The 72,089-nt window shown below is 40.5% G+C and overlaps 1 protein-coding gene and 1 non-coding gene across 3 annotated transcripts; one reads left to right on the top strand and one right to left on the bottom strand.

Moving 5' to 3' along the window:
- Positions 1-29,818: 29,818 nt before the first annotated feature.
- Positions 29,819-42,386, bottom strand: LOC131243224 (mechanosensitive ion channel protein 6-like). 2 transcript variants are annotated; one of them, XM_058242414.1, is made up of 6 exons: positions 42,195-42,386; positions 38,846-40,762; positions 37,792-37,915; positions 36,532-36,825; positions 36,239-36,441; positions 29,819-30,421 (listed from the first exon to the last, which is right to left on the bottom strand). In XM_058242414.1, the coding sequence occupies exons 2-6, from the start codon at positions 40,657-40,659 to the stop codon at positions 30,136-30,138; spliced, it is 2,721 nt and encodes a 906-aa protein (XP_058098397.1). In that variant the 5' UTR covers positions 40,660-40,762; positions 42,195-42,386; the 3' UTR covers positions 29,819-30,135. The 2 variants fall into 2 exon arrangements, with proteins under 2 accessions (XP_058098397.1, XP_058098399.1); XM_058242416.1 differs by lacking the exon at positions 42,195-42,386 and adding an exon at positions 42,040-42,058.
- Positions 42,387-59,381: 16,995 nt separating this feature from the next.
- On the top strand, positions 59,382-59,488 carry LOC131244757 (small nucleolar RNA R71). The gene has a single exon (XR_009170535.1). It is a non-coding gene; the product is annotated as a small nucleolar RNA R71 (small nucleolar RNA).
- Positions 59,489-72,089: the final 12,601 nt, after the last annotated feature.

Here is a 72,089-nt window from a genome sequence, read left to right as displayed (position 1 = left end):
GCCTAACAAAGGGCCTAAGGGAAGGTCACAATGAGGACATTTAACCATCATTGTCCATCAATGTGGACATTTAACCAACATTGCTCCCAAGGAGTAGCCCACATAGAGTTAAACATACAGTGGGCCCATGGCCTCACATAATGGCCCAATATACATCACCATGGGCCTCTCTTAAGGGCCTAATACACATCATGATGGACCTCACTTATGGGCTACATTGCATCACATTGGGCCTCGCTCATGGACCTCATGTACATCACAATGAGCCGTAATACATGGGCCCCATATATGTCAAATGGGCCGCAATATATGGGCCAAAAAATACATCTCAATGGGCCTTACCAAATGGGCCAGATATACATCACAATGGGCCTAACCAAATGGGCCGAAAATACATCACAATGGGCCCTATCAAATAGGCCGAAAATACATCACAATGGGCCTCATCATATGGGCCGAAAATACATCACAATAGGCCTTACCAAATGGGCCAAAAATACATCACAATGGGCCTTACCAAATGGGCCAAAAATACATCACAATGGGCCATAATTACATTACATTAAGGTGGGCCCTACACATTCCAAATGGGCCACAAATACATCAAGGTGGGCCTTAACGGAATGGGCCACAAATACATCAAGGTGGGCCTTAACGGAATGGGCCACAAATACATCAAGGTGGCCCTACACATATAGCAGGTGGGCCTGCACCTCCAAATGGGCCCACCAAATAAACAGCATGGATATACAACCATATATCAAGGTGGTCCCCACCATCCAGATAGACGATGCTGATGTACAATGCATACATTAAGGTGGACCTCATCCCAAAAAATAAATGGACAGTGTGGTTGAAACACATTCATCTTGGTGCGCCCCACACGCTGACGGACGGCATGTATAAAACACATACACAATAGGGGGCCCCACCGTCCAAGGGAAGATGGACGGTGTGCATATAGATTACATACATCAAGGTCCCACACGTGCAGCACATGTGGGGTGGGCCCCACACGTCTGCCAAATGGGTGGGCAGCAAGGATAAAATACATATATCATGGTGGCCTCACCCACCACCGTCCAAACAGATGGATGGATGGATGGAATAAACACATATATCATGAGGGGCCCCACGGATGGATGGGGTGGATGTACAACACATCATCCAGGTGGGCCACGTGAAGGGGGGGTCCACATCTAGAAAGAAAAATGGACAGACGGTGTGTATAAGACACATACATCACACCAGCCCGCAGAGATTGCTGACATCAATCACTATATAGTTGGTGCGTGGTAGCCCAACCAATCCATTTCCACGGTAGGTGGGGCCCACCATAATATTAATTTTCCATTCAATCTGTTTATAAGGTCATAAAGACCTGAATAAAGAGGAAAAACAAATTCCATATCAATCTAAAACTTCTGTGAAGCAAAAAGGGGATTCAATGGTAGACGTTCAATCCCCTGCTACTTTTGGTGGTGTGGGCTACCTAAGTTCTGTGTATGGCTGATTTTTGAGAACACCCCATTTTTAAAGGGGACCCACAAAATGCACGGTGCAGATGTTCAACATACATCATGATGGGGCCTGTGGTGGGCCCACCATCCCACTCTTCAAACAAGCAGTAAGGACGCTGGTGGCAACAGCGTCTCTACATTTCTTTTCTTTTTTTTCTTTTTTTATAGTTTTTCATAGGTGGGGCCCTCATCAGAAAGATCCACTCCACCGGTTGGGTCCCTAGGTTTATGACAGGCCTAACAAGCCCAATATTGAATATATTTTGGTGTGTAGAAACATTACAGCAGGCCCTAACAGTTTAAATCACCCAAAACCACTGTTTTCTACATTATGGCCCACCAGAGATTCGGATTGGCTTCATTTTTCGGGTCAATTCCTAAAATGAGCTGGAAAAAAGGGTGGACGGTGTGGATCGAATACATAAATCAAGGTAGGGTCCATGTGAGTGTGACCCGCCAGCCTTTGAATTAAAGCTGATATTTGTTCATTTTCACACAGTCCAGCAGCTGAGGCTACTAGATGATCCACTAATGGACGGTGGACATAATAAGTCCATCAAGGTGGGGTCCACATACACGTGGCCCACCAGATACATCCCTATAGGTGGGCCCATACGGCTTTGTATAGCAAAGATCAAGTGGGCCGCACCCATCATGAGAGAGAGAGATGGTGAGATAGAGGGACCCCGCCACTATGGGCCCCTCTTTACTTACAAAATCACATACATGAAAATGGATCCCACCATATGTGGGCCCTCAAATATACAAAATCAATAATTTAATAAGCTATGAACACCCACCTTTGATCTCTTATTCCTTTTTTCACCTATAGCCTCTAAAGCTCCAAGGGAACGATTTCAACGGTCGAGATGATCTTTGGATGGTGGAGATGGGAGGTAGGAAGGTGGGCCACACTAGCTTCTCTCGTGGAAGCTTGGACGTGTGTTGCTTGGAGAATGAGGGAGAGAGAGATTGTAAGAGGAGAGAGAGATGGGTGAAAGGTGATGGAAGTACTTGACATGTAAGGGATGTGTAAGAGGGAGAGTTGACTTTGGGGATGGATATTGTACTTGGGAATGGGTGTGAGTGATCGGAGTGATGGGATGTGTACTTGACATTTGATGTGATAGATTCTCTTAAAATTGTAAATGCACAGCGTTTTCCTTGAACTGAACGCGGGCCCACATCTCCTGGTCCGGATATCGCCTTAGTACGTGGGATGCGGCATCGGAACCGCGACGACGGCACGGTCGCAAGGGTAGAAGTCTCAGGTTGAGCTAACTTTAGAATATGGGATACAACTCAAAATCACGCACAACGGTTATATACGCATCTCGGGTCACCGGAATTCGACCGAGAGGACCGCGGAAGCCTACGGAATGGTACGCGCTAGGATACGGGTCTCACAGATATTCTGGTCCTCGGCGTAAGATAGTACTTGTGCTGTAGGGAACCCCACTTCGATTGAGATGACTGTTTTGGCTCCAAAGGAGAGAGAGAACGGAGTCTCTCTGGTTAAGTACCGAGCCGTGGTCTTGTAAGCCAAAGCACGAAAGGAAGCTCTTCAGCCCAAGCACCTTTTGCCTTCTCGAGCTACATTTTGAGATGATTCTTAATTATCTTATTGATTACTTTGACCTGTCTATTCAATTGAGGGTGTCAAGGTGATGAATAAGCATTCCAGATGCCAAAACTTTAGCACATGCCACGGAACTTGTCGTTGTCGAACTGCCTCCCATTATCCAAGAAGATAGTGTTCAGAATGCCAAATCGACATATGATATTCTTCCATACGAAGCCGGTGATTTTTTACTCGGTGATCCTAGCTACGAGCTCGGCTTCCGCCCACTCGTGAAGTAATTGACTGCTATAATCGCGTATCGAGTTTGTCCTTCGCTCAGATGCAATGGCCCGATGATGTCGATGCCCCACTGAGCGAACAACCAAGGTCCGCACATAGGAGTTATTTCTTTAGTAGGCTGTTTGGGGATGGCTGCAAATCTCTGGCACTTGTCACACATCTGAGCAAAGTGCTTGACGTCTTCTTAGGGAGTAGGCCAAAAGTAACCCAACCGGATGACCTTATGGGCTAAAGCTCAGCCGCCTGAATGATTGTCGCAGATTCCTTCATGAATCTCCCTCAGAACGTAGTCAAGACCACTATTGTGTGAGCTTAGAAGTAGGGCAGAGTCGTCGAGAAGAGATTATTAGGGCTAAAGTCAATTTCTCCAGATTTGGATATTGTGTCTCGGTCGGAACCAAGGCCTTGCTGATATAGTACATCGGGCGTTGCTTCCCTTCAGATTCTCGAATGAGGGCCGAGCTAACCGATGTTGTGGAGACTATCAAGTATAACAATAAGGGCTCTCCCAATTCCGATTTCGATAGTAACAGGGGTGATCCCAAGTATCGCTTCAACTATTGGAATGCCTACGCACAATTTGGGGTTCATTCTACCTTCTTATTACCCTTGAGTTGCTGAAAGAAGGGGAGGCACTTGTCGATTACCCTAGAGACAAAGCGATTGAAGGCAGCAATTCTCCTGAGGAGGCATTAGATCTCTTTCATAGTCTGAGGGGACTCCATGTTTAACAGGGCTTTGATCTTGTTAGGATTCACTTCGATTCCTCTTTGGCTAACTTGAAAGCCAAGGAATCTGCCTTAGCTGGCCCCAAATGCGCACTTGGTTAGATTCAACTTCATTTGATATTGCCCTAAGATTGAGAAAGTTTCGTCGAGGTCAACTATATGGTCGGCGGCCTTGAAGCTCTTCACTAAAATGTCATCGACGTAGACCTCCATGGACTCTCCAATCTTCCGAGCTAACATTTTGTTTATAAGCCACTGATATGTAGCTCAAGCATTTTTCAGCCTAAAGGGCATGACCCTGTAGCTATAGAGGCCCTTGTCCATGGCAAAGGTCATTTTCAATTTGTCAAACGAGTGCATTACTGTTTGATTATAGCCCGAGTATGCATCCATGAAGCTTAAGAGTTCTTACCCGGCCATGCTGTCGACTAGCTAGTCGATCCTTGGGAAAGGAAAGTTATCCTTGAGGCAAGCCTTATTCAGGTCGGTATGGTTGACGCAAACCCGCCACTTCTTGTTGGACTTCCTCATTAGGACAATGTTGGCGATCCAGTCAGGGTAGTAGACTTCCTCGATGAATCCATCGTCCAAGAGTTTACCGACTTCTTCAGAAATTATTGGAAACTATTTTGTCTCAAACGCTCTCCTTTTCTTCCTGACCGTCCTGTAGTCAGGATCTACGTTCAACTTGTGAACCATCACCTCAGGGCTAATACCCAACATGTCTTGATGGGACCAAGCAAACACGTCGGCATTTCATCGGAGGAGGCTCATTATTCTTTTACGGTGGTCAAGGGTCAGCAGCGACCCGATCTAAACCGTTCTGGTCGGGTCAGCCTCGTTGAGGGGGATAGTCAGGAGATTTTCTATCGGAGAACTTCTCTTTAACGAGTCTTCCCTTGGGTCGAGCGAATTGACCACTAAGGTCTGCATAGGGGTCTTTCTCCTCGATGCGGTTGGTAGCATTGCCGAGGTTCGCGCTGATCTCCTCAGAGAAAGCCTACCTCATCTTCAGTAGGAAACTTCATCACTAGGTGGTAAGTGGATACCACGGCTCTCATGGCATTGAAAGAAGGTCGCTCGAGGATGATGTTGTAGGTTGAGGGGCAGTTTACCACTAAGAAATCGACCATCGTGGTGATCTGATTTTTTCCTTCCCCAGCAGTGACAAGGAGTAGAATATCACCTTTGGAGATGACTTTATCTCCTGCAAAGCCGTGCAGTGGGATTTTAACAGGTCGGAGACATGATCTGTCGACTCCCATCTTATCGAACACCTCGGAGAAGAGTATGTCGACTGAGCTACCTGTATCCATGAGAATGTGGTACACCTTTCGATTAGTTATGGTCATGGCTATGACCAGATCATCGTCGTGTGGGTGTTGGATGTCGCGGGTGTCCTCCTTAGAGAACGTTAAGTTGCATGGGTGCATCCGTTGCTCTTTAGATGTCCTATTGGCAAGATGGACATAATGGCTTGGGTTAGCGGTCTGAGCATGAGCCTTCCAAGCTCGGTTTGAATCACCGCCCACCACAGGTCCTCAATAAATGGTGCGGATTTCGAGGCTACCATCAATGACTTTGCCCTGTTGCTCGTCCTTCCGGCCCGATCATCCGTCTTTGACATATTCTCGCAAATGTCTATTGCGGATGAGGGTCTCAATCTCTTCCTTGAGATCAAAGCAGTCGCTAGTGTTGTGGTCATGGTCGCAGTGGAAGCAGCAATATTTTTGCTTGTCACACTGATACGCACTGGTTTTCATGCAACTCGGCCATCTCAGCAACCTTTGACCTCGTACTTCTAGAAGGACTTGTTCTGGTGAGGCATTGAGGGGGGTATAGGAGCTGAAGCTACTCTTAGGATGCCTACTTAGTCATTGTCCTCTAGTTGTATTCTCATCCGACCTCTTCTTACTTGAGGGCAGTGGGGAAGGAGCTTCCTCCCGGCGCTTCTTATCTTTTATCGAGCTCTCGTTGTTTCGAGTAACCTTTCAAGAGCTGAAGAGGTCTTCGACATTAAAATACTTTTGTACTTGATTCATGAGCTCCCTTAGCGTCGTCGGAGAGTTTTTCCTTATCGAGAAGAGAAACCTTCATTCTCTGAGACCAACTATCATGGCAGTCAAAGCTATCTTGTCGAATAGTCATCGACTTATACTGCTTCACCATTGAATTGCACGATATAATCTTTCAAAGTTTCACCCTCCTGCTTGATGGTGAGCAAATGAGTGGACGGCTTCTGTCGTTCTTTCCCGACAATGAACTATGTCAGGAAAGCTTTGCTGAGGTTGGCGAAGGATCTGATAGACCTTGGCTTCAGCTACCTGTACCAGCTCCGTGCAGCTCTCGTCAAGCTCAAGGAGAAAGCGCGACACATGAGGGTGATGGGCAACATCTGGAATCTTAAGGGTAAGGTCGAGCTCATGATCTCACTGGAGAATGGCAGTTCTGTTTCCTCCATCATTACGTCTATCGTGGTTGGAGCTTGCGCCTGGTACGCTTGGCACATGACGTCGATCTGGCTCGGTAGCTCGTCAAGCTGGACCTCCCAAGGGTCCTTGTTTTCGCCGATAGTTTCTAAGGCCAGATCTTCCTCGGGTGCTTTTTCACGCCTCTTCTTTTCCAGTTCGTGACACAGGTCGGAAGGTGCCAGCACAAAGGTCCTTGAAACGTGGGACGATGCTCGGGTAAATATGCCTCCGGACGCTTCTCTTCAAGACCCAGCAGGCGCGGAATCTTCGACAGCTACTGGGGCCACCGCCTCTTAATTAGGGAGGGGAAGTTGCCTTTTCAACAATTGTCTCATTTGGGCGAGCTCGTTGGGCAATGTTTCAACTTGGTTTTGCAAGGAAAGATAGTGGCCTCCCAGGTTCCAAGATCATTGTGTCGGTCTTGTAGGAGCTGACTCGACATGGAGCTTAGAAGATGAATTTTGAAGGTTATGTTGTCCAGGGGGCACAGGGCTGGCAGCGACAGTGGTGGGAAGTGTTTTCTTTCTTCCTTTCGCCATTGTTTAGTAAAGAAGGAATGGTTCTGATGTTGTTCTATAGACGGCACCAAAATGTTGATGCAAGAATCTAGACTGCCCTCCTCTGACCTCCGAACACCTGCACAGGAAGAAGACAAAGGAGACCTGTCTAGAGCAGGGGACCCTCCGATGCCAAAGTCAGGCTAGGAATCTGGGTCTAGTCGTGTTGAGGGGTTTAGGGCGAGGGATTTTGCATACCTCTCCCTGTCGATGGTCCGCTTACTTATAGTGTTTATAGGGTAGGACAGTCCGTCAATTCAGGCATGATCTTAGCCCTTGGGCAGGACGTGTGTGAGTGATGAATATGGGCCGTTACCCTTGAATCATGCGGAGGATAGTTATGCGAGAGGTGTGCGCTGGCGTTATTTTCTAATCGTGTGCTACTAAGGGGGATTATGAGCTGAAATAATTTAACCCGAGCTCTATCGATCGACAGGAGATGATCCAACCTAAGCTAATCCGAGCCAAGCTCTACCGATCGACCAAAGATGTCCCAATCTGAGCTAATCCGAGCCGAGCTCTACCGGTTGACCGAAGACGACCTGAACTGAGCTAATCAAGACCAAATCAATCTAAGCCATAGCTCGGAACTGATCCTTCACCGGGTCTATCTGTTCTCGATGATCCCCTGGCGTTACTGAATTATCCACTCCTTGGTGGGCACAAGTGGTTAGAAACTTAGAGCCACACCCTGCTGAAGACTGTACCCACCGGAGCAGATGCCGATTTCCATTCGTGAGGTGACGCGGGAACGGGCCGGGTGTTCGTGGAGCCGAGCTGACTTAAAAAGTGCTCGGACTCATTTTCCCATAACAGGCCCCACCACCAGAAACAATGGGGATTGAATCCCTACCGTTAAAAACCTTGGGGAGGCCCACCTTGCTGTATGTATTCTACATCCACGCTGACCATCTGTTTGCTTGCAGCCAATCTCTAGATACGTGTCCAGAGAAGAGGAAGATGCAAATCTCAGCTGGGCCCACCATGTATGCGTGTGTTGCATCTTTGCACCGTCCATCCACCCTTCAAGGGTCCACCGTGATGTTTAATTATGAGAAATCCATTCAGTCACTCCGTTTTTCCGGATCATGTTAGGATAGAGCTAAAAAATGAAGCAGATTCAAATCTTAGATGAATAGCACTAAGTAAATCAACGGTGATTGAATGCCTGCTGTTGAAAACTTTCTGCACCCACTGTGAGGTTTGTTTGTCACCCAACCATGTCTGAAGGTCATGGGGACCTGGATGAAGTGAAAAACAAATGTCAGCTTGTCTCAAAATAGGTGTGGCTCACCAGCACATGGGACCCACTGTAATGTTATTCGTCGTCCAAATTGCTGTGGGGCCTATGTGTGGACCACCGTAATGTATGTTGGATAACCACGTAATTTCATACAATAGCGTACAACCGACACTGTTTCCGTGCGGGTTTACACTTCTAATCATTGGATTTGACTCTTGGTCAAGGCCTAGTGTTCTAACGTTGATCATGTGGCCCATCTAATGGACGAATTAGATTTTCAAACAGCGTGTGATCAAGAAGCTACGGTGGTCGTCCTTGATGAAGAAGATGATGAACGCTTTAATGGTGGATTCATATTCGACAATTATTTCTTCGAACTGATTGTATTGGATGGCTCAGATGGGCCTCACGGAGCAGGTGGACAACAGAGTTCAAAGCTTCACAACTATTTAATCGATGGGTTCTCAGTAAAAACCATTTCAGCCTCCGCCACTCGCTGTCGTGTGAACGCAGAAAAACACGGAGAAGACAATGTGCGCAGTCTAGTTGGAGTCCATCTCAGATTTGGAGATCTATTTGATATGGATAGGCTTCAATCTAGAGTTCGGAGGGTTCGAGTTTAGAAAGTTTCAGCCGTTCTGGAAGATCTTTGGGTTTTCAGTGCTATGCACGCACTCACGTACTAGCACTTGAAACTTCAGTTTGAACGTGGGGCAGCTTAGGGATAATATAATTCAAGATAATTGATCACACTAACCACCGACCCACTCAATAATCAGGTTTGATCATTGAAAACAACCCACTCAATAATCAGGTTTGATAATTGAAAATGGATTTTGATTGTTTAAATCTAATTTGTATGGTTTTAAAAGGTTGAGTTTAAAATTCAATGGTCGGATCATTTTTAATTCACAGATTATTGGTCCATGGGGCTCCATTAAGGGTGTTTAGGTGTAAATGATCGGTTGGTCTATCGATCAAAAGGTCCAATCAGAGTATTTCTGAGTAATGGTGCGCTATGTACATTGTATATGCCACTACCATATCTTGGATTCATCTTAATGGTCTTGAATCCATGGAAATAGATCCAAATTTTCCCGGCGTGAAATGATGTAAACCGATATATTCGTCGGGATTATCTATGGTTCGTATTGATAATCTTTTCCTGATTTTTGGGCGTGTCATTAAACAGATACGATGAGAAAATCTTTTCCTGATTTTGGGGCGTGTCATTCAACTGATATGATGAGAAATTTATTGGGCAGTGGATTGTGTTAAAGTAGATGTTGAGATTGAAAATGTATGGTTTAGTTGAGATGAATAAGGATCCTTACTCTTACTCTGGTGGTATACTCTCAGGAGTTTCAACACCGGGTCAAGGGTTCGAGCATCCATAAGTAGTGAAGATGTGAAATGTATTTATAATCATTGAAATTGAATTTTAATGGTGCAAAACATCCCTTGTGTATCAGAAGTAGGAGGAAAGGTTCAGTGACATTGATGAACGGTCGTAAATAGCCTAAATTGGACCTTTTGTCTATTTCATGATGATGTGGTATCCAAATTAAAAGTGAATAGTTGGATATCTTAATCTCTCTATAAAGAGTCATTTCAACGGTTGATTTGGTGAACGATCCCATATATGGGCAAATGTGAATATTGATAGATGAATAACCTATGATTAGTTATAGGATTAGGAGGATTTGTACACATCAATTTAAGGTGAGAATGGAGAGATTAGTTCATCTTCATGGTTGGATGATTTTTGAATGGTTTAGACACGTTATCATGTCTTATCAGGCTGATCTAGGTCATAAGTTCAACTACTCTTAGTGATATAAGTCCATATGAGGATCATTGGTCAAACGATGGCAGATTGATCTCTAACTTGACGGTATAGCTATGAATTGTTATAATTCGAAATTAAACGGTTTAGAAGGAACCGATTTGATGTCCAAGTGGAAAATCTACTTGAACAGATTTTTAGTATAATTAAAGAATCTTAATTGAGTGATTTTGATAATCGTATCCTAATCAAGAACGTTTAGTGTAAGATCAATGGTTAGATTTAAGTTAAATTAAGAATGAATAATGTCTTGTGAGTGTAAGTGACAAGGGTACGTGTATGTATGTAGAGGTGGGCATCGAGTCGAGTCAGACCAGATTGGGTCCAACTCAACTCAATTTGAATTTTTCAAGTAACTAACCAGAACTTGATCCGATCCGGGACCGAGTCCAGGTCAACTGACTCGATCCGATCTAATGCACTGCTGGCCTAACCCGAACCGAGTCTGACTCAGTCAAGGAAACCGAGACGAATTGGGTTGGGTATGAAAGTGAAATGGGCGGGATAGAAGACCTACTTGGTAGGGAGCGGCAGGATTAGGGCAGAGGAGAGAGAAGTGGGTGGAGCCGTGGAGTACAGGTCACGGCGGATTGGCTGGTGGTGTATTGATGTCAGCAAGTTCTGTGGGTCAAACTATGAGGTATGTATTATATCCAAACCGTCCATCCATTTGGAGAGCTCGTCTTAAGGCTTAAGCTGAAAAATAAGACAGATCTAAAGATCAGTTGGACCACACTACAAAAAACAGTAAGGGATTGAACGTTTATCATTGAAACCCTTTTGGAGATCACAGAAGTTTCAAATCAATATGAAATTTGTTTTTCCTCTTCATCCATGTATTTTTAACCTTATTAACAGATTAGATAGAAAATATACGTTATGGTCGGCCCTACAAATTTCAGTGAAAATCATTATCCTCGCTATTATTTTTGGTGTGGTCTATTTGAGCTTTCGATATAATTCATTTTTTTCTAATGCTCTAAAATGATCTCAACAAATGGATAAACGGTATAGATATAATAAATACATCATTGTGGGGCCCATGTAACTTTGATCTCATTTAAGCCATTCGTACAACTAGGAGCTTGAGGCGCGTCTGCGCTCGTCTTCGCACCACATGTATCTACACGTATAGCTGGTGTATTGTACAAGAAATTGGATTGTGTATTGAGTTACTCAATACGCTCTTTATCATACTAAGTAAACTCTGTTGGGCCCACCGTGAAAGCATGTGGTTTATCCACGCCGTCCATTTGTTTTTCAAGATCATTTTAGGGGTTGAACCCAAAATTGATGCATATCCAAAGCTCAAGTAGACCATACCACCATAAAAAGTAGAAGTATTGATTTCCACCGTTGAAAAGTTTATAAGGCCCCAGTGATGTTTATTTGTTATCCAACCTGTTCATGAGATCAGAAAGACATGGATGAAGGGAAAAAACAAATATCAGCTTGATCTAAAACTTCTTTGGCCCCCAATAATTTTTCAACGGTAAATGTTCAATTCACATTGTTTCCGGTGGTGTGCTCCACTTGAGGATTGGATACACTCCATTTTTGAGATAAAGCCCTAAAATTATCTGTTAAAAGAGATGGAAAGAGTGGATAAATTACATGAATGATAGTTGGGCCCACGGAGTTACTCAGTACGCGTAATGAATTACTCCAATCCGCTTCCGTGGTACACCGGCCAATCTGCTTCTGAACCAGGTTTCAAAGTCCGGTACATTTGCCCAATGCAGGCCTCATCAATGCCTCACCCACCCTCACGTCACCTTTCTTGGGAAATGGTTTAACCCCAACCCTTTATTTCTCGGCGGTTAAAGATGCAAACATCCAACGATTCTATTTTAACTTCATACGACCTGACCAGATCCAAACTCAATCCAATGTACGGTCGGATCTAAGTGGGCCTACTCAATCTGACCTGATCCTGGCCTTCGGTTCAGATCGGATCAGGTCGAATTCTACCCAGCTGTGTGTGTGTATAGTCATGCTTACTTGCGCACGTGCACTCCTTTGCACACGTGTCATGCGCATCTAATCCGAACATTCCATGTGATGCGGAATCTCATGAAACCCTAAGGTACAAATTATATATATATATATATATATATATATATATATATATATATATATATATATATATTAGGTAAATTAGTGGTCAGCACTGTCAATGGTAATAATAACTTGTACAAATTAATGGATGCATATATGCATGGATGAAAGCATGTGCACGTGCACACGCGTACACGAAGGTTTACAAGACCGCCGGTTATTACATTGGAAACAGATGAAGTGGCCAAATGCACGGGCCGCACACACGCGGCCCACTCGACGCACCTAACGCACCACAGTGGGTCCCGCCCACTGTTTACACCGCATAGGCGCTGTCCACTCTTGTAGACAACGGGCGCACCCACAGCCAGTGGTGTCAATGGGCCGGGATCTGGCCTAAAAATTAGAAGTTTGAAATGGAGTAGGCCGAAGGCCCGGCCCGAACAGTTCGAAATCTGGACCCGAGCCCTACCCCAGGCCCTGTCCGTTGACAGCCCCACAAAACACGCACGCTGTCCATCCATTTTTCAAGCTTATTTTAGAGCCGACCCGATGGAGAGGGAGACCCGTGGACCGCATGCGGGAAACTGTTGGAATTGAACGTCCACCATGGAAATCGTGTGGGACCCACCGTGTTTGCACGTGCCACCTAACCTGTGAAAAGGTCACGCGGAGATGTTAGGAACCACCAATTTCAGCTTTGATCCTAATGTTGGTGGGACCCACCACTTGAGCAATAAGGATAATGACGTCGAAGGTTGAAACCTTCCTAGAGTCCACGTGTGTATGGGATTCATCCCACCATCCATCCTTATGGGCCCCACCACCAGAAACAATGGGGATTGAATCCCTACCGTTAAAAACTCTACATCCATGCTGACCATCTGTTTGCTTGAAGCTAATCTCTAGACACGTGTCCAGAGATGAGGCATATGCAAATCTCAGCTGGGCCCACTATGTATGCGTGTGTTGTATTTTGCACCGTCCATCCACCCTTCAGGGGTCCACCTTGTTGTTTATGAGAAATCCATTCAGTCCCTTCGTTTTTCCGGAACATGTTAGGATAGAGCGAAAAAATGAAGCAGATTCAAATCTTAGATGAATCCCACTACGTAAATCAACGGTGATTGAATGTCTGCCGTTGAAAACTTTCTGCACCCACCGTGAGATTTATTTGTCACCCAACCACTTACTGTGTGGTATTGTGTGGGCCACCAAACCGTGTGAAATTGTGACTTTGTGTGGCCCAGTGACGGTGTGAAATTATGACATTGCATGGCCCACTTGTGTAAACTTGTGAAAATGTGTGGACCACCTAACTGTTTGAAACTGTGATATTGTGTGATTGACATAACTGTGTGAACTTGTGAGATGGTATGGCCCACTTACCTATGTGAAACTGTAACGTTTGTGAGTCCACTTAACTACGTGAAAATATTGTGATATTTATGTAACCATCTATCTAGGTAAATTTGTGATTTTTTCGCCATTTAACCATGTGATCATGTAATGTATATCTGGCTACTTAATTATGTGATCATGTGATGTGTGTGTTGCTACTTAATCACGTGGAATCGAAATGTATGTGTGGCCATATTCTAACCATTTGATCATGTGAAATTTTGATGTATATATGTCCACTAAACCGTATGAAATTATGATCAATATGTAGTTACTTAACCCTCTGACCATGTGATATATCTATTATCACTAAAATCGTGTGACTTTGTGATGTATGTGTGGCCATTTAACCATGTGATGTGTATATGGCCACATAACCTTATGAAATTATGATATATGTATGGCCATTTAATCATGTGAACTTATAATCCTTGTGTGACCACCTAATCATGTGAATTTGTGATCCTTGTGCGGTCATTTATCCATGTGAACTTATGATAATTTTGTGACCACTTAGCTATGTGAATTTGTGATGTTGTATGGCCACTTAATTATGTGATCTTATGATGCTTTTTTCAGCTGCTTAAGTATAAGAATATGTGATGTTTATTTGGCTACTTAACTACGTGTTCATGTATAATATTATTCGACCACTTGAGTAGGTGAAAGTGTGAACACTCGCTTAACCTTGTGATGATGAGTGTAGAGCGCACACTTAGCCAACTTACCTACATTGTCTTGGCACATTAGACATGCATGCATGCACATCATGGGAAAGTTGGAACCATTGGGATGGTTGAGAATTGACACATGCATTAAATGCATATGAATGTTGGGATGTTGACCCATGCATTGCATGATTATGAGTGTTGGAACCATGAGATGATTGACTATATGATCTTTCAATGTAATGGTCGAAGTAAAAAGGAAAGTAATATTGTTTGTCCAACGATCCATGAATTGCATATTCATGGATGTTGGAGTTATGGGATGGTTGGATGCATTGCATGTTCGTGGAAAATGGAATCAAGGGATGGTTTGATGTTGATCCATACATTCATTGTTCATGAATGATGGAACCATGGGATAGTTGGATATTGGCTTATACAGGCCATATTTATGGATGATTGGAACCATGAATCTATTAGTGGTTGGAACATCAGTAAAGTGATAGAAACATACAGGGGACTGATGGGTGCCATAGGTGAAATTCCTTTGAACCTCAATGGCACTAATCAAGTGCCCTCATTGATCGAGGTCGGTTGGGTGAGCACATTAGAGAGTGCAACAGACCAACTACGCAAGCTGAGAGAAGTAGAGGTTTGACCAGCATAACCTGTTAGGATTAAGACAAATGGGTCCCCTCATTGATCGAGGCCGGTTGCGTGAACACATTAGAGTGCGAAAGACTACTTATGTAGGCCGGGTGAGGTGTTAGTGATGAGTCTTGGCCAACTCAGGCTAAAATGGCCCTGGTTGTTCATGAAAGCTTACCGTACTGAGATATGTTTGATTGCATAGCATTCACGACCACATTGCATCGCGCACACATAAAGGTACCCTTTATACTTCATTGCTTGGGTAGGTCATGGTAAGATATACGGACACACCCCACACACGAGAAATGTACTCACTTTGCTTTCTTAAGCGCATTCCTCCGTTGCTGTATTTTTTTACGCCACGGTGAGCAATAGGAATAGCCTAACATAGATCATCTGTAGCCATTAGATTCTTTTGAAAATTTTGTAATGTATCATGTAATAGAACTTGGGGATTCGTTGTACATGTGAATGATATATACTAAAGTGGAATTTGAGTTTTCCTTCACATGAAAGTCACAACTTTACTACTCATATACCAAAAAAAAAAAACTCTTCATGCACTCAGATACAAGACCAAAGCACATAACCACAACACATGTGATGGGTGCCAAGTTTGAGGCATGATAGAGGAACATGTGGGGGATCTCAGTCCTCTATAACACCGCTCATGCGCACACGTGTCCCAACCTACACCGTTGATTGACAGTTCACTGCACCCTAGTGCAACTAGCAACTCCACCTGAGTGATTTGTTTTGGATGCCTTTGAAACCTCTATCATGTGGACCGCGTCATTGTTGCGATCGCCATAGTGAAAATCATGCGTCAATCCGACCCTCAGTTAGTGAGATACGATCCGATAAATCCACGACCCAAATTGCATATCTTGTAACATATGCAACATTTATCATGCTAGGCCCATTGGACTTGGGCCCATGTTAGCCTAAAGCCCACTTCCTATAACATGACAATTATCACAATATAGGATAATCACTACATGACAAATGAAGAGCTAGCACATATAAGACAATGTACTATAAGACAAAAACGGGATATACTCCAAAATTTATCATTAGCCATCTCTCATACCTTAAAAACTAATCATGACCCATGTCCACTTCATCCTACACATGCATCCAATGCATGTCTTAGTTTTGTGGCACATCACTTCAAACAATCAATTAAACTACTCCATCTCATCATTCATCATGCATCACCTACAACGTACTATCTTTATTCATCCACTAGTCCATGCATGCCTAGATTTCTTCCACCTTGGCCAATGCATGATTAGCATCATCCATCCACTACCTATACTATACACCACCTTCCACCTCTTTTTTAGCACCAATAAGAGCCCATAAATTTGTCACATCATCTTGCCACCACTTGGAACCTTTAACCAATACTAATTAATAGAGAAATTATATTTTACTTAGGCCAAATCAGAACCCACATGATCGGGGAGCAGATCCCAAAATGGGGTCAGGCACAGTTGTGCAAAAAATTAAAATACATATGTTTGGCCCTATACCAAATATTATGTGTGCATAACCAGTTGGTCTCAGCTTAGATTTTTTGAATTCCATATATAGGACTACCAATGGCACCTAACGTCACGTTAAAACGTAGTCCCTTGTGATCATGAGACGTACTCAAAATTGGGCCAAAACTAATTATGCAGTGTTTCTTGCATATTTTCTTCATGTACCCATGTTTGGGCCATCACCGTAAATTTATACACCCAACCAATGAGGCCTATCTTATACCTTTTAAAGCTCATACATAGATCTACCAGATGAATCATTCATTTCACCATATGTGGGCCTCACATAATCATAAATTTGAATCGAAGATGGCTAGAAACCAACTTTGCATAAAAAATCTATTTGACATAAAAATTATATGGGGCTAGATTAGTGGGGTCCACCACCTTCCCAAGGCATTTAATACACAATCCAAACCATGAAAATGAACTCTCATATACTGATGAGGACAAACCTTATGTGGGCCATCTAGTGTGGGTTGTCTTGTACAGGCCTTACCATTCATCTAAATGAGGCCCACCTGACATATTTTGGAAATGGGTGTTATCTAACTTGTGAAATGTGTATTGGACAACCCATTTGTTTTCTCCTAAGTCATATGCGGCCTTGGGCCCACCTAAATGAGGCAACCCTAAGGCCCAAATGGGCCTAATACTAAGAGAAACCATTAGGGAGTGAGAAGCCCACAATGGTAACCTTCTTTGAGCCCGTTGGGCAGGCCCATTGCCTACTGAGCAGCGTGTCTTGCACACTATCCCTAGTCAAGTGGACCACACTTAGCGATGCCTATTTTAGAATTCATAAACTGGATAATTGGGCTTTTTCTTGGCTTGCTTGTGTATGTGGCTAGTGGGCCCAATATGATGTATGACATGAAAGATGTTAGTATTTTATCCTTATGTTTGAGATTGTGCATTGTTTCTAGTTGATGATAGAATGTGTGGGGCCCACTTAGTTGTGGAATTAGATCTACAACTATACAACCCCATGCCTTGCGTGTAGTCTAGGTCAATGTGGAAGTCACACTAGGTGGGACGCACTTAGTAATGGTTGAGATGATGATACATGTGTGCATGGTAACATGATAATGATAATGGTAAGTTGTTGGTTGAAATGATAGAAATGATTTAATAGATGATGTATTATGGCATATGCATTAATGATGGATAAGTAATTATTTATGGTACTTGTGATATTTCTTATGTTAATCATGAAGTGGAAATGATCATCATACTAATGATGATGATATTATGTATATATATGGATGATGACAAAACATGCTAGTTGACCATCATGCTTGATATCCAAGTGATAATAATGCACATATTGATTGTCGTGATGATAATGTGGATAAAATAACCATGTTTTACTTGATACATGGATGATGACAAATAAATAATTTTGGTGAATGTTAGGATAACTTCATGCACGATAGACACCTAATGCATAGGGCATGTATAATGATAGTGTTGGATGATGGGCATGATATCGATGATGCATGTGAATCCATGTATGCCATGTACTCCACACACATGCTTGCATGATACAAGTTATGACGATGAATTTGATGTTGAGTCTATGATAACGATGATACATACAAAAACTTGTGTACTACCATAACCTATGCACCTTATGTATGCACATGCTATGTAAGCCCCAGTGGCCATTTGTTAAGTATTCACAAGAGGTGTGGGCCCTTATATGTGCTATGGAGCACACTTAAAAGTATGGACCTTGCGCCACATTGGATATTCTTGTGTTGGGCCTAGTGCCTTAGGCTTGTGAAAGCCTACTTGCCCATGAAACTTAAGATGCAAGTTGGTTGTAAATAATCGTTGGATGAGAAGCCAAGTGAGCCCACTTCTATGGTCAAGGAAAGAATATTTGATTATTGTTAGGTCGCTAGACTATTTGGCCAAATGACACTATTGTTAATTAAAGCCCATGAGGGCATGAGATGTATGGCAGATGTGTGATGACATGTGATTTAATGTATGATAAAGGCATGGTAATATATAATTCATGATACAAGTAAGATGACATGCGATATGTGGTGAAGAATAATGGTGTGATGTGTATCTCATACAAATGTTTATGGCAAGTATTATGCAGCCAGTATGTGACTGCCATGCATCGTGCAGCCTATACACATGGTCGGGTCTCATAAGACCGTATTATAGATTGAAGATTAAATCGTAGTTGGGCCCGAGTTAAGGCTCATTGCTTATGGGTATTAATGTCGTGATCCGGCCCATATCAAGATAAGATTAAGGATCCAGATGAACATTCCCATGGACAATGGGCAATGACTTAAGGGTATACTGTCGAGTATCTATGTCATACCTTGGCAATTTAATCTATCCTGCATTATTATGTTGACATCGACATGATAATCTGATACACATGGTTGATTTGCGAGCATCCATTTTATACGCATGCATGAACACATCATGAAATTGGAGCCATTGTGTTATTCCATATGCCTGGACAGGATCCAGAGGAGTTGAGGGATTTTGAATATTGTTTTGATTTGGGCCCTCGTGCTAGTCCATATGATTGGATGAGATGCATCGATGTAATATGTTTGGGCCCTCGTGTTGGTCTATATGGTAGTATTTAGGCCCTCATGTTGGTTAGTATGATATATTTGGGCCCTCATGTTGGTTTTTATGCCTAGATGAAAGTCCAGAGGAGTTGGGGTGTATATATGCCTTTGTAATTATGCACTTGGTTGTGTGGGCTTCCATGGTGATGTATTTCATGGAGTGTTTTGTATGGTGGCCACATGATAGTTAATTGGGCAAGATGGTTTATGTTGAGGCCTTGTGATGGCCCAAGTGTTGATATTATTGAGAAGTTTTTATAAGGGTGCGCAATGGCCACCCCGAGCTTAGATCCCGATATTGGATACGCCTATCCTCCAATGAACCTGTTAAGATTGGCCAATTAGGTCATCTTCTGTCGTATGTCGAGTGGGGGTGTGCATAGTAGGATGGGTGTAAGAGTCCTTTCCACTGCCGGGACCAGGAAGGGAAGAGGTGTGATGAACCTACCTACCGTCGTGTGTCAAGTCGAGGTGGGTGGTATTCCGACTGTTGAGGCCAGGTAGGACGAAACAAATCAGGATCCCTCATTGTTAAGTCAATGGATAGATAGGTAAGGGTTGACACGCCCAATACTTTGCTTTTTAGAAATATTGTCCCACTTTTATGTGAGGATGGTAGATTACCCATGTACAATATGTTTGTGATTTCTGGTAGAGATATATTATATGTTGTGGAGATGTATTAGCAGATGATGAGAGATGTTGTCCCACTCTTATGTGAGGATGGTGGATTACCCGTGTGGTATGTTCGTGGTTCCTGGTGGAGATATATTATGTGCTGTGGAGATGTACTCTCAGAAATGAGGGATGTTTAGCATTTGTCCCATGCATTCATTCATCCACTATTCACTCGGGCTGGTAGTACGCAAATAAATAATTATGTGCACATTCGCAATGGTCACAATTTCAGTTAGGTATGGTACTAACCTGAGATCAAGAGTTTACCACATTGAGTATAGTTATCCAAATCAAGTATCGAAATGGTTTGGATAAAAGTCCCTTGTGATGAAGCCCACGACTTGCGATACTGCGTACTATCATCTCGACTACACATGCCAGCTTTGTCATTCATTTTCTACCGTATGCCCTATTGTAGAATATGGAATTTGATTATCTTATACATGATGATTGGTTATTCTCATGATTCATGGTCGCTCGTCGAGTGGCATGCCTAACATTGATGACATGATTCATGATAACATGTCTAGCTTTAATAACATGCTCACCTATGATAACATGCTTGGTTAATAATATACTTATGGTTGTTTTGGATGTCTTTACGGTAGCGCCTTGATAAGCCGTGTTTTACTCCCGGTATGCAGTAAACCCACGAGTTGTGGTTTGCTCATACAGATGATTTATACTTTTTTCAGGATATGTTTAGTAGCATGGTGCATGCAAGAGCTATAGAGGCTTTGTTATATCTTCCCCCTTATTGTTGAGCTAGTGCATCGTCATATGTGTGACATGTCGAAGAGGTTCATTTCTTGGATATGCGTTGATAGCATGTATTTGATGTGTAACTACCTAATCAGATTAACCGTTCAGCGGAAAAAAAAAAAAAAAATCCTCCGCCATGACCTAGGTTTAGTGTTCGAGAAGTTTGCTAACCGTTCACCAAGTCTGACGAGTGGCGAAGAAGTTGCTCTGACCTGAGTTCGGAACTTGGGAAGTAATAGTGCCCGGGTTCCAAATTTGGGGCATGACAACATGAAAATCATCGGAGATTCACAACTGATCATCAACTAGTTAGTTGGTTTCTACAAGTGTCTGAGTTGGACGTTAATGTCTTATTACGGGATGGTCGTGCAGCTAATGTCTGATTTTGACGATGTCGTCCTGAAGTACATTCCCCGTGAGAAGAACACCAACGTGAATGAAATAGCGCAGATTGTGGTGGGACTTAGGTTGCCTGAAGGGTTGACTAAGAGACTTCTTACAGTCCAGAGGCAATCGATCCCGGCTGCCCAACAGAGAATAATGACCATCGAAATCGCCTATCTGAATAATTCGCAAGATGATTAGAGAAAACCGATTGTTCACTACCTTATGAGGCCAAGCAACAGGACTAATCGGACTATTCAAAGAATTGCCCTACATTATCTCCTCTTGGACAAAGATCTCTATCATAAAGGGGCAGATGGATTGTTATTGAAGTGTTTGGGAACGGATAAAGCCATGATCATCATGGGCGAAATACATGAAAGCATTTGTGGAGCCCATTAGGCATGACAAAAGTTGTGATGGCTCATCCGTAGACACAACTATTATTTGGCCGACTATGCTAAAAGACTGAATGAAGTATGCAAAGGGCTACCAAGCTTGTCAGAAACATGGACTGCTACAACATGTGCCTGTGATCAAACTTCATCCGATCATCAAGCCATGACCATTCTATGGGTGAGCCATCAATCTCATTGGAAATATATTTCCACTGTCCTCGGATCTGCATAGCTTCATTATCGTTGCGACCAATTACTTCACCAAGTGGATTGAAGCACGACTGATGAAGGGAGTTAGCCAAGAAAAAGTTATCGATTTTATCAAAAAAATATCATACATCGATTTGGTATCCTTGAGACCATCACGGTCGATAAAGGAGTTGCATTCTCGGGCAACCAAATTCATGTTTTCGCCGATGCATATAAGTTTAAGTTGGTGTGTTCTACTCCATATTATGCTCAAGCCAATGAACATGTGGAATCAACCAACAAGATAAAGAACATGTTGAAGTGTATGAAAAAGACAACCCACGGTCATGGTATAACACTAAGGTTTTGTGGGCTTATCAAACATATTTCAGAGGACAGGTACAGGAGTCACACCTTTCGCCTTAACATATGGCCATGACGTTGTGTTGCCCATGGAGGTAAATATAGCATCTCTCAGGATAGCCTTTCAATATTAGTTAACTCCACAAGAGTTTACTGAGTCTATGATGATTGATCTGAAAGAGCTTGATCACAACAGAATGCAAATCCTAGATTTACTAAAAGTTCACAACTCCAAGGTAGCCAATGCTTATAATAAAAAGGTTAAAGGAAAGTCTTTTAGTGAAGGAGAATTGGTCTTGAAGACTATACTTTCCATTGGCGCCAAAGTTCATGAATTCGAAAAGTAGTCCCCGACTTGAGAAGGTCCGCTCATTGTAAAGAAAGTGCTATGGGGAGGTGCCTATTTGTTGCAAGATTTAGATGGCTATGAAAGTAAAAATCCTCTCAATGACTGTTGTTTTAAGAAGTATGCCTCTACTCTATGGGAGGCTAAAAAAAAAAAGGCTAAAATGGCTAAAGAACAAGCCAAATAAAAATAAATAAATAAAAAAAATTTAAAGGAGACAAGTTGTCAAAAGATGTTCCTCATTAATCCAAATCGTCCTTACAAAGAGATTTTAAAGAAGTATGTCCCTACTCTATTGGAGTCTATGCAAGAGAGGGGGGGGGGGGGGGGGGGGGGAGTGCTTGCCGAATAAAATAAGAAAAGGGTGACAATTTTTCAAAAGATGTTCTTCATTCATCTAAATCGGCCTTACAAAGAGATTTACATTCCTCTGTTACAAAAGAAAATAGGGAAAAGCACTGAAAGACACAAAAGACACAGGTGTTATTTCTGATAGATTGTCCGTCAAGGTAGATCCTTGATCACTTTTTTATAGCGGTCGAGCCCTTGAGCTTTGGTCGCTGCCCATATAGCGTGTCATTCTTCCGAAAGGTCATTCTTCAAGCACTTGGAGGAGGAGAGGACAACAACAGTTCGGATGTGGGCGAAGGAAAAAGGGAGTAAAAATGGAGCTGTGAGGAAGACTTTCCTAAGGAACTCATCTTATAGAAGGTCATGCCATCAATATCCTCACCAACCATAAAAGGACAGGTGATTTCCGACTTCAGAGGCCGCGCATGACAACCAAGCACTAACCCCATACTACCATGTGTCACCTGCCACTCTCGAATTGAAGTCGAGAAGATACAACAACTCTTCACATTCTCTGAATATAAAGAGACATTGGGAGCATTGTTTACACTTGGCCTGATGTAGTTCACGTCAACCGGCGAGAAGTTGCTGCGTGTCAGGACGCTCATACGAAAGACAGGAGAGATGTTCTCGAGCCAAGAGAGACTGCCAACGCTTATCTCTTGAAAACACGTAGGTTGTCAAAAGGAGTTGATACTCATAACTGCACGCACATCTAGCATTAAAAAAGACGGTCATCTCTCACAGGGCACCCGACCGATGTATGCAAGAGGTGTAACCCCTAGCGTGTTAAAGAAGCTTCTAAAAGACATGTCGTTACTGCTGAATTCCTCGCAGTCCAACATTACATGGCATGGCCATCCCAAATCCACTTGAAAGAAAATTACGGAAAGTCATTCGAAAATAGAAGTGGATCACATATGATGGCATAACACAAGGACTCAAGATCTCGATAGGATACAACTACTATGTAATCAGAAGATTGACGCACAAGCCACGAAAGCTTATGCATGACCACCACTTCTTAGTGGTCTATAAAAGCAGTACTCGAAGAAGAGCTAGAGCACCATTGCCAACACCAATCATTCAATCCCTTCTTAGCTCTACAATGCTTATCCATTACGTCCTATATGGACGTTTATTAATTTAGCTTCTTAGCTTAGTTCCCCTTCCATCCTCCATGGACGTTTATTAATTTAGTTTTTTAACTTGGTTCTTCCATTTTTGTCCAACCATGCTACGACAAATTTGAAGTTAGTAATTTCTTAGCTTAGTCCAACGCAACACTACAATACACACTTAGGAGTAAATTAAATATCCACGACCCAGTCGCCAAATCTCCAAATTATAGAGTCCTCAATATATCTCCAGCCACTTCTAGCCACTTCTTTCTGACTTTACACCACAATCATCTAGTAGTTTTCATGGCCGTTTTGCTGGCACAAGCTACCATAAGTATTTGCTTAGTTAATTTTCTATTCATTGATTGTACTTCACCAATATTCAAATTAATAGACTCAATGATTCAATCTTATTTTTAATTTTGTCCGATTCTTATTACTTTATTGAGAAACTCAATCGGCTACCACCATTAGAAGAAAAATATCACTGGTTCCAAGATAAAAAGATTCCATTCAAAAGGACTAACCCTTCCCTTAACAACTAGTGACTGAAGAGTCATGACAATTTTCATATATCTAGTCTTAATCCGACTAGCTCGGTGCCATAAGGCATAGGCGTTCAATCGATTAGAGTCGAAGACGACTCTAGCATGGCCAACACTAAATCTAATTACACATGGTTAACCAAATTCATGTTGTTCGTATCACGTGTGACCACACGTCCAGATTGAACAACAACAAGAGGCAGGATTCAACTCATCCCTTAACCTATTTATTTCAGTGCGCTCAATTTTCAGTCCAACCTCAACCCGATTAAAACCAACTTCAAACCCATTTAATTCAGGGGGGCCTCATTTTCCAGCCCAACCCGTAATACGCATATGCAATGGCCCAAAAAGGGTCCAAAGAAGGTTCGACCAGTTGACCCACAGGCCAACCGGACTCATTTCCACCACTCCTGGCTTTCCGACTGAACAACTCAGACATGCTGTAAGCAGTCCTGAGTCAAGTCCTGACTCACCTGACACTCATGGTAACAAACAAACCTACCAGAGTCCTACGGGTAGGTAATCCATGCCACCGGCAGTTGGGTTAGGCACAGCAGAGAATCTTAGTTGGGTAGAAGTGGGCCTTCTGATTAATGGACCGCCAGTAATGTTTGAGCCAAAATTCTTGGGCCATTTAGTAAACACAGGCCTTCAGGCTCCAACCATTGCCACGCCTACTAACAAGTTCAAAACACTACTGGTAACTTTATCAAAACATGATACGGTGCAAATGAGTTGTATTGTCAGTCAATGCAGAGTTACAAGAGTAATTTCATAACATTGATCTGTAACATCCATCGAACCCAATACATTCTTCATCGTTCCCTGTCAAACCCTGTCAGTGATCCTAACTGACACAGGGATGGCCGTGATGAGGTCGAGCACCTGTCTTCCTCAATGGTAACTACTCAGAATCCATGGAGTTTCTTTGGACTCCTCAGACAGATTCCTCGAATCCACTCCACGAGGGAAGAAAATAGAAAATAATTATAAATAAATTGATTGATAAATAATAATAATAAATAAATAAAAACGAGTTTACAATCCCTTAAATAGTGATATGAACCCTAGGAAGAAGTTTCAGAATCAAACTCCAACTCCCAACTCTCTAAAATCTTGAATTACTATAAATAGTAAACTTACTATTTATAGACAATCATAATTTCCAGTAGACGTCATGGTTTTCGGCCAAAAATAGTAAGTAACCTATTTGGCTTAACCATGTTATTCTCCTAATTTTTCTAAGCATTTTTAATGTTGGATACAGCTCCTAAAACTCAATGGATCAAAAGTTATGATCGAATTAAAACTTACTATAAATAGTAAGAATGTAAATAAAATGAATTTTCGACTGTCAATGGAATCTCGCAAATTTGATGTGTGGGCAACCTGGCATAGCGGGGTTGGTTGGCTAACGTAGCTTCTCCTACCCCAAAATCATATATGGTAGGTTAAATAACTCAAGTTTGCGGGATATGCCTGTTTTAACGTTCTGACGATCCGGATCACTTCCACCTCCGATCAGGCCTTCTCTGGTCCATCTTGGCCATGATATTGTCCACAACCACTAACCATATGTACAATGGCCATTCCTTGGTAAGAGTCTTATTTTCCAAACAAGATATCAAAGTGACTCTTCTGAGGTCACAACACAAGATGGTTTCCACCGGATAGGACCATCCAGCCTAATGACGACAGCATTATTGTTATAATTCACACAGACTGTCCACTTTCCCAACCGCCATCAGATGCCCAGGATAATGTTGTCAGGACTAATGTCCTCAAACTTCCAAGGACGCTTGACCGGTCGAGGGAGCTGCTCGACTAGTCGAGGTACGCTCGACTCAAAGTCTAGCGAGCTTGTTCTTTGGGTGTCCGTGATGCTCGACCAGTCGAGGCCCTCCTTCGACTAGTCGAGGTTACGCAGATCCTGCGTAGACTGCGTAAATTTGAGGCGGTTTCCGGACTTTTCCGGACTAGGTACGTAAGTAGAGTTTCATAAACTAAAAATAAGGGTCCCTAGGGCTATTGTAAAGTATTCTAAGGCTTTTTAAAAGTTTTCCAAGGGTTCCTAAAAGGGTTTTAGGGTTATCAAAGGATGTAGTAAGGGTGAGATTCGAGGTTGTTCGAATCGAGTAAGTCCTCTCTTGTAATTTCTACTTCATAGTGGATTTTTGTTGCTTTGTGTCGTGGTTTTTTCCCGCAAAAGTTTTCCACGTTAAGTCTTTGTATTCTCTTATGATTGCTTGACGTTATTGAATTGTCATCGCCAGAAGTTTCCATTGGGGGGTCGTCATGATTTGTTTCATTCATTGACGAGTACTTTAGGAAAGTTTGGGTTTACTTCATGAAATGTAAATCCGAAGTTTTCACCATATTCAAACAATGTAAGGCAATGTAGAAAAACAGTCAGGGTGAAAAATAAAAGTTTTAAGGACTGACAATGGTGGAGAATTTACTTCAACTGAGTTTAATGAGTATTGTAAGGATGAAGAGATCATCAGACACAACACAGTGCGACACACGCCCGAGCAAAACGGTGTGACTAAGCAAATGAATCGGACTCTCCTGGAAAGGGCTAGATGCATGTTAAGTAATGCTACGTTGGGCAAGGACCTATGGACAGAAGCCGTTAACACAGCTTGTTATTTGGTGAATCGATCTCCTTCAACGGCAATTGAATGTAAAATCTCAGAGGAAGTATGAAGTGGTCAGAAAATCGACTACTCAGATTTACGCATATTTGGTTGTGAAGCTTACTCTCATGTACCATCAGTTGAGATAGATAAGCTAAACCATAAACCCAAAAAGTACATCTTTGTTGGCTATGACATTAGTGTGAAAGGTTACAGGTTATTCAACAAGATCACACGCAAGGTCATCACTAGTCGTGACGTCAGATTCGATGAAAACTCTCTATTCCGCAAGAATAACAAAAAGGAGCAAAAGGAACAAAAAAAGGTTGATCATAGATGTCCAGATTGACTCAGATGATACTCAGGCAGAGACAGATGTGCAAACAGAGATACAAGATCAGGTGGAGCAGCCATTTGTGAGAAGGAACCCACCGCGTGATCGCAGGTTACAGGCAAAATACAGGGATGACTCTAATATTGCATATGCCCTCATTACAGATGAGGGGGACCCGTCTACTATTCAGCAGGCTCTTTATGAGCTTGATGCAGAAAAGTGAAAGGTGACTATGGACGATGAGATGGACTTGTTGCACAAAAATCACACATGGGAGCTAGTGGAGCTTCCTATGGGCCGAAAAGCGATCGGATGCAAGTGGTTATTCAAAAGGAAACAAGATAGATACAAAGCAAGGTTGATAACGAAGGGTTATACTCAGAGAGAAGGAATTGACTTCACAGAGATATTCACGCTGGCGGTTAAGCAAGTATCTATCAGATTCGTGTAGGCGCTAGTTGCCCAATACGATCTCGAGCTGGAACAGATGGATGTAAAGATTGCATTCCTGCACGAGAAATTGGAAGAGCAGATCTACATGAAGCAACTAGAGGGCTACGAAGTTAAAGGGGCAGAGAAAAAGATTTGTACATTAATGAGGTCGTTGTACGACCTAAAACAGTCGCCTAGGCAGTGGTATAAAAAATTTGATTCTTTCATGGTAAGTCAAAAATTTACTCGGAATGAATACGATCACTATGTCTATTACAAGGACACTGAGTGATGGAAAATTCATCATCCTAGTACTGTATGTTGATGACATGTTGATCGCTTGTCATGATATGTCTGAAATCAATGTACTGAAGACTCAATTATTAAGGACATTAAAGATGAAAGATCTAGAGGTTATAAAGAGGGTTTTCGGCATAGATATTTATAGAGACAGGAAGAAGAGCAGACTTTGGTTATCACACAAGCAGATTGCCTTGAAAATGTGTTGATCAAGTATGGGATAGACCAAGCAAAGCTGGTGAGCGTTCCCCACGCGGCTCACTTTAAGCTTTTCTCAGAACAATGTCCTAAATCAAATGAGGAAAAGCAAGTTATGTCTCATGTGCCTTATTCGAATGCGGTTTGCAGTTTAATGTATGCCATGGTCTGTACAAGATCAGATATTTCACAGGCAATCGGTGTTGTGAGTAAATACAGGTCAAATCTCGGCAAGCAACATTGGGAAGCGGTGAAATGACTACTTCGATATATTCGAGGTACGAAAGACTACGTCTTAACTTTTGAGAAAACGAGGACAAAGTTGGTAGGGTATGTGGATTTCAACTACACAGACATTATAAATTCCAGGAAGTCTACTTCAGGATACTCGTTTGTACTATCGCGTGGAGCAATCAGTTGGATGTCAAAGCTTCAGTCCGTGGTGGCTCTTTCCACGATCGAAGCAGAATATATGACAGTGACAGAAGCGTTTAAAAAAAGGTGTTTGGCTCAGGGATATAATAAATCAGTTGAGACTTCAGCAGGAGGCCGTGCCGGTTAACTGTGATAGCGAGAGCGCTATCAATTTGGTTAAAAATTCTGTTTATCACTCACGCACTAAACACATTAATGTTCGTCACCACTTTATCCAATAGGTGCTTGAGGAAGGTGGCGTAACACTGGAAAAGATTCATACCAGCATGAATCCAGCAGACATATTCACCAAGGTCGTTCCTATAGAGAAGTTCAAGTACTGTGTAACTTCTCTGGGCTTAGCGATGGCATAAAAGAAGGACGGAATGTGTACGAGAAGCGTTGATTGAAGCTATGATGTGATGCAGAGATAAGAAAAGAGGTCAAGGAGCTACATGGTTAAAAATTGAACACATGGTGAAGATTGTTGTCAGGACTGATGTCCTCAAACTTCAAGGACGCTCAACCGGTCGAGTGGACTGCTCGATCGGTTGAGGGAGCTGCTCGACTAGTCGAGGTACGCTCGACTCAAAGTCCAGCGAGCTTGTTCTTTGGGTGTCCGTGATGCTCGACCAGTCGAGGCCCTCCTTCGACTACTCGAGGTTACGTAAATCCTGCGCGAATTGGATAAATTTGAAGCGATTTCCAGACATTTTCGGATTATGTGCATAAGTAGAGTTTCCTAAACTATAAATAGAGGTCCCTAGGGCTATTCTAAAATATTCTAAGGCTTTCTAAAAGTTTTCCAAGGGTTCCAAAAAGGATTTTAGGGTTATCAAAGGGTGTAGTAAGGGTGAGATTCAAGGTTGTTCGAATTGGACAAGTCTTCTCTCTTGTAATTTCTATTTCATAGTGGATTTCTGTCGCTTTGTACCGTGGTTTTTTCCCGTAAGGGTTTTCCACGTTAAATCTTTATGTTCTCTTGTGGTTGCTTGACGTTATTGGATTGCTATCCTAGATCTAGATCTGTGTGATTCCGCAACACAAATCCCCAACAGATCATGCCTTCAATGTGGATTTGACCTGGCTATCCATGAAGAGTAGTTTGGACCTAATTGAAGTTCTTGATCAATGGTTGAATGGTACACTTGTCTAATACATGTCCAAGATCTTCTCCAGTAAGAGGGCCATGGTGACAAACAGCATAGATTGTCCAATAAAGTAATCCAAGCATATCCCAAAATGATAAATTATCAGTCAAAAACAAAAGGATTACACTAGAAAATATAGTCCACACATGCAAAAACACAAACAAAAAAAAAAAAAAAAAAAAAAAAAACACCCTTATTTACCACATATAAGGAGGATGACAGAAGAGGTGGGCGTGTATGAGTATAGAAGAAAAAGAAGATTAATCACCTTTTGGCAGCAGTGCAGCAAGCCCCACCCTTCTCATACCCCCTATGGTCTGCCCGATGAACAAGACCTGTCTTTTGTGAACTAGAAACTGTTGAATTTGTACACTCAGGTAAAAGTTGCCCAAGTCGACGGAAGCCTGGTAGAAGACGAACCAGTCATGTTCCGGACGTTGACATCCAGCGGCACCATGCGGTACTCGACGTCGAGTTCCCTGAAGACAGAGATCATCTCCTCAACCAAGCGGGCCCTCCGGATCCACCTCTCCCCCATGTCCTGATGATTCATGCGGTGCTGCAACCACACTGCTATCTTTAGCTTGTTCATTTCATCCACATCCTTGACCACGATGAGCGGGTTCGGGTACCAGTGTTCCTTATTGCGCTCAATGCATCTGCAGCAGAAAAGATCATTCAAGGACTTGCAGAGAATTTTTGCACAAGAAACCAAGCTCATCTCTTTTTTTTCTTTTTCTTTTTTCATTCATTCCACAGACTTGACTACGAGATTCTTCAGAATGATACCTTGCTCTTCAATCAAAATTCAGAAATCTGATTTGATTGTTGAAAGCAAAGCCATAGATTCAAGAATATGAAGAGGTAATTGTATTGGAAATGATAAAAATCTCAACAGTTATCTCACGTTCTATCCATACTACTGTTGACCATGGAAAAAAGTACATGGACAATCACATGAAAAGATCAGATCTGAAACACAGCAAAAAATCAGTTCAAAAAATACAAACACAGAAAAAGTTAGGAGAATAGAAGTCCATGTCTAATGTGGTTTTGACTCAGGAGCAAGGGTATTAAAAAAATAGTTAAAGGCAGTACCCATTACATGATACAGGGTCGTAATCAAGGTATTCAAAATCGGTTACGGCCGTTACGTAACAGTAACGGTCAAAACCGTTATGCGTTATGGGGTTGAAAGGGCCATAACAGCCGTTATAGAAAAAGCAGGCTATAAAAGGCCCCATAACGGTCCTGTAACAGTTTTTTCAAAAGATAAAAAAGGGCCGTAACAGCCGATGTGGGGGCCATAATGGCCGTTACGACCCGTATCATAATGGTAACGCTGGCGGCCGTTACGGCCACCATTACCGTTTTGGAACACCTTGGTCGTAATGCCCAATTAAGGGGGGAGAAAAAGGCCATTTAGGAGCCGATATAATCTGTAATGGACCAATACATGGCCAATACATTTTTACACAAAACAAAATTCGACTGTTACAGCCACAGTTGAGGTTATTGAATACATTGCTATATCCATAAGCTCATAATATGGAACTTTAATATTAAATACCATTTAATTCTCGCCTCATAAACAATAAGATCAGAATATAAGACTTCAACATAAACTACATTACAATTTCTTTCTTGTAAACGATAATGCACATAGGTAATTAAATAATGGGCAGAAATGCAATTATACAAGTTCTTTTTCAGATATATTTAAGTCTAAAATGGTTTTGCTAACTATGTACTTTACATAGTTGGCTCGCGTTCTCTTCTTAACCTTCACTGATGCGATGTTAGCTTAAAAGCTATTTGGAGTTCCACTAAAGAGAACCTTGGAACTCATTGTTGTTTTCAAAGAAACGTCTCTTTTGTGAACCACCCAGTTATTTTTCTTAAAAACAGTTGGCATCATCACCATTTCAACAATTCACATTTGCATAGAAACTTCCATTCACAATCAGACAATTCGAGCAAGTAAAATCCATGTCAGATCCGACCTGGGTTGTAGTTCAACGCTAGTTAGAATTTAAAAAGGCTTATACAAACATTTTCAAGTGATCCTGTTGATTGCTTTATTATAGTCTCATGATTTAGAAGCAGCATTTCAAACTCCAGAAAGAATGTCGTTTGCAGAGGCTCTCAATGGGTCGAGTTCAGGTCAGGTACTGCAGTACACGTATCCCAACCCTCCTGAGAGGCTAGGACTCAGTTCCTTTCAGGTCCACATAACATAACTGAGCCAACTGACCCAAATCAATTGGGTCCGATAGCTGCCAAGTAATAGGGTCATGGGTGTCTAGGCCGGCCAGCTGGCTCTAATTAGTTGGGGATAAGGCTTAGATAATAATGATGATGATGATGATGATGATGTGTCTTGGCCCCAGTGCAATATAAGGACCGTAACAAGATTGAACCCTGCTGGCCTCAATCTGCGGATACACATGCCAGCACACTCAAGACACTGATACATCCCCATAGCACGTATCAGGGCTAGCTGATTGACCGACACGTATTAAAATGTTTGACTGTTGGTGCCAGTCCTAAAACCCATGATACAAATCATACAATGATACAACATCATTACCACACGAAGACAGATTTCACGCATGAAGTTCTAGCAGACAAAACAATCTAGGTACATAGCTCATTTTTGAAGTACTCAGGTGTCATAAAGCCAGTGAAATGAGGGGCCACAGACAATTTGTTCACCAAAAAAAAACATGATGTCACGACATCACATAGTGGGGTGGGCTCTCAAGATTGTGGAGACACATTCCACAAAATCAAGAAGATTGGTGAGTAGGTATCATTTGCTTACAAAATTACCAAACAGTCCAAAGATCTACCATGAATCCTAATTCACTTGACCCCCAGACTGCCATTGTGACGCAGGGATGAACGTGATGAGGATAACTACTCCGAATCCACGGAGCTTCTTTGGACTCCTCACAGAGACTTCGGAATCCACGAGGAAAGAAAGCAGAAAAATAGAAATAAATTCTAATAAATTCAAAATTGATTAATTAATAAATAAAAACAAGTTCACAACCCTTTAAATAGGGGTACCAAGCAATGGGAAAGAAATCAGCATCAAACTACAACTAAAACTCCTAGAATCCGCGACTTATTATAAATAGTAAACTTACTATTTATAGACGGTCGTGATGTCTACTAGTGCGCAAGGTTTTCGGCCAAAAATAATAAGTGTCCTATTTGGCTTCACCAAACCGTTCTCCTACTTATTCTAAGCTCTTTTCACGTTGGGCGCGACTCCTAAAGCCCGACGGATGAAGAGTTATAATCAAACTAAAACTTACTATTTATAGTAAAAACGGAATTAAAACAGGGAAACGACCGTCGATCCAGGGGTATTTCGCAATTCCGGCTTACGCAACCCGGCGTAGCGGGGTTGGTTGGCTAAAGTAGCTCGTTCTACCCCAAAATCATATATTTTACGCCCAATAACTCATTCCGGATTGTGAGATATGCCCGATCTAAGGTCCAACGGTCCGGATCACTTCTGTCATCGACCGGCCCTTTTCTGGTTCATCTTGGCCATGAAACTGTCCGCGACCCGCTCTACATCACATTGTATATGCCAAAATGCAAGGGTGCAAAGAAGTAAGGTGGTTTGACTTAGTTGCAACTTGTTTCTCCTTAAAAGGAGCTTTCATTGAACAAACTTTGCCAAGGCTACACACATATGCATTAACACTCATGTACACATGTGCCATCATGACGCAATAGGTACAAGATCCAATCCTTCCATCAGAACAGCATCACTATACTGATGACATCATGTTGATCCACTGGTCAGGTGGTTCACAGTTTGCAAAACCAATGTATGGTACTGAAAAACTTGGCTGCAGCTTTCTAACACATCCACCTGTTTCTAACATTGGGGCCCACATGCTGATTGGACCAGATTTTATTTTTTTGGAAAACATGGAGAAGGTCAGACCAACCTGATGGATGGATACAGGTATGCGCCATGCTGACACGGTGTAGTGTGTACTCGAGCTTTACTGCACACGCATGTATGCTTAGCAAAGCTCTCATAAAATGTGCCCAAACTTAATTAGACCATCACACTTCTAACTAAACACTACCTGTGTGAAAGAAGAAGAAGAAGAAGAAGAAGAAGAAGAAGTAACTACTAGGGTCAAACTCAAGATTGCTCAACCGAATAATTCAGGACATCCTACCAAGGAATTCAGACTCAGCAATGACTTAAAACATCCTATTCAGATGTTTTGAGAACATGAAGGATGGAGACAGTTGAGGGTCAAATATTGCATATTAAACCCCAGTTATTACCTGATTTTACAGACATGATACTGTTTAACGCCCTATTTTAATCATGTTTGTGCTGCAAGGTGAATTTAGGATCTTGGACTGAAAAAGGGTACTAAAAGCATGGATTTAACGCTCAGAAATTACCAAGGCAAGGGACGGATCCCAGGAGACCGAGATCGAAGAATTTACACGCCAAATATCCGAGAAAATCAAGTGATCAACATTAAAGAGTTCTGAAAATCATCCTGAATGCAAGATCACAGGGTTCCCACCATCCGTTTAGCTCGAAACTTTATATCTAACCTGAGGACCCTAAATTAACCATACAAATTGAATTTCAACCATTGGATCCTTGTGGAAGTGGCCCAATGAACAGATCAGCCCATAAAACACCGATCTGGGGCCCACCTGATATCTAGATATGCTTCAATTTTGGTCTCAACACCTTAAATGAGGTGGCAAAACGGATGGACGGAGCGGATTTCTCATGAACATCACGATGAGCCCCACATGGGGATCCGCACACACAAAAGGAAGGTACACTGGATGTGCACCGGTCGGCAGCCCGGTTAAAGTCGGGCTGACCCGACCCTTTTCGCACAGGAAGCCAGCGGACGCACCGCGTCTGGTTAGTTGCACGTTATGGGCCCCCATCATGGTTCCGTTGCACAATCAGAACCGTCCATTGCATCCAGGGGGTGGTCACGACCCTTGCCATGGCGGCCTTTTGGCCCCATGCGCACGTACACATGTAGATTGCTAGAAAACGCAAGATGAACGGCAAGTTGATTTGATACAATGGACTGCACCAAAACTCGACCAAAACCACTCCTTTCCGACTGGTTTTTCGCCAGAAATCTAATGAGCGGGGTAGATTTCGCCGAAAACATCACTGTGGGGCCCACCGAGCATCTCAACGCAGGTCCGTTCACACCATATGCACGTCCTGTTTTTCTGGACGTTGCGGGGTGTTGTGGTCCACCGTTTGTAGTCGGTTAGATGATCTGAACTGTCCAGAATCTTCAGAGGGGGGTCTTTACCCCAATCATGGAGTCAAAACGTGTTTCTTGGATGTCCACCGTCCGAAAACACCGTCAGAACGCAACTCAGCTTGCGTTTTCGCGGCTGCACACGCTGCTGTGCGTAAAACTCCACACCGACTCATTCCACCGCCCCTGGTGCTTCTATAAAAGGGAGAGAGGAAGAGAGAGAGGTCATTCATCATCTGGATGTGGGTGGATGTGAACGGGTAGAGCAAGAAAGAGAGAAAGAAGGCGTGGAGAGGTTGTCTGCTATAAGGAGTTTTTCTCCCTTCTTCTTAGTTTTGTTTATGTCTTTCCTTTAATAGCCTTTAGTTGATCATGATTATGGTTGGCTAAACCTCTTAGCTAGAGCTAAGAGGTGAAGCTTGTAGCGTGATGAGGAGTTTTCTACGATTTTGATTTATGTTTATGAACCCTCTCTAATTATAGTTTGATTACATGGACTATTTTTAGTCTTTAATGGTTTATTGCGACTTAAATTACAATGGATCTGCGATGGCTCTGAGCATGTTCTATTCATTATAGGGATTATGAACGTGGGAGCCTTGTTGTACGCCATCATCTCATGGGCATGGTTGGATGATGAAACCCTTCCTAACATTCATAACTCTCTTAGATTGAATGTGGATTGGTTAAATTCTGTTGTTTGCTTTGTCTCATGGGCATGGTTTTGTGATGGAATCAATTCTAATTCTCATACCTATCTTCTATTGATAACTAGATCAAAGGAAGTTCAGATGTGATTTTTAATGATTTATCCTCCAATTGAATGAAGATGGGACTCTGATTCCAATTGAGTTCGTGAATCAAGCGTAGATCTCCCTGATCTCTACAAGTGAATCCTTGAAATCACAAATTTCCCACCTTTGAATTTTAGAAGTTTTAGTTAAATTTATTCATCATTATTTTCCTAAACTTTCCTGATTTAGATTACATCTTCTTCCAATTCTAGTTCTGGTTACTTTCAGATTACGTACAAGGTTCAGTCCCTGTGGATTTGACCTCGGTCTTACCGAGATTATTACTACATCGCAACCCTATACTTGGGGTAGTGAACAGAGACTGTCATGATAAAGCACACAACATATTCTAAAGAACAATAAATGAAATAGAGCTCATTTCAAAACTTACTCCTTGATTCTTTCTTTCATGTGAGCTAGCTTTTGTACCGGAGTTGAAACATGAATGGAGAACTCAATTGCATCTCCCATGTCAGGACTTCGATAGAAATTGCCGATTGGTTTGGTGGAGAGCACGCTGTTAGGATATGAGATCTTCTGGTTGTCGTACCTTAGAAAGACTGTTGTTAGGATGTTCATCTCCTCAACTACCATCTGTAATTCACATGTGTAAATAGGGGCCTGTAAGTTCCCCCTAAAAAAGTTAAATATACAAGATTTTTTTTAAGTTTGTTAGTTTTGTACCTGCACTCCATCCACTTCACAACGATCACCCACATCTAAGGGGTGCATTGCAAATAAAAAGATGATTGCTTCAAAGACAGTCTTGCAGGTGTTTCCAAAGACAAAAACTACAACCAGGAGCTGCGAGCTAATAAAGACCAGAAGATGGGTGGTTGCAATTCCAAGAATAAGAAGCCAGATGACCACTATAATGATGCCCACAACAACGTTGACCATCTGGTGGAGCTTGTTCACTGCTGTTTTGGTGTCGTTCAGTGTCAACGAGAGAGCTCTCCTTTCTCTGAATGCATTCACCTGCAATAATAGAGGTGAGAGATTAATAGAGTTGCACCAATATACAAAATTTAATCTATGCATTCATATCTATCATTAATTGAAGAATACATGTCAGCTTGGTATGATACGCGATACGGGGTTGCATTTACCCCAAGGAAGAAAGGGGGGCCATATTGGCCTGTTGCAATCATATGGGGTATATCAGCACCGATACAGGTCCTATAAAGGCTGATGCGACCATAAAAGCCCAAATTTGATATTTGTTTTTGATTTTCCTCTCATCTTTCCTCTTCCTTTTTTTTTTCAACCATACCAAAAGCTAAGAGAACATTTTATACTAGAATGTACCATTATGGGAAAAATTAGATAAAATAGGTAAACCAACTCCTTTTTGCATGTTTACATCCTCTTTTTGTTGTATTTCAATGTAAATTGGCCTAATTAACCGAATCATGCTTGATTTGTGTTCAATTAAGGCGCATTTGGTTGACTTTCTAGAAGTCCAACAGAAAACATTCTAACCAAAGAATGGTCAAATAAACCATTGAATGCATATTCAAAACACGATTTTTTTTAAGACTCTTGAATATCTTATTTTCTTTTACTTATTTTCCATTATTTTTCACTAATTTTTTTGACTTGGAAAAAAAATCAACTGATATGGTCCACTACAGGGCCGATACTAATACACGACACCCATATTGTATCATTTTTTGGGTGAGCAGAAATGCCCACCAATACCAATATTCAGAACCATGGTGTCCATACTAATTTCAAAACTCAGTTTCCAAGTGTGACTTGCTAATTTACAACTAATTCAGTTTCTCAGCCTAAAACAAACAAGTTGTACAGTGACTAGTCACTACTCGGTTGTTTCTCCAGCAGAACCAAGGCAACTCAACAATTTCATTCAGTTGTCTATGCCCATCTAACACAGTTCATTACAACCAAGAATTGAGGAGAGGAAGAAACAAAATTCATTACCACCCAGTTCTTGAGAGCAGTTTTGCTAACTCTCTTGCTTTCGCTTGCTCCTTCAAAGAGACTCATAGTCTTCAGAGCTTCATCTTCTCTCAAGAAACGCATCAGATCATTGAGGCAGATATACCTGTAGATTTCATGAGCGTCCACGCCATCAACATTACAGAAGAAATTATGCAACACCATGATCAGCCTGACAGTTGGTGCGGTATGCACGTATTCTATTTTGAACAAGACGGGCACATACTTCAACAATCCAAGCCTTTGATATATATATATATATAGCGAAATGGTACTATAAGGTCGACCTCATGGGAACTTCCCATGAGGTCAAGCTGTGTGGGCCCCACCGTGATGTGTGTCAAACATCAACGCCGTGCATTTGATGGGTCCCCTTTAGGTTATGGGATATCCTAAAAATCAGCCGTATATGGAATTCAGATGGACCATACTATCTAAAACCATGTGAAGACATGCCTAAAACATATAAAAGCACTTTGTGGGGCCCACCTGAGTTTTGGATAAGGCTGAAACTTAGTCTGATCCCTCATCCAAGTGGGACACACACAATGGATGGTCTGGATTTGTGAACCAAATCTCAGTGGGACCAATAAATGATTCTGAATGTTTTAATGGGAGGGTAACCCCTCTCAACTGTTGTATGTAGTGTGGCCCACCCAAGTCATGGATTGACTTGATTTTTAAGCCCATGGCCCACCATGGAATGGTGCATCTGGCTGATGGGGTAGATGTTTGACACACTTCACAGTGGGGCCCACATAGCTCGACCTCATGTACCATATATATATATATATATATCAAAGAAGAAGAAGAAGAAGATTGGAACATCACTTTGGACATTTTTGTTTGACTGTGAATTGCTGTATTTTCTTAATTAACCACCTATAGCTTTATTGGACATGTGTTGAAGGGTTGTGATTTTTCTATTGGGAGATTTTTGGTTAATGGGCCATCCAAATTGGGTCCAATCACATCAATGTTTTGGATCACTGAGCCATGGGGTCCTACTTATACAAAGAAAAGGATGAAATCATACTTAGATCCAGGTTTAGCTACGTTAGTGAAGATCTTCTTTGCTGCAGCTTTGGCCTCATACTCACTCCGAATCTGCATCATTGACTCATCCTCCTGTTTCGAATGAGAATCCAGTATCCGCTCGTCCAGGGTGGACAAAACTCCGTGCCTGATTATATTGATCAGTCTCTTCATGTTCCAAGCTGAGATATTCTTCTGGTTGAGTTTGTGTAGATGGTCTATTGTAATGCCCTCATCCTCAGGCATAGAAATTGCCCCGGAAACCTTTTTATTCCCAACACGTGGGCTCCTTTGGAGCCTGCCACTCCCAATCACCCGCCCACTCTTGCTTGGCATTGCTGCATCTTTGAGGTCAGCGGGCATCCTAGCGCCAGCATTCTGAAGTATCTGTACCTCAGCCATAACCTTCTGTTCTTCTTCAATGACACGTTGGTTTTCAATTAGAGGCAGGCCTGAGAGCGTCTCAATCACATACTGGTTAAACAGAGAGTCTTGAATCCGATCAAAATACGTACTCACATGGAAAGAGGAAGCCAAGACCTTAAGTAGAAGCGTCTTTACAAGCCAAATCAATGTGCCCACCAAGAGGCAGACCAGGATCTTGGTCACATAAGGCAATGCATTGTTTTTTGTCTCCCGCTCAACCTTCTTGTCAAAAATGTAATGCCAAGTAATTAAAACCAGACCTAACCACAGGCAGTTTTGAACTGCCTTCCGCAAGCCATAGACAAAATACAAGACCCTTTTCCGTAGAAGGAAATTCCTCTCGATGAAGAATACAACGAGCCGAATTACCCAACCAGACACCAACTGCCCGCATATCAGAGCCAAAACCATGACTATCCATTTCCAAAGGTGCAGATCCCATAACGTCCGTCTTATTAAAAAGGGGACTGAAAGGCTGCAAATTAGTGCGGCCAAGATGAGGACAAGGCTGAGCCATTGGAGAACCGTAACTGCACCAAGCTTTTCTTGCTTGAATTTTTCGGGGAGGTCTTCATCGAGGAAAGGGTCGTCATCATCCTCATCCGCCTTCCCCATCATTCCCGATCTCAACTGCCCGGATTTCGCCGCCATACCTGATTTCTTCCCCTCATCTCCAAGGGTTGGTGGGTCCATCAGCCTTGACTTCGTCTTGCCTTGCAACAGGCTCGAGCTGCGATGGAAAGAAGAATTCGAAGTGCATCTCAGGACCTCTCCTGATTTCAATGAAATCTCATTCTGCTTATCGTCGCTATCCGGAGAGCTCACATGCCGCTGCCGGACGGGTTCCGTTGCAATCTCGATACGTTGTGCTGACATTGATGGATCTTGGAATGAGACCTTGAGTTCCTTTGGCGACATGGACAGCTGCTGGTTTGAATCCTCATTTACGGGCGGAAGGTGTTGATCCTGCTGCAGCTCATCCATCTCCAGATCCATGTCCAGCGAAATCTCCCCCGACGCCTTCTGTTTATGCAAGAACTGCCCGATGAGCTTCGACGGGGGATCTTCAATCGGGTGCCGCTGCTGGAAATCGAAGCCACCATCACCATTCCCCGGCTGCTGTAACTCACTTCCATCTGCCGTACCTTCTTTCCAAAATTCATAGCTTGATCCCCTCCATACCTGGTTTGTGTTGTCAACACCAAGCTCAAGATCTCTGTTATTTCCATTGCTGCCATTAATCTTCACTGCCACATCTCTACGATCAGCTGAACTTGCCCCATCATCTTCATGACTGAGGATAGGCTGCTGTTCTTGGCCATCACCCAACACTCCAGCCATGCTCTTGTAAGCCCCGTGAGTTTTGAAAGATTTCCTTAGAGAATCCATGCATGAGAAGTACTTCTTTCATGCACTAGATGTGGATAAAATTGGAGAAAGCAAAATGCCTGGATGCTAATCTTTTAACTGTTCTTCTATATTTTGCAGATACCTACGAAAATGCAGACATTAAAAGAGCTTAGAGAATCATAGTATTTATGGCCAAAAACACCGTTCATGCATGAGAGATGGGAGCCAATGGATTGGAATCCTCTACAATGCCTGTTTTACACAAATCCTCTACCTTGCCTGTTTTACACAACACATAAAACACCAAAGCTCTTTGGGCCCACCATGTTGTATATGTGGAATCCACTCTGTCCATCCGGTGATAATCGTTACATTCACTATACATGAAAAGCAAAAGATGTGCATGATAATAATTTTAAAAAAAAAAAAAAAAACCCTCAAATGGCAGACATAGAATTGTGCCTAAAACCTCTAAATTCACAGGTTGTGGCCCGCCTGAGCTTTGTATCAGACTGATTTTCATATCTTCACTTCATCCTGGTTATTCCAACCAGATGAATGGGTTTTGATGTGAGACACCCACCATTGTGGCCCATCTCAGTTATGTATCTGGCTGATTTTTGGCCCCATGGCCTGATATCTAGGAGTGTACTCGCCGATATAACATATACAACATGGTGTACCCCAAAGATCTCTATTGTTTTATGCACTGCCTAAAACAGGTTTCAGAGGATTCCAGCCTCATGACAATGCAGAAGAACAACTACCCAGATCCGAGCTTCTGTTTTTCTACCCTATATTACAGACACTCGTTAACATGATTCCATGAAAATAGCTTGAAACAAAGGCAAAAAAACAACATGTAGAAACAGAGCATTCATGGCTTAGAACCTTCTCTCATCCAACAGAGATGGAAGTAAATGGAAGAAGATGGGCTTCTGTTTCTTTAAATGTTTAATATATTTGACAGATATATGTCTACATGGAAGCGTTGAAGGACCTCAATCAAAGAAAGAACCCACTGAGAGAAATCAATGGCTGAGAACCTTCTTTCACACATCGGAGATGGGTGACTGTAGAAGATGATACACCCAGATGCTATTTTGATCTGGATCTGGTTTTTCTACTGTCCTTACAGATCTCACAGATTATCAGCCAAAACAGAGAAGGTAAAAAAACACACAGAAATAGAGGAATCAGCCAAAATAAAGCATCCTGTAATGCATGAAAGGTGAACTAAATTGGTAAAGGAGAAATGCCCAAAAGAAATTTCCATGTGGCCTTCTGCTTTTTTCCACATTTGACAGACACCCATCTACCAAATCACCACTAAAAGAGCTTAAACAAGCTTAAGGGAGAAAAAATGGAGCAACAGCGGATGAAATTTGAAAAAAAAAAAAACAAAAAAACAAAAAATACCCATCTGAGAATTCTAATATGGGTTTCCAGTTCTTAAGCTATTCTCACATATTTCTCAGACACCCATCAAGATCAACGCCATTAAAAGAGCTTCAACAGAGGGAAGGAAGAGAAAAGGAGAAACAATGAAAGAAAAATCGAAGGAGAAAGGATACCAGATTGTGGGGTTCTGGGTCTAGCTGTTCTTCTGCCTTTGAAGGACATCTGTCCTCATCCCGCCATTAAAAACAGCTTAAAAAATGGCCCGAGATAACAGATGGCGGAAGAAATATTGCCCGAGTAAAAAAATAACCCGTCCTAACCAGAGAGAATGCTCTAGAGAGAGACAGAGAGATGTACGAAGGCACTGGTCCGCATGGCTAGCTTTGTAGTATCGCAGGACGACGTCTAAATATAGCACTTGCCTTCTATGTAATTACTCTACTGCCACTATGGCTTTTCTGGTTTTGATTCGGTACGGTCATCACCGTACCACAGACGGAAACGGATTGGCTACTTCCCCTGTCACCGGGAACGGATTGGCTACTGCCCCTGGCTGGTGGTCGGCGATCTGTGGGCCCCACCACCATGATGTATGTATTTCATTAATTCCATTCATCCATTTTTTAAGATGATTTTAGGCCTTTGTACTAAAAGCGAGAGGGATATAAACCTTAGGTGGACCACACCACAGGAACACAATAGTGATTGGATATCCATCATTTAAATCCTACAAAGGCCGACTGTACTGTTTATTTGACATCCAATCTGTTTATTAGGTCATGAAAACCCAGATTAAGGGAAAAGAAATAAATATCAATTTGATCCAATGTTTTTATGGGCCTCAAAAAGTTTTTAATGGTTGATGTTCATTCAACACTGTTTACTATAATGTGATCCACTTGAGATTAGATTATACCTCATTTTATGTATAATACCATAAAATGATCTAAAAAAATAAATGGACGAAATTGATGAAACACATACATCATGGTGGGGCCCACAGAGAACTGACCACCAGCCATTGGCCGGTGGCAGCATGGCAGGGGACACGGTTTGGTTGGTGACTCAGAAACCAGCCAGCTAGCTGGTGTCAAAGCTTGTGGGCCCACCATGATATGTGTGTTTTATCCCCACTGTCACGGCCATTCTTCACTTAATTTTAAGTCATGAACCCAAAAGTAAGCATATCCAAATCTCAAGTGGACCACACCACAAGGAAATTGTAGAGATTGCATGATTATTATTGAAAAAAATTTGTGGCCTACAAAAGTTCTGAATCAAAATTATTTGTATTTTCCCTTCATTTAGATCTGAGAGACTTTATCAACCAATTGGATGAAAAACTAAACATCAGTGTAAGCTCTAAGAAGGTTTCAATTGTGGACATCATTCTCCCTACTGTTTCATGTGGTTAGGCCCACTTGAAGTTCTAGATCTCTTGTTTACGAGACCGTGGTCTAAAATTTGCTAGGAAAATATATGGACGGCGCCAATAAAATATATACGTGATGCTGGGAACCCGCGGAGCTATGACGCCGGCTAGCTGGTGTTCGGGTCACCAGTCCAACGGCGTCCTATCCGTACATCCGTACTAGACACTGGTCCGAAGGAAACGGATTGGCTACTCTCCCTGCCACCGGCCAATGGCTGATGGTCGGTGCTCTGTGGACCCCACTATGATGTATCTGTTTCATCAATGCTGTCCATCTATTTTTATAGATCATTTTATGTTATTACAACAAAAAATGAGGTATATCCCAATCTCGGGTGTACCACATTATAGGAAACAGTGTTGAATGAACGTCAACCATTAAAAACATTTTGGGGCCCATAAAAGTATTGGATCAAGCTGATATGTGTTTTTTCCTTTCATCTGGGTCTTTATGACCTAATCAACAGATTGGATGTCAAATAAACAGTACAGTGGGCCTTAGTAGGATTTAAATGATGGATATCCAATCACTATTGTTTTCCTTTGGTGTGGTCTACCTGAGACTTATAACCCTTTAATTTTTATTGTAAAGCCCTAAAATCATCTTTCAAAATGGATGAACGGAATGGATGAAATACATACATCATGGTGGGGCCCACAGATCACCGATCACCAGCCACGGGGCTGTCAGGGGGAGTAGCCAATCCGTTCCCGATCGGAATCGTTCACATTCCGTATTCTAACAAAAATTCCTTCTTTTATAACAGATCATTGTGTACGGATGATAGCTTCTGCAAAGCTGTAAACGGTTGGGATCTTCGTCTCATATCAGGAGGGAATTTCGGTGGCTGTGGTAAGGTGGGAACGTGAGTTCGGTTTATATGGGGAGCCACCAAGCTCGGTGGATCCGTGACCATGGGGCCCACCATGACGTATCTGTTTTATATTCATGCAATCCGTCTATATTTTACTCATTTTTGGGCATGATCTGGAAATAAAGTAGATCCAAATATCAGGTGGACTATACCACTGGGACCAGTGGTGGTGAATAAACACCCACTATTAAAAAATTCACTAAGGGCCACAAATATCTTGGATTAAGTTGATGTTTGTTCTTCTCTTTCTTCTGGATCCAAGTAACCTTACCAACAAGTTCAATGTCAAATAAATATATTACTGTAGGCTTTATGAACTTTTTAATGGTGAACGTTTAATCACCCTTATTTTCATTGTGTGGTCCAATCGGTAATTGGTTCAGTCTTAATTTTGAGTCGCCCTTTAAAATAAACTGCCAAAATGGATGAACTACATGGATATAAAACACGTATCACCATGGTCCCTATAGTCAAAGACTCATCGAGCTCGGTGTTTCCTGCATCTGCAGGTGTACCACACGCCACTGATTTGACTGATGTGGGCACGTGTGCAAACAAGAGCGTTGAAGCTCAAGTTGTACCAACGGTTCAAATGAGATTAAAGTTTTTTGTTTTTTGTTTTTTAACACTGACGCCGTACGAGGATTTCACCAATAATTCAAATGAGATCAAAGTTGCATGGCCCATGATGATATATTTGTTATATTCACACCATTCATACATTGGTGTGATCATTTTTGAGAACAAGTCAAAAATTAATTCATATCCAAAGCTCAAGTGGTCCACACCGCAAATAGGACCGCCAATATTAATTACCACTTTAAAACATTTGTAGGGCCCACTATAACACTTATTTTCCATCTAATTTATTTATAAGATTACAAAAGACCCGGATGAAATATGATATTGTTACAAAACTTTTGTGACCTCAAATGAGTTTCAATGGTATACGTTTAATCTCCCATTGCTTTTTATAGCGTGGTCCACTTCATCTTTGTATTTATCTTAATTTTCAGCTACGCAGTAGGATGAGCTCCCTAAATGGACGGAAAGTTTGGGGCCTGATTTCTACATCAGATGGCACACGTGTCAGATATCAGATCCATCCATTAGGTAGGAAGGAACATGGCACGACAAGGTTTAGGTGGGACACAATATCCTGAGCCAGAATTTGAATGGTTGCATTTTCTTTCCAACAGCACATTTATTTCTTTTACAAAATTGAGATGCATGATCAGCTGACCAATGAAAGCGGTTACACCACACACTAGCAATATAGCTGGGGTAGATAGGCGTCGTGCTAAGACAAGCGCCGACATTCCTCGAGCTCGGAGCTGCATGAACGGTTCAAAGGAGATCAAAGTTACATGGCCCCACTATGATGTATTTATTATATCCACACCGTTCATCCATTTTTCGATACCATTTTAGGGCATTATATGTATATAAAATCATATCCAAAGCTCAAAAGTACCACACCAAAAGTAGTATGGAAGATAATGATTTTTATCATTAAAAAATTAGTAGGGCCCACCATAATGTTTATTTTCCATCCAATCTGTTAATAAGGTCACAAATACATGGATGAAGAGGAAAAGAAAATTGCATATTGATCCGTAACTTTTGTAACCCCCAAAACAGTTTCAATGGTAGATGTTCAATCCCCCATTATTTTTGCAGTGTGGTCCACTTGATCTTTAGACATGTCTTATTTTTCAGCTCGAGCCTTAAGACGAGATAACTAAATGGATGAACAGTTTGGATATAACACATACCTCATGATGGGACCCACAGAACTTGCTGACGTATCTACACCAGCTATATAACTGTATGTGGTACACTAGCCAATCCGCTTCCCTGACCAATATCGTTTCTGTCCATGGCATGTACAAATTCTACCCTACCTAATGAATGGCCCTTATCCTGACACGTGTGGTGCCTGATGGTTTAGAAAATCTCCTCAGCCCATCTATAATAAGTTTCGTATCACAGAAGCAGGCGCGGATTTTGGAAATCTTTGGCTTGCTCCATCTTCTTGTGCTATCTTCACACGATTCCACTTTTCGCCCTCGAATGGACGCGAGTTGCCTTTTACCCCAAGCTCTGTAGGTAGGTCATCAGATGTTTGTTTTATATCCGCTTCATGGTCTATATCCGGTTCATTTGATAACGTGAGAGATTCAAAACTCTGGTGGGTCACACCACTTTCATGATGCCAGAGATTCAAAACTCAAGTGCGTCCCACCACCCGAAACAGTGGGGACGGAAACGACCATCAATGAAAAAATTTTAAGCCCACCATGAATCTTGTGGGACGCGGATTTCCTGCAAAAGCCTTTCGCAGGAAGTTCCTGCGCAAGGATGCTGGGTGGGCCACCACCATGTTTGTGGGAAATATACTCCATTCATCCGTTTGGCGAGGTAATTTTAGGACAAGCGACTAAAAATGAGTTGGATCCAAAACTAAAGTGGACCACACCAGAGGGAAAATTGGGAAAAGAAATACCTACGGTTGAAACCTTCTTGGGCTCCACCTTGGTGTTTATAAACCATCCAAACCGTTTATACGGTCATTACCACAGTGATGAAGTGAAAAAACCAAAAAAAAAAAAAAAAAAAAAAACACAATTAGCTTGAAATAAAGCTTTTATGGTCATAAGAATGTTTCAATGGTTCTCATTGAATCCCCACTGTTTCCTCTCATGTGGTGCACTTGAGTATTGTATCCACCTCTTTTTTTTTATTTCTTTTTCCTTAAAATGAGCTCGCAAAATGGATAAATGGAGTATATTTCCCATAAACATGGTGGTGGGCCCAAAATCCACGTCCAATCTTGTGTGCCATCCAACAATAATTTCCAATCCCAAAGTAAAGTAGACAAGCATCATCGGTAAAGCTTTATTGCAGCGCCGAAACAGATCACATCACGATCAAATAAGCAAAGTAAAAGATGTGTACGTAGTTAAGATGCCATTGTTTCATTGCACCGCCAGAGAAGCATCGAGATAGAGAAACACCTTCACACGTGTGTTAGTTTGTGGACCAACCAAGTTTAAGTGGCTATAAGAGGCAAAATTCATGAACGAACTAAATATTGAGCAAAATTCATGATAAAAGTTGGATGGACTGGGATCTTCGGTTAAATTGCCCAGGATGAGAATAGACTCAACCAATTAATTATAGTGAGAATCGGTTGCATCATCATTACTCCTATGTAATGAAGCAATGACATGCAAGCGATTCACTCAATATGAAGCTAATTGATGTCAATTATGTAAATATAAGACACTTAACATTTATAGGTGAAAAAAATCTTTTAATCTTGCATCATAATGCTTATGTCACGACCAAACAGTAGTTGTCTATGTAAGTGCTATTATGTTAAACACACATAAATTGTCAAATTTCGTAAGACAAAAACGCTTCAAGGTCAGATCACAAGTATGAAATCACAACTACTCTACATGCCTAAAGATCAACTCAAGATCAGCTTATTATCAACCTAAGATCGGCTTATGATCAACTCAAGATCGGTACCTCTACTCAAGAAATTGATGCCCTAATTTAAGACAAGATTAAGTCAAAGTTCAAGACAAGGTGACTCATATATTTGCTAAAACACGGGTGGTATAACCCTATAAAGACCTTAGGTTAGGATCTTTAAAAAAATCATTAACTTGAATTTTAATAAGTATTTTTACCCCAAAATTCGACCACCCTAACTTCTGGTTCAACCAGCCTAACTTCAAGCCTGAGCAAAATAACAAATTCTGTTAAAACATCGGCTAGCCTAAGTTTTGGTTCAGTTAGCCTAAACTTGGAATTGGCTAGTCCGAGAAAGTTTTGGTGAAATTCTAACAATGTAATCTTTTGAAATTTGTAGGAATTCGGCTAGTCAATTGGCAAATTGACCTTGGGGCAGCCAAATTTTGAATAAATCTTATCTCACGCGTTCCGAGATCCATTGAAATGAATCTGGTGGAATTTGGCCAGCTGAAGCCAATCTTAAGCTAACTGAAGTTCCAACCTCTTTTATTATAAATTGAGTCTCTCTCATTCTAAAAAATAACGAAAAATTACTATAATTCTTCTGCAAGAGAGAGAGAGAGAGAAGAAACTCAAGTCATCGGCAAGCTATTTGTTGGTATTTATAAATTTAATTTATAGCTTATTCAATTCCTTTTTTCTCAAGATCGTTTAAGTCTTATTCTAAGAGAGTAATATATATTCTTCTTTGAGATCCAAGAGAATTGAATCAAGTAGCATTTGAGTTTTCCATTTATAAAATATATAGAATCCTAGACTTTTTCTGTCTGATTGAAAAATGCGCTATATACATTTAAGAAAGAAGTTCTTCTATTACAAGCTTCTGTCACGTCTTCGAATCTCCATTTGAAGATAAATATATTTGTTGTATTTCATTTTATGTTTTTTCTAAAATAAGCTGTGAAAATCTCAGTGGGGTTTCTTTTTGTGATAGCCCATGAAAATCACAAAAGGAATTTTTATTGTGAAAGCCCGTGAAAATAATAAAGAACTGTATCACGTTGTTAAGGTGAACTTGTGAAAATTTTATTATAGTGAATGCCAAAATTACAAGGGTAGTAATTTTGGGAATAGTGTAGGTGTAGTTATTTTAAGCACTGAACCACTATAACTCTTTGTGTTGTGTAGTGAAAGCTTTATTCTTTTTTGTGATTGGATGTTATTTATTATTTCATTCTTTTGGTGAATGTTGTAATATTTTTATATTCTCTTACTAGTTTGAAAAGTTAATTTTAAAGACACCCGTGAAATAAGGTTATCATGCCTAATATTTTAGGTGAAGGTTGTCTTACGAATTACGAATTATTTGGAATCAAGGTTTCATTACTCAAGCGATTGAGATTTTTATAAATTTACATATTCTGCATTTATTTCGATTATTTGGCGTTGTCCTATTCCCACCCTCCCCCCCCGATGACATCACTAGTTCTCCTTTTCAATTTGCATTTTCGTCACAGTCTACATTGACCACAAATATAATTATATGCAATCCTCCCACTATATCCCAATATCAAGAGTCAAAATCCGTAAAATTTTCACTAATTGAGGTCATTGCGGTAGTTAACACAACTGATTTCAATCCCATAAACTTAAACTTGGGATTGCAATTATAATCCTGCTATTAATGCATTACTAATGAATTAGTTCAATTTGACACAGAAAGTAGTTGGCATTGATCACTGAAACACAAGGAATCTTAAAAGGAAATAGATAGGTTTCTCTCTCCCATTTCCTTTTAAATCGGCGGTCCATGTCAACCTATGAAGTATGGGTAATGGGCATATAACTGAGCCTAATCGAGACTCTATATAATCTGAATATCATCAATGAGCATTCCAGGTCTGGCCCTTAATATTCACAAGATTGACAAGATGAATAAAATGTTTAACTTGATTCAGATGGATGGTAAGATCCTTACATTAGGGTCCATAAAATGAATGGTTCAAATTCGATGCTCAAGGTTTATATGATGGAAAGTCTAGATGTTTAATCATTTATCTAGTTAATGAATTAGATTTTATGCTTACTGTAAGTTGAATAGAGGTTTAGATCTAAGATCGATGACCATAGATAGGCCCAAAAGGCCCAAAAAGCCTATATGTAAAAGGGGCATCAAGAAAACTCTAAGATGAGGCTTGGTTTTGACCAAATACATGCACAAAAGAAAGCCTAACATGTGATTAATAAATAAGGTTGAAAATAGGCCAGCAAACATGCTCAATAATGGACCAAAAAACATGCCCAAAGGAGCCTTTTGGTGGCCTAAACCGGACCTAAAAGCCCAATGAAGGGTAAAACAAGCATAAGCCCACCTTACCCAATGAGAACTCAAACATGCTCCTTGTTAATCGCACCAAAAACCCTAACACTCTATAAAAATAAGAACAACAACAAAATATCTCTACCCCTATTCATCTTCCAATAGGAGAACCCAAAACCCAATCCTCTGATAGAGATTTATCACTGATTGACATGCTAGAAAATGACATCATATTCAATAGGCATAGAAGTAATGTCACTAAAATCCATGGCTATCAGTACAAACGTGATTCGATGAGGAGAAAAAGGAAGGCTGAGATTGGTTTCGTTGTCGTCTCCATGACTATCAACAAGGATTCGATTGAACACTTTTACAACATAATTCAATAGCGGTTTTATCGATTTACTTGTTATTGCTGCTATATAGATTTGAATTAAATGAGATGGATTGTTAGTGCACTTATTTATGCACATTGTTTGTTAATCATATGAGTCTCTGTGTTAGGGAGTCGGTTGAACCCTTGGAAGTTGAAGACCAAAGACATAAGAGGACATGAGCATCAATAAGCAAAGAAAAGTAAAAGAGGTGCCTTGATTACCCTAACCTTGGTTCAAAACAACCCCATAACCTCTAGATGATCATAACCTTAATAAGTAAACCTTATTGATCATTCCTTAGCCTTAGAAAATTAATTGGAACATGATAAGTAAGGCTAGAAGAGGTGTAAAGTTGTCGTAAAATTGTATGACACTCAAAACAATAGTTTATGTTTGGTTCTCGATCCCATTAAGCGATCATTAATTGTTCTCGATTGATCATACTCGATCAATCGAAGGTGCCCAAAAATGTCCAATAACAAATTGCCTATTTTTTTAAAAAATCTATTGATGCCATCGAACCATTATTCGATCATATCGAATGAGAGTTTGATCGATCGAACTAGTCGTTCTACCCTTTTTTACCGCTGGAACTTGGTTCCTTTATATAGGGCCTTTAGACCTTTAGCATTTTGATAGGTTTTTGGTACAATAGAAGCTTAGGAGATTCTCCACTCATATCTCATACTCGAAGCCTCTAAAACCATGAGATCTAAGTCATCTTTCTTATGATTTATGACAAGGCCGAGCTATAAAGTCCTGGGGGAGGGGGGGAATAAGACTATACCAAATTGAAAATTAACAGCAGAATTTAAATAATTAAATAAAGATAGCACTTAAACAATCTCACAATGCTGACTTTAAATATAATCTCAAATGTATAAGTATTGAGAGATTGATACAGATGTTGTTTTAAGGACAACCTTACACCAAAAACTAAAGGTTTATGGTATGACAACCTGATTCCTAGAAAGGTCTGTGTATCAAAAACTCAAACTGATACAGAGAAATAAAGAAATAAATAGCAAGGAAAGAAATCTAAGTTATTACAACATTCCCACGCTTGCATAAAAGAAATTACAACATTCTCCACAAATGTAAAAAGAGAAATTACAAACATCCACAAAAAAAAATAAACAATCAATCCACATGACCAGAAATTATAGTGGTTCTCTTGTGTGTACACCAACTGTTTAGAAAAACAGCCACACAACTACTCCACTCTTAATATCCTCACACAATGAATATTAGCGTTCACTATGAAAATAGGTTTTTCACGGTTCACCTAAAACCCTCACAATTGTGTCTTTAAAGTGGGCTTACACAATTCAAAAAACCTCACACTCTGAGTTTTCTAGATCACCTCAGACAAACCAAAACAGAGCGATTTTTCAGACTCAATCTCAATAAAATCAAAAGATAGAAATTTACAATAATATAAAATACCTGGATATTCTTCTTTAGATGTAGCCCGGAAGAGCCAAATTGGAGTAGAAGTTCAACGTAGAAGTTCAATGTTCATACTCACTTATGAAATAGTTCTAAGGTCTAGATGGATTTTAGATTTAAAGCACCTTGGGCTAGCTTGATTTGATTTTAATTCCAAGAAATGGGAATACTTCAATCCCTCTTTCAAATATAATTGGAATGCAGAATACAAAATCAAATACAAAGAAAACTAATTAAAGAGAATAGAAATGAGCACTAAATAGCTTAAGAATATCACTAACTTATCTTTTAGAGTGGCGTATTGATTTAGCTTAAATTGAATATGAAACTCTGAAATTCGTGCTCTATTGATATTTGAAGAAATCGCATTCTCGATTGGTCCTAAGGTCGGCACGATTGATTGTAGGACCAACAGATTTTTGAAATTTTGAGCGCAATAGGATAAAACCATTCTACGATTGGTCGTAGGCTCTGCTCGACCGGTCGTGTGACCTCCACGACTAGTCGAGACCTGTCTACGACTGGTCGTGTGGAACCATTTTTAGTTGTTGGACTTTGAGTCGAGGCTGCAGGATTGGTCGAGCACTGTTCATATGACCGGTTGAGCAGTCTCCAGGATTGGTCGAGGCTATAACAAAAAATCTCGAAAATCAGTAACAAACTTAGGACTGGTCGAAGAATTCTTGAACTGGTTGAGCCAGTGCTAGTACTGCTCGAACATAGTCTAAGACTAGTCGAGAAATAGCCAATGCACTTATAAAGTGACTCAATTTAAATTATGTATTCAAAATGACCTACCCTATAGTCAATCTAGGGTCATTCATACCTTATACATGATATATGAACATTGAAATTTCTTTTCCTTCGGTTGATAGATGATCTTTGAAGTTCACGAAGCTTGAGATCTTGACATATATATAAGCTTGAACTTGAGACCTTTTGAAACTTGAATTTGACTAACATTGAAGCTTGAGCTTGAGGTTCAAAGTATAGGAACTTTGTCTTGACTTGAAGTTTGAGCTATGAATCTTGAAACATTGAATTCACACTTGATGTTTGTTCAAATGGTAGGAACCCCATGATCTTGCATTCTGGACACTTTTCAGGTCACTTGAGCTTCAATTCCTCGATTTTCGCGAACCCCTGGTGTATAATTCCGTCGCTCTTGGTCTTCTAGGGTCCGTTCCATGCCTTGGTGTTCCTGGAGCGTCAAATCCATGCATTTACCACCCTTTTTCAGTCCATGCTTGTAAATACACTCTGCATCACAAACACAATTAAATCAGGCCATTTAAACGGTATCATGCTTGTAAAACTATGCAACAACTGGGTCTGATATGCAATATTTGACCCTCAACACAACCCCTAACCAGCATTTTGCTAGTCCCGAGCAAAGTATGCGAAAAATAAGTTGAGAAATACAGGACAATTTTTATGAACTCAAGCGATTTTTTATTTTTTTAAAAAAAAACAGTCTAGATTCGAAAATTCTAAGATGCACGAATGTTGGATATTACTTCCTCCTGGAATCAAGTGCACAATAAATTTTATAATCAACTTTAAAGTATTTATGCATTAATTAGAACAATTCTAAACGATGAGTATCATGAGTGTATAATAAAATCTCGGCTTATCATCATTAAGAAATCCAATGGATAATTTTTACGATAACATTGATAATCAATACAGTATTTAGGACACTCAAAACTTAAACCAGAATTTGCCTTTCAGTTCTTTTTTTTTTTTTTTTTTTTTTTTATCGAGGGAGAGGAGAATTGAATCCACACCTATAGGGAGCAAACCTATGGTGAAAATTATTCGCCTAACCTTTTCCAAAGGTATCTCTTTCTCTTTTTTTTTTTTTTTTCATGACGGGCAATTTTCCCAAGCTGGTTCCTTACATGCTTAGTGATTACCAAGTTAACCCTTTAATATCAAACTGAAATCTTAATGTGAAAGCGAAATGTGACATGTGGACTCATAACTCAATCAATGTTTAAAACTTCCAATTATAGATTAATACTTCAAACTTAACTGTGAAATCTAATATAATAGATAACTGAATCTAAGAGTCATAAATTACCAACTTCACTTATCTTGTAATTTTAAATCCAAGATGGTTATCAAAATCACTTCAAATTCAACAAAATATCAGAAAATTTTTAAAATTTTCACAACTTTTGTACAAGACCAAGAAAATGCTGATTAGGTGACCTAATCTCCCACCCCCAACCTAAAATTTACATTGTCCTCAATGTAAAAGAAATAAGCATGCGATGCACATGGGACAAAAAGTAAATAAGAAGTGATGGAAAGATAATACCTGGATGAAAGAATTAAGAGGCTTTTCAAAGATTTCTACGTAAGAGCGGTCAGCACAAGAGAGAAACCAACAGAAGTAAAATAAAATAACAAAAATACAACCTACTTATACCACTTTCGTAGGTGCTCTCGATTGCATTTAGCGTATGCAACAAGCCTTTAAACCCCTAGGTTACCCCTAGTGGACGAGTTGTAGTCTCGTGAGGGTTTGCAGTGATGTTACCCACAAACATTGAACTAACTAATGATAAAAGTGAAATGGAATGAAAATTTGGGTTGCGTCCTAGGAGCGCTAAGTTTAACGTCTTCAACTAGACAAGAATGGACCATGAATTAATCAATCTTGATAACCTGGGTCCGCCAAATAAATTTCATCAGACTAGGAGATCAATCCTGGTAAACAGGATCAGTCAGAGGCATGGACATGTCCTCTGAATCAAATTTCTCGACAAATGGTTTTAATCGATGGCCATTGACTTTAAACTCCTTGCCATTGTCGGGATCTCTTATCTCAACGGCCCCATGAGGAAAAACAGTAACAACAATGTAAGGGCCGGTCCAACGAGATCGAAGCTTACCCGGGAAGAGATGTAATCGAGAATTGTACAAAAGGACCTTCTGACCAGGCGTGAATGATTTTCGTAAAATGTGTTGGTCATGAAATGCTTTCATCTTGTCCTTGTAAATTCTCGAATTATCGTACGCATCATTCCGGATTTCTTCAAGTTCATTCAATTGAAGTTTGCGTAGCGAGCCAGCGTTGTCCAGATTGAAATTAAGATTTTTGATCGCCCAGTACGCTTTATGTTCCAACTCCACAGGCAAGTGACAAGCCTTCCCATAGACAAGTCTAAAGGGAGACATTCCAATAGGAGTTTTAAATGCAGTACGGTATGCCCATAAGGCATCGGTCAATCGGATTGACCAATCCTTACGATCTGGGTTAACCGTTTTCTCCAAAATGTGTTTGATCTCCCTATTGGAAATCTCAGCTTGTCCACTTGTCTGTGGATGGTATGGGGTGCTTACCTTATGAGAGATACCGTATTTCTTCATTAAGCTCTCAAATGGTCTATTACAGAAGTGTGAGCCCCCATCACTAATGATGGCTCGAGGCGTTCCGAATCGAGAAAGGATGTTTTCTTTTAGGAATTTAATGACCGTGCGATGGTCATTCTTTCGACACGGAATCGCTTCGACCCATTTAGTGACATAATCCACGGCGAGCAAAATATACAGATTTCCAAACGATTGGGGGAATGGTCCCATGAAATCGATGCCCCAGCAATCAAATGCTTCAATGATAAGAATGGGATTCAAAGGCATCATATTTCGACGGGACAATGCTCCCAATTTCTGACAACGCTCACAAGCTTTGCAAAACTCATGAGTGTCCCTAAACATAGTGGGCCAGTAAAAGCCACACTGCAAGATCTTGGCCGTGGTCTTTTTAGCAGAAAAGTGACCACCACAGGCTTCTGAGTGACAGAAGGAGATGATGCTCTGATGCTCATCGTCTGGTACACATCTCCTTAGAATTTGGTCTGGGCAATATTTAAATAAATAAGGATCATCCCAGAAAAAGTTGCGCACCTCGGTGAAAAATTTCTTCTTATCTTGCGCAGTCCACTGTGTCGGTATGGCACCTGCAGCAAGATAATTAGCAATATCAGCGAACCAAGGTGAACGGGAAGACTCTGAACAGTTGTTCATCAGGGAACATATCGTTGATATGGGTCGCCTCAAGGGACTCAGAGGTATTAAGGCGAGAAAGGTGATCGGCCACTACGTTCTCTACTCCCTTTTTATCTTTAATTTCCAAATCAAATTCTTGGAGTAGAAGGATCCATCGTATCAAACGGGGCTTAGAATCATTCTTAGAAAGAAGATACTTAAGTGCCGCATGATCTGTATAGATAATGATCTTGGATCCGATCAGGTAGGACCTAAATTTGTCCAAGGCGAACACTACGGCTAAGAGTTCTTTTTTCGTAGTCGAGTAGTTCACTTGGGCCGAATTTAAAGTCCTACTCGTGTAATGGATGACGTAGGGTCTCTTGTCTTTTCTTTGTCCTAGAACCGCTCCAAGAGCATAATCAGAAGCGTCGCACAAAAGCTCAAAAGGAAGGCTCCAGTCGGTGGCTGCATGATAGGTGCAGTGGTTAACGTGCCCTTAAGCTAGGTGAAAGCTTCCTGACATTGCTCAGTCCACTCGTACGGAGCATCCTTTTGAAGAAGAGTGCATAAAGGACGAGAGAGGAGACTAAAGTCCTTTATGAATCACCTGTAAAATCCTGCGTGTCCTAAGAAGGATCGCACGTCTTTAATGTTCTTGGGTGGAGGTAGGTTAGAGATAAGATCGATTTTTGCCTTATCTACCTCGATTCCCTTGGACGAGATGATATGCCCAAGGACAATTCCCTTCTGAACCATGAAATGGCACTTCTCCCAATTAAGTACCAAGTTCTTTTCTTCACATCTTTTCAGCACACATTTAAGACTTTCCAAGCATTTGTTGAAAGATAGACCATAAACAGAGAAGTCATCCATGAAGACCTCTAGATATTGCCCCACCATGTCAGAAAAAATACTAAGCATACATCGCTGAAAAGTGGCAGGGGCATTACATAGTCCGAATGGCATCCTTCGATAGGCAAAGGTGCCGTAGGGACATGTGAATGTGGTCTTTTCCTGGTCTTCAGGGGCTATCTCTATCTGGTTGTAGCCTGAATACCCGTCAAGGAAACTATAATAGGAATGACCAGCTAACCTTTCTAGGATCTGATCAATGAATGGTAAAGGAAAGTGGTCTTTCCTCGTGACGGTATTCAACTTTCTGTAGTCAATGCACATTCTCCAACCAGTAGTGACTCTAGTTGGCACGAGTTCATTATTAGCATTCGCTACGATGGTGATTCCGGACTTCTTAGGGACCACTTGAGTTGGACTCACCCATTGACTATCAGATATAGGGTATATAATATCCACATCCAATAGTTTAAGAACATCGGCCTTAACCACTTCCTTCATGTTTGGATTTAGTCTACGTTGTGGTTGCCGAGCGGTTTTTGCATTATCCTCAAGATATATGTGGTGAGTACAAATCGAGAGATCGATTCCTTTGAGGTCCGCTATCGTCCATCCCAGGGCTCCTTTATGCTCAATGAGAGTAGATATAAGCATACTCTCCTGTTCTTTCTCCAGGTGGGCAGAGATCACCACCGGGTATGTCTCATCTTGACCCAAATATGCATATTTCAAATCAGAGGGCAAAGGTTTTAGGTCAAGCTTCGACGGCTTGAGGTTAGACGGTAGAGGCACTATATCAGTTTGTGGTAATTCTTCAAATTGTGGCCTCCATCGGTTAACTTCAAGTACCGGTGCAGTATCAAGCAAGGCGCACGTCTCCCTAATCATGTCATCATCAAAATCATGGGAGTGGGTCAGGCACGTCTCTAGATGGTCGGAGGATAAGGTCAGAGGTGTCGTATCTTCCACGAAAGAGTCAATCATGTTAATGTCGTGGGAATCGTCATCATCCTCTGAGTTGCTGCCGTTATTGAAAAAGATGTTTGACTCCAATGTCATTTCAAAAGACATAGTCATGATACCATTCCTGCAATTGATAATTACATTTGACGTGGCAAGGAATGGGCGACCAAGAATGACGGGAATCTGAGTGCTCATGTTATTGATGGGTTCGGTGTCCAGGATGATAAAGTCTACAGGGTAGTAAAATCTATCGACCTGGACTAACACATCCTCAATTATCCCTCTTGGTACACGAACAGAGCGATCAGCAAGTTGTAGTATGGTTAGGGTGGGTTTTAATTCACCCAAACCTAACTGTTTGTATACCGAGTAGGGAATCAAATTGACGCTCGCTCCTAAGTCAAGAAGTGCGTGATCAATTCGATGGTTCCCGATTACACATGATATGGTTGGGCTACCGGGATCCTCGAATTTCTGCGGCACGTCTTGCTTCAGGATGGCACTCACTTTCTCAATCAAGAAGATTTTCTTTTGAATAATTTTTCATCTTTTGGTCGTGCATAAGTCTTTCAGGAATTTGGCATATGAAGGTATCTGTTTAACGACATCAAGTAGAGGAATGTTGACTTTCACTTGTTTCAACACCTCTAGTATATCCTGAGAGTTAGAGAGAGGTTTTGGTGAAACCAACCGTTGGGGGAATGGAGCAACTGGCTTCTCTAGAAGTTCCGGTTCTACTTTTTGTGGGGCATCACTGGATCCATCATTGTTGTCCTCTTTTGGTTCTTGGGGCTTTTCGGGCCTAACCGGAAGAGTTTTATTAATGATCTTCCCACTCCTAAGAGTGGTGATGGATTTAGCATGCCCCATCTGATTTGAAGAGCTGGGATCACTAATCTCGTATACTGCGGTTTAGGATTGGGGAGAGGTTGTGCAAGAAGCATCCCCTTTTCTATAACCGTCATACGAGAATCTATCTTTTGCATAAAATCTGTGATTCCCCGCATTGCCTGAGCCAGCTCTTGTATGGGATTTTGAAACGGTTCCTCTTGAGGTTTCACTTGATTTGGATTTTGATTGAAGAAACCTGGAGGAGTAGCCGTTTGTCCATTTCTCCAACTAAAGTTTGGATGATTTTTTCAGCCAAGATTGTATGTGTTGGAGTTAGGTCCAGTTAAAGGTCTTTGATAATTATTTACGGCATTGGCTTGTTCATTCAACACTCCTCGAAAGGCGGGTATTGTAGGACAGTTTTCAATTGTGTGAATGTTGCAATCACAGATGCCGCAAACAACTTTCATTGACCTTATCCTTCTTTCCTTCCATGGCCTCAACTTTCCTTATGAGCGTAGTCACTTTACACTTGAGATCATCCTCTTCTTTCAAGAGATATAATCCACCTTTTCCTTTAATTGAGTCGGCCTAGACGTGGTGTTCGCCATTGGGTAATAGTCCCATGATTGTGTTTTTCCACGAGACTATCGAGGTAATCCCATACCTCGTTAACATCTTTGTTGATGAACTCTCCATTACACATTGTCTCGACCATTTGGCGCATGGAAGATGTCAGTCCATCGTAGAAAAAATTTGTAATGCGCCACGTTTCAAATCCGTGTTATGGGCATGAACTGACCAAATCTTTAAACCTTTCCCAACATTAGAAGAATGTTTCATCTTCCTTTTGGGCAAAGTTCATGATCGCTTTTCTGAGGGTAATCGTTTTATGATGTGGGAAGAATTTTTTTATGAATTCCCTCTGCATATCGTTCCATGTGCCAATGGATCTAGGACGCAGTGAGTGTAACCACGTCTTAGCTTTCTCTTTTAAGGAAAAAGGAAAGAGTTTCAGCCTAATTGTATCCTCAGATACATTAGGAAAACATAATGTAGCTATAATCTCATCGAACTCTTTCAAATGTAAATATGGACTTTCTGATTCAAGTCCATGGAATTTGGGAAGGAGTTGGATAACTCCTGGCTTGATGTCCATTTGTCCCGTGTTTTCAGGAAAAATCATGCATGAGGGCATACTCACTCCCGCCGGTTGTAGATAATCTCGTAAAGTACGAGGCGGGGGTGCCTGTTGCACCTCATTCTCATCTTGAGTATCCTCCACCCTGGGTGGAAGTGGAGGAGGTTGGTCTTCAGCCATAACCTCAGTTAACTCAGGGGATTTCGAGCGGTGTCTAGTCCTGCGATAGATAGTCAACCCCTCAACCAATCCTCCTTCAGTCAAGAGACGTCGAGTGTCGTCACGGGCCCACTTGGGCATGAAAACACTCGTAGCCCTCAATTAAAAACTTAACCCTAGGAAAATCTAGCAAGAAAGAGAGAGTTGGAAAGAAATTACCAAATTGGAGTCCTGAGTTAAAACCTGCAAAATAAAATAAGTTAGATTCTAAAAAGAGAAGAACAATTCTTTAAAAGAAAGATAGAAGTGAACTAGCTTCTAAAAGAAAGAATTCCTAAAAGAAAGTGAAATTTTCTAAAATAAGTTAAGGGAGTCCTAAACTAGAAAGTAGATTACTAAAAGAGAATTGAAAAATAGAAAGAAGGGAAGGAGTGTACCGAATTAGAGATTTCTATCTTAAAGGCCTACAAAATAGGAAGGTTAGTTTCTAAAGAATTCTAAAAATAAATTAAGAAACAAAATTAGATTCTAAAAGTGTCAGAATTAGAAAGTTACTAAAATAAAACAAAAATAGAAAGTTAATTTCTAAGAAGGGAAAGAAATAACCTAAATTCTAAAAATAAACTATTTCCTACAGAAGGGAGGATACTAGAATTAGAAAATTTCTAAAATTTAAACCCTAATTCTAAAAATATGAAAAAGTAGAGAGATTAGGAAGGAATTACCAATTTAGAAACTTATGTCCAGATCCTATAAAACAGGAAACAAGTTAAGTTCTAAAAATAGAATAAAATAAAATAAAAACTTCTATCCTAAAGTAAGTAAAATCTTATTCCTAACTTAATTCTAAAACTAATTAATTTCAGAAAAACGTAACCGTCAGTCCCCGGCAACGGCGCCAAAAACTTGTTCAGATGGTAGGAACCCCATGATCTTGCATTCTGGACACTTTTCAGGTCACTTGAGCTTCAATTCCTCGATTTCCGCGAACCCCTGGTGTATAATTCCGTCGCTCTTGGTCTTCTAGGGTCCGTTCCTTGCCTTGGTGTTCCTGGAGCGTCAAATCCATGCATTTACCACCCTTTTTCAGTCCATGCTTGTAAATACACTCTGCATCACAAACACAATTAAATCAGGCCATTTAAACGGTATCATGCTTATAAAACTATGCAACAACTGGGTCTGATATGCAATATTTGACCCTCAACAATGTTGTACTCGAACATGAACATCTAATCTTATACAGTCTTAAATATATTGATGCGCTACGCAAGACACAGATTCCAAAATGTTTTGGCACTATAAAATTTGACAATTATAGGAGCTAGAAACCATAACACTTACAATTTATCACTTAAAAGAAGATTCCAACTTCAATGAAGAAGATTAACTTAGGTCTCCACCTTGTTCTAGAAATTAAACTTGAATTAATAGTCAAATCTTTGTCTAAATCCTCCAGAACACCCATATAGGTAAATCTCCTAAGATTACAACCTTCCATTAGTTGTAGAAGAATCAGCCAACCTCTCATCATATTGGTTACCTCAAAGGTGTATCACATGCAAAGTGTTTGATCCTAAAGTAAAAAACATTGGTAATGCATCAATATCAATGATCATGGGAGCAAAATAAGAGATGATTGAAGCACAATAGAGCATCGATCAAGCAACTTCAGATGTTGCATCAAAGGGACTTAATTTGACAAGTATCATTAGTGAGTTCATACTCTCTTTCCTTATGTAAGATTGATGGTAAAAGTTTTTATCTCAAACTTGATAGGTTCTTTTATATGACATAGGTTCTTGTGTATGGTCGAGTTTACCGAACACATGTGTATGTGTTAGTCTTTGTGGGTGCCTCCGGTGGGAGTAAACGTAGGTCATTAGACTAGGACAGAGGTTATTGGTTAGTCGATAAAAAACCAACTAAAATCTCTTGAGGGAGCTTCAGTGAGAGTGTATGCTAAGTCTTTATGAATGACTGTAAAGTTTAGAGGTGAACCTGATTTAAAACTTCTGATAATGAAATCGTGTACACTCATGGGTTGAATGTGTCTGTCGGGAGCGTAGTAAGGAAACCAAACCACTATACATGCTTGTGTTTGAAATTATCATTTGATAAATTATTTAATTATGCTTATGTGTTTTATTAGTAAATTAAATGTATTCATGATTAGATAAATGTTATGAGTTAATAGTTAGTACATCTCACACACGCATTATACTATCATTTATAAACTAGTTGCTTTCATTGGAATATGATTTGTAGTATATGTGATTAGATCAGCTATTGGCTTGCAAGCCTTAGTGTAAAATTATTTTACTTGGTTTAAATTGGTGTAGTAGTTTAAGTAAAAAAATTATGTATTAAATTAGTAAAAAAATTATTTGGTCCTAATCCCCCTAAGACATAGCCTTCATTCTATAGCTTTGTTAAGCTTTCATGCATAGCCATGGTATAATATTCCACATGTAATTTCAATTAGTACCAGAAAGGATAACTCCTGAAGGGCTTAAACGCTTGAGTTGATATAAGGGGCTTAAGAATTATGTCTACTCAAGATGGGTGTGCCGTCATACGACCACCATATTTCAATGGGTCTAAATACGGCAATTAAAAGGCTAAAATAAGGTTCTTTCTAAGATCCATTAATCCTATAATTTGGGCTATTGTCAAATAACGATGGATTATACCCATAAAATAAGTCATTGTTGATGGTAGAACCATTAGTCCTCTCAAAGATAAATCCAAATAGAGTGCCAATGAGAAAGCACAATATACTTATGATGCCTAAGCTCTTAACGTAATTTACTATGTAGTTTCCCTCGATGAATTTAAACATATTTGTATTTGTGAAATGGGTAAGGAAGCATGGGACATATTAGAAGTCTTCCATGAGGAAACTCTAAGTGCTATGGGTTTTAACTCCTATAATTGACAAATTTTGTAGTGCCAAAACCTCTTGGAATCTATGTCTTGTCCAGCGCATCAATATATTCAAGACAGTGCAAGGACAATCGTCTTTACGTCAAGAACTTCAAATGTAAGATTACGTGTTCATGTTCGAGTACTACATCAAGTTTGAATTCAATGTTACAAGTTCCATAGTTCAAGCTTCAAGTCAAGACAAAGTTCCTATACTTTGAACCTCAAACTCAAGCTTCAAAGTTAGTTAACTTCAAGCTTCAAAAGGTCTCAAGTTTAAGCTTCTATATATGTCAAGATCTCAAGCTTCGTGAACTTCAAAGATCATCTATCAACCGGAAGAAAAGAAGTTTCAATGTTCATACATTATGTATAAGGTATGAATAACACTAGATTGACCATAGGGTAGGTCATTTTGAATACATAATTTAAATTGAGTCACTTTATAAGTGCATTGATTGTTTCTCGACTAGTCCTAGCACTGGATTGACCAGTCCAAGAATTCCTCGACCAGTCCTAAGGTTGTTACTGATTTTTGGAAATTTTTGTTAAAGCCTCGACCAGTCTTGGAGACTGCTCGACCGGTCGTGTGAACAGTGCTCGACCTATGCTCGACCAGTCCTGCAGCTTCGACTCAAAGTCCAGCAACTAAAAATGGTTTCACACGACTAGTCGTGGATAGGACTCGACCAGTCGTGGAGGCCCATCGACCGGTCGAGCAGACCCTATGACCAGTTGTGGAATGGCCTTATCTTATCGCGCCCAAATTTTGAAAGTTTGTTGGTCCTACGACCAGTCGTGCCCACATCAGGACCAGTAGAGAGTGCAATTTCTGCAACTATAAATAGAGCACGAATTTTAGAGTTTTATATTCAATTCAAGCTAAATCAATACGCCATTTTGAGAAATAAGTTGGTGATATTCTTAAGTTATTTAGTGCTCATTATATATTCTCTTTAATTAGCTTTCTTTGTATTTGATTTTGTATTTTGTATTCCAATTTTATTTGAAAGAGGAATTAAAGTATTCCCATTTCTTGGAATCAAAATCAAATCAAGCTAGCCTAAGGTGATTTAATTTAAAATCAATCTAGAACCTAGAACCATTTCATAAGTGAGTGTAGACATTGAACTTCTACTCCAATTTGGTTCTTTCGGGCTAATTAAAAGCAGAAATTGAGGTATTTTATAGCTTTGCAAATTCTTTATTTTGGTTTCATTGAGATTGTGACAGAAAAATCTTTTTATTTTGGCTTGTCTGAGGTGATCCAGAAAACTCAGAGTGTGGGGTTTTTTGAATTATGTAAGCCCACTTGAAAGACACAATTGTGAGGGTTTTAGGTGAACCTTGAAAAACCTATTTTTATAGTGAATGCTAATATCCACTGTGTGAGGATATTAAGAGTGGAGTAGTTGTGTGGTTGTTGTTTAATAGTTGATGTACACACAAGTGAACCACTATAATTCGTTGTGTTTGGTGGATTTGTGGTTTATTTTCTTTATCTTTTGTGATTTAAGATTGTGAGATGTATTTGTGGATGTGAATGTTGTAATCTTTACATTTTAGCATTGTGTGGTGAATGTTGTGATAGATTAGTTTCTACTTCTTTTATATCCTCTTTAGTTTGAGTTTTTGATGCTCGCCCACGTTTTAGTAAGGTTGTCCTACCATAAACCATTGGTTTTTAGTGACAGGTTGTCCTTAGAACCAAGTTTGTATCAACCTCTCAATACTAGATTTTTGAGGTTATTTTACATTTCCGCATTGTGGATTGTTTAAGTGTTATCTTTATTTAATTATTTAAATTCCGCTGTTAATTTTTTAAATTTGTCATAGTCCTATCCCTCCCCCTTTAGGACTTAATAGCTCGGCCTTTTCAGAAAATAGCAAGTAAAAAGATTAAAACTTTAGCTCTTAATGACTCAATTCGAAAACATTAGAATGGAAGAATCTGAAACTTTCATGAAATATTAATATAAATTTAATGATATTTGCAATTCCATGTGAGGTTTATGAGAAATGATTCTAGCTAGATGATTGTATATGTAGGAAAATACTTATATCCCTTCTAGATAGGTTTACTGATAACATTTAATGTTTTCATGCATTCAAAATATTTAACTAATTAATTAACATTTATTTTGTACATGTAGGGTAATCTGGGAAACAAAGATGAAATCATGCTTAAGAAATATGATTAAAGCTTAAAAGATTAATCAAGAAAAGAGTTAAAGATTTGGAAGACATTAATGAAGAATTCATATGCCAAGGATCTAAGATAACCAAGGATAAAGGAAGGAGAAAAGACTGAAAAATCATAAAAAGCAATAAAAAAATTAATAGAACGTTTGGTCCCACTTGAGGTTGGTTCAATCCGACTAAATGTGCATAAAATAATCCAGCAACAAATTGTGATTTTAAGAGATAATTCGGCTCGACACTTAGGCCCGACCAAAGCTGGGTTCAGTGCCACTAGAGGAGAGTTCGGTGCGACCTAAGGGAGATAGAGACTTCAGAAGAAATTTAAAAAAATTCGACTGTAATTGAGAGACTAGTTCAATATGACCAAAGGCTACAATTGGTGTGACGAAGCGTAATAAAGTGAGTAAATTTGAAGTCAGTTTCAAGTTAGTGCGAACTTTTCCTATTTAAAATAGTGTTCTAAGCCTTCCTAAGTGCGAATTAGGGTAGAGGAGAGAGACATACGGGTTATAGAGCTTCTTCGAAATCATCCTTCCTTCTCAATCCTCTAGTTATAGTTTATTTTTTGAGTTTTTCTTTATGTTTTGTTTAAGATGTTAGTCATGCTTGGCTAATCTCTTAGCTAAGGCTGAGGGATAAACATTTTAATAGATATTTGATATTTTAATTTGTTTCTTCAATGAAAGTTTAAGTTTTTATGTTGAATTTTTATTGAATGTGATTGAATTCATAGATTGGGGAATGAATCAAACTATAAAGTTATTTGATCTATTGTCGCCTCCGAGTATATTAGATGCTTTCAATTTCATGCGACATGATTACTTAGATTTTCATGAGAGATTAATTCTATCATGATTCTAATCAATGTTAGATGTTTTTTTTAATTGATATTACTATGCTATCTTCCGACTAAAATGGATTGGAATTTAGTTTGAGTTTGAGTTATCAACTCGAGAAGACGAATTGAATTCAAAGTCTATTGATTGGAGATTCCTAGATCCTTAGTCCTTATTATCATTGTTTTTACAACTTTATCCCACTGTATTATAAACCCAGACCCACCATTTTTTTAAAGATTAAAATCATAAGATATTCGTACCGAGTTCCATGTGGATCGACCTTGGTCTTATCGAGTTAGTACTACATCACAACCTTAGACTTGTCAACCCTTGGGTTCGATCATTTACTCCCAAGATAACCTTGATAAAAAAGTGTAGGAATGTAGATGAGATGAATGTAGAAAAACTCTTAGGTTCTCTAAAAATATATGAACTATACTTTAAAGCCCCCTCTAAAATAAAGAAACTTAGCCATCCTTAAAATAACTCATAGGTATAAGATTGTTGAATTTGATAATTATAGTGATAATAAGGATGGGATGGAGCTTTCAAAAGAAAAATAAAAAAAATTCTCAAATTGAATAAAGGGAAGAGTTGTGATAAGAAGAACAAGATGGTTGAGAATCATAAAAAAACCTAAGTAGGTCCAATGTTATAATTGTTAAGGTTATGAACATATTACCAATGATTGCCTTAGCAAAGTAAGATACAAAAGTAAGGCTATGACGACAACATGAGATGATATGAAGGAGTCTGAATCTGCTTTAGAAGACTCATCTAGTATTAAAGACCTTTGTTACTTATATATCCCAACGACTTACATCACGGTATCCCATCCTAGAGACTTGGGAGACCAGAACACCTCAGGTAAGTGACCTTAGAAGGTTCCTTTGGGCTGAATTGTTAAATTAGATGATTAAGCCTAATTTTTATGCTCAATAGTTAAAAGTGAGGATTTAAGCCTCATTTATTAGTTTATTGGAAAATATGAGGATTCAAGCCTCATAAGCAAGCACCATAAGAAAACCAAAAGACTTAACCTTATCTTGTGCTTAATAGTAAAATTTGAGGATTATAGCTTCATTTTTAAAAAATATAACTTAAGCTTTAAAGTTGTTGAATTTTGACATCGTACGTTTTTAGCTTAGACTATCATTGGCCATTCCAAATTTGATTGGTATATCCTTTGAATGACCATAATATGTATGATCCATGTTTTAATTTTTATATACACCATTTATTTCCCTATTAATATATGCCTTAACATAGGTAAATGTATGATTTATAAAGTTGTTCTATGCAATATTTTTATTAGTATATCTATTGGAATAAACTCTTTGTTATAAATACTGATAAAAAAGGGAAAAAAGATCAAGTCCCACTAAAACAATGAATTCTACTTTGCAGGATTTGTTAATTCTATACAAGGATTTATGAAGATAGGCAAAGCTGCATTGATAGTGTTACTTGTCTTGTTTATATCAAGTTATAAATAATTTATATTTGACATATAATATTTTGAGTTGTTTTGGTATGTCATTGGTATGTACCATGACATTATTTAGGTTAGGTTTTTGTCACGTAATTAACAAAGGAGGGATTGTTAGTACACTTATTTTTGCACCTTGTTTGTCAATCACATGAGTCCATATGTCAAGGAGTCGGTTGAGCCCTTAGAAGCTGAAGACCAAAAAAAAGGAGGACGTGAGCATCATGGAGCAAAGAACAGGTAAAATAGGTGTCTTGGTGACCCTAACCTTGACCCAAAATAACTCCATAACCTTTAAACAATCCTCATCTTAATAAGTAAACCTTGTTGATCATCCCTTAGCCTTAGAAGCTATAGACACCCCACCTCAAGCCGATAAGCTTGATTGAATAGGAACCCTAATCCATACCCTCAACCCTGATCCAAACCCTAATCCATATACCCTTAACCTAATCCAAACCCTAATCCAAGCCCTAGAACCTTATAAACCAACCTTAAAACTAGTTTCGAACCCAAAATTTTGGAAAAACGTAACCTTTAGAGTCAACCCATTAAGTTAACTCGCCTAGTCAGCTCACATAGCTTACCTAGTCAATTTACCTTGTCAAACTAAGTCCATAACCCATTTTGACCAAAGCCCCATTCCAAAGCTTAATTCAGAGAAAATGAGATACAACAAGGCAACTTTGGAGGACCAAACCTATCCACTTTAAAGGGGGAGCCTCCCCTGAAGTTGAACCAAAGGTGAATAATGTGTGGCATATAAGGTGTCGCTCGCTATGTAGCGCTGGCCATACTTCAGCCAGCTGCTCACTCATGTGTTGTTCTCCTCCCTGCTTATTTCATGCATGTGTAAATCTCAGCAATTAGTTTGATGCCCCTCTCTTGAGCCAAAATTATACTTTATGCCATCCAAACTAGCAAATGAAATCTTGCCACATAGAAATCTTAAATCTCAGTCATCCAAACCCCTTTTAACCTCAAGCTTTATAGGAGTTAACATAAAACTAGGTTGGAGGGTTATAAATACCCCCATTCCCTTCACATTTCAAGTATCCCCTTATTCCTCATTCCTTACCAATCCATAAACGTCTCTTAGCCATCCATCCCACCAAGGAGAGTGAGAGTAAGAGAGTGTAGCTAAGGTCTAGCCTTAACACTAACCTCTTGATCTAACCCAAGTTCAATTTAAGCCATTTGATATGATCCTTGTGACATTGCTGTCCACCCAACCATTTTCAATCAAGCTATATCTAACCATAACATTTTTGTAGTGTAACATTTATCTCATCACTCAACACACTTTGCACCAAATTGGCTTAGAAGTATGCTCTGATGCTTGCTGATTTAATTAGATCCTGCCCGACAAAAAACCTGCCATTATTTCACATTTTATCACATGCATTGTATGCATTCATATACGAGAACTGAATCCTAACCCTCAAGAATAGTCAAATCCTGTGAAGTGGAGACCATACATCTGTATGGACAGAGTGGGTACCTAACACCTTCCCTCTCTGTAACCTTAATCCCTTAACTACTAGAAAACTGGGCAAAGGCTACGGATAAAAGTCGTAGCTAAAGACCTATGGCTACGGTTGTAGTTCGTAGCACGACCATAGTTGTAAGTCCCGTAGCAATAGGTCTAAAACCTATGGATACGGATTTAATCCGTAGCCATAGATTACAATAGCTATAGATATAATCCGTAGCAATCATTCACCATCGTCTAGCAATGGACGGTGGGCCCATTGATGTGTGTGTTTGTCCTCACCATCCATCTGGACAGTGGGACACCCCATGATCTAGTGGATTCCATCCACGCCGTCCATCATCTAGACCATGGACCATGGGCCACCATGATGGGTGTCTTTTATCAACACCGTCCATCTGTGTTTTATCAAACATCGTCCACCTGTTTTAGATCCGGTCGTCTATCTCCTGGACGGTGGGCCAAGGGCCACCCAGCAGTAGCATGGCTACTGTTTAAACGTCAGCATAGTTCTGTGGGTCCCCCAATGACGTCAGCATAGTTCTGTGGGTCCCACATATGGGGCATGTGTTGTATCCACAACATCCATCCAATTTAGAAATATCATTTTAAGGTATGAGCGTAATACGAGGCAGGTCCAAATCTGGTGGGCCACGTGGACGGTAATAACCCACCATTGATGTATGTATTGTATGTCCATGCCATCCATCTGTTGGGCCCCACCTTGATGTATATGTTACATCTAAACTGTCCATCCAATTGGCAAGCTTGTCTTAAGGCTTGAGACTAAAAATGAGGCAGATCTATCAGGTGGACCACACTGCAGAAAATAGTGGAGAGTTGAACACCTACCATTGAAACCCTTTAGGGATTCCAGAAGTTTTGGATCAATATGATATTTATTATTCCTCTTGATCTAGGTCTTTGTGACCGTATGACCAGATTGGATGGAAAATAAACATTATGGTGGGCCTGTGAACTATTTAAACGGTGAAATCAGGATCTCCACTACTATTTGTGGTGCGGTCCAGATGATATTTCGATGGGCCCATCTTGATGTATATGAGGCCTATTGTTCTGACTCATCTTGATATATATAAGGCCCATTGGTGTGACTCATTGATGCGACCCACTTGATATGTATGATGTCCATTGGCGCGGCCCATTGATGCGGCCCACTTGATGTATATGAGGCCCATTGGCGCGACCCATTGATGCGGCCCACTTGATATATATGAGGCCCATTGGTGTGACTGATTGATGCGGCCCACTTGATATATATGAGGTCTATTGGCGCGACTCATTGATGCGGCCCACTTGATGTATATGAGGCCCATTGGCGCGACACATTGATGCGGCCCACTTGATATATATGAGGCCCATTGGTGCGGCCCACTTGATGTATATGAGGCCCATTGGCGCGACTCATTGATGTGGCCGACTTGATATATATGAGGCCCATTAGCGCTCCCATTGATGCGGTCTACTTGATGTATATAAGGCCCATTGGCGCGACCCATTGATACGGCCCACTTGATGTATATGAGGCCCATTAGCATGACCCATTGATGCAGCCCACTTGATGTTTATGAGGCCCATTGGCGCGACCCATTGATGCAGTCCACTTGGTGTATATGAGGTCCATTGGCGCGACCCATTGATATGGCCCACTTGATGTATATGAGGCCCATTGGTGCGACCCATTGATGCGGCCCACTTGATATATATGAGGCTCATTGATGCGGCCCACTTGATATATATATATATATATATATATATGAGGTCCATTGGTGTGGCCCATTGATGCGACCCACTTAATGTATATGAGGCCCATTGGCGTGACTCATTGATGCGGCCCACTTGATATATATGAGGTCTATTGGCACGGCCCATTGATGCGGCCCACTTGATGTATATGAGGCCCATTGGCGTGACTTATTGATGCGGCCCACTTGATATATATAATATATATGAGGCCCATTGGCGGGGCACATTGATGCGGCCCACTTGATGTATATGAGGCCCATTGGCACGACCCATTGATGCAGCCCACTTGAGCTTTGAATATGCCTCATTTTTTAGATGATGCCATAAAATGATCGGACAAAATGGATAAACTGCATGGATAAAACACATACATCATCATGGGACCCATATAAGTATTTCGAACACCAACTAATGCCAAGGTTAGTACTCGAGACGTCACCATGAATCCAAATATGGAGCTCAAAGTCCATGGTTGTCTTAACTAAAATGTTGATGTGGACCATTAATGTATCTTTTCTTTCTTAATCATCTTTAATAGAGATTTTTTCAATTTGAAAGTCTTCTTAGTGGCTGCTTGGATTCATGGAAAGAATAGGGAAGAAAATGACGTGTTCCATTAAACTCACTTTCTATTGTTTGTTAAGCATTTATTTATGGAAAATTGTAGGAAACATCATTTTGTACTTTCTATTTTTATTGAAAAATAAATAAATTTATTTTCTCATCGCTACATTTTCTCATCTCTACCTGTGAGAAATACATTTTCCCATGGTGGAAGAAAAATGAATTTCTCAATAGTTAAAGCACAAATGTTCCTTTGTCCATGTTTAATATATTCACAAGTGCCACATGTGTCCGACATTGTCCATCTTTGATCATGGCCACATGTGCTACTATACCATATGTAACGACCTTGGAATTTTTGTGCTAATCTTTCCTTAAGTAGTTGTTTTAGGGTAATTAGCGCTTTACTCGATTGCTTGTGAAATCCGCATCAATCACTTTAAATTGTATCTGCATGGCTCTAAACGTGTAGATTAGTGAGCGCTACGTTACTCTGAAATCTGGGATCCATCGCTAAATCCAGTTGTTCTGGGGAATTTTTGGAAGATCTAGATCGGACCTGGACCGCGTGTCGAAAGTCCGATGGCGATGATCTTAGGCTGTTGCGGTCACCGAGTTGGATTTGATCTTCACCTCGAAAATCAAGTCGATCTGATGTTCTGGGTCGATTTGATTGAGTTCGGAGTGAAGAGTGTGAGAACGGTTGGAATTTAATAAGCTTTTTATGAAATCTGAGTCGTGTCGCTTGCGCGACGATTTTAAGCATTCTGACCGTTGGATTCTGACCCAATTTCACCCTCTGATCAGGATAGTTGGCCCAGGCATATCCTAGTGCTTGTGGACCTGATCGAGATGCCGTGACCGTTGAATTGAGTGTGGTCCGCCACGGCTGATCTGAAGAGCTGG

Source organism: Magnolia sinica, chromosome 4 (assembly GCF_029962835.1).
Source record: "Magnolia sinica isolate HGM2019 chromosome 4, MsV1, whole genome shotgun sequence".
NCBI lineage: Eukaryota > Viridiplantae > Streptophyta > Magnoliopsida > Magnoliales > Magnoliaceae > Magnolia > Magnolia sinica.
Note: the sequence above shows the minus strand (reverse complement) of the source record. Positions and strands in the feature narration are given on the sequence as shown.

Excerpts from the sequence above, each read along its gene's own strand:
- LOC131243224 (XM_058242414.1), bottom strand. The coding sequence starts at position 40,659 with ATGGATTCTCTAAGGAAATCTTTCAAAACTCACGGGGCTTACAAGAGC. Across the intron at positions 36,826-37,791 it reads CTGCTCTCAAGAACTGGGTG|GTGAATGCATTCAGAGAAAG; the intron begins GTAATGAATTTT and ends CTATTATTGCAG. Across the intron at positions 36,442-36,531 it reads GTGAAGTGGATGGAGTGCAG|ATGGTAGTTGAGGAGATGAA; the intron begins GTACAAAACTAA and ends TGTGAATTACAG.